General features: G+C 36.8%; 3 protein-coding genes across 4 annotated transcripts; 1 reads left to right on the forward strand and 2 right to left on the reverse strand.

The window, feature by feature from the left end:
* Positions 1-20,803: 20,803 nt before the first annotated feature.
* Positions 20,804-27,798, reverse strand: LOC103517442. The gene is made up of 3 exons (XM_008482476.3): positions 27,710-27,798; positions 27,459-27,575; positions 20,804-21,194 (listed from the first exon to the last, which is right to left on the reverse strand). Exons 1-3 carry the CDS (start codon positions 27,779-27,781, stop codon positions 21,063-21,065), a joined length of 321 nt encoding a protein of 106 aa, XP_008480698.1. The 5' UTR covers positions 27,782-27,798; the 3' UTR covers positions 20,804-21,062.
* A 1,192-nt stretch (positions 27,799-28,990) lies between these two features.
* LOC108253457 (paired mesoderm homeobox protein 2A-like) lies at positions 28,991-31,946 on the reverse strand. The gene is made up of 3 exons (XM_026829542.1): positions 31,935-31,946; positions 31,316-31,568; positions 28,991-29,245 (listed from the first exon to the last, which is right to left on the reverse strand). Exons 1-3 carry the CDS (start codon positions 31,944-31,946, stop codon positions 29,157-29,159), a joined length of 354 nt encoding a protein of 117 aa, XP_026685343.1. The 3' UTR covers positions 28,991-29,156.
* Positions 31,947-31,960: 14 nt separating this feature from the next.
* Positions 31,961-33,886, forward strand: LOC103517443 (dynein light chain 1, cytoplasmic-like). 2 transcript variants are annotated; one of them, XM_026829541.1, is made up of 3 exons: positions 31,961-32,201; positions 32,401-32,845; positions 33,759-33,886. In XM_026829541.1, the coding sequence occupies exon 2, from the start codon at positions 32,450-32,452 to the stop codon at positions 32,750-32,752; it is 303 nt and encodes a 100-aa protein (XP_026685342.1). In that variant the 5' UTR covers positions 31,961-32,201; positions 32,401-32,449; the 3' UTR covers positions 32,753-32,845; positions 33,759-33,886. The 2 variants fall into 2 exon arrangements, with proteins under 2 accessions (XP_026685342.1, XP_017302943.1); XM_017447454.2 differs by lacking the exon at positions 31,961-32,201 and having other exon boundaries at positions 32,279-32,845.
* Positions 33,887-51,893: the final 18,007 nt, after the last annotated feature.

Here is a 51,893-nt window from a genome sequence, read left to right on the forward strand (position 1 = left end):
TGATAGGAAATTCTCTCATAAGATGTCCTAACGGATGATTTTTTGTGTTTGTTTACTTTTTTTGGGATTTTTTTTTTTATCAGTTTTTCAAAATTTCCAGATTTTCTATTTTCTGAAAGAAAGTGTTTTGCTTGTTGCTTCTTTTTAATAGTTTCTTTTTCTATTTTCTGAAAGAAAGCGTTTTGCTGTTTTTTAATTTGAAGACTTTGATCTAAGCTGATTTTCAATACTGTTTAATTACCTACAATAGCTGAAAACTTTGATTCTGAAATTGAGGCCATTGAGTTCCTTGAAGATTTCCAAAGAAATGAGCATCAGTGGTACCGATACAAAGAAAGAGGAGAGATTGATTAAAAGTGCTAGAAACTAGAAACCAAATTCTGTCCCTGAATCTATCCGTAAAAATGGGATCTGAAATTTTAGAATAGGTATCAACATGCAAATACCTGGGTGTGTATATTTTTTATTGGGTAATTTTATTATCACATATTTAGGTTATATAAAATTAATTGATTGGTCATGGACAGCAAAGCAGAAAAGAACCATTAATTTTATTGTAATTGCCTTATGGATTTTTACAATTCAATATATTTGTATTGTTTTGTACAAAGCTTATGGTACCTGAGATCAATCAATGTGATTTCTCAATATTTAGCCTTAAGATGGTACATGGTATCTTAAGGCTAAATATTGAGAAATCACATTGATCAACAATATATATTTATTTAATGTTTATCAATTTGACAAATTTTCTTTTCTGCCTGCTGATTAATTAATTATTGATCCAGTTTAGTAGACCTAGACCAATGGCTTAATTTTAAAGACGTGTTTTCCTGTTCAGATGAGTTTTGTAAACTTATCAAAATTGTGAATCGTCATACCTAGTTGAATAAGTATCCATAATAATTTGTGATAGAAAGATAGGTAGTAGGGATAGGTAGGTATGTAGAAAAGCAACTTGGTTTCCCATGGTCATGGAGGTACATGAGGTAAGTTAGTAGGTAACTTTTCTTTTCTCAGATGCTAGTACAGCTCTTCAAATTGTTCTAGGCCAGGGGTGCACAAACTTAAAGTGACCGCGGGCCACATTGGACCTAAAAGGTTGGCCGAGGGCCGCATTCATCTGTTGACGGCATCTGATCTTGTGGGGGAGTACTTACCTCCTCCCTTTGTTTTAATGAAAATGAAAACAAGATAAATAGCGCCGCAGGCGATTTGTGCACACCTGTTCGCCACAGGCGATTTGTGCACCCGGGCCGCAGTTTGTGCACACCTGTTCTAGGCAAACATTTCACGAGATAGAAAGAAAAATAGTTATGCTTTATGTCATCCTTGTGTCTTCCTGTATTGTTTCTATTGAGAACAATACTACGTCTATTTCTTCTAGGCATTGAATTTTTAATGCCTTCAACTTCTAGACTGGAATACAGTGAGACTTTTCAGTTTCTGTTCCATTTTTTTCCTCCCTTTTATTTCTGATTGTTCTGACATTGTTTGTTTTATCCTTAAGAGAAACAGAGAGAGAGAGAGAGAGAGAGAGCGAGAGAGAGAGAGAGCGAGAGAGAGGGAGAGAGAGAGAGAGCTCTTATAAATATTATTTATCTGAGTACGCTCAAGACTGGAAGCCCATACTAACACCAAAACGTGTGCCGAAGAAGAAGAAGAAGAAGAAGAAAATCCAAGATGGCGCATTTCCGACATCGAAGGTCTAATAGTCTCCCTACATATTCAGTTTCCCTTGTACAGTAGAACCTCGATTATATCAACCTCCATTATATCAACTCCAAAAATCGGGGTTTTTCCCTATCTTTCAAGGAAATCCTACTTTATCAGGGGAAGAAATTATTGAAAGTGTTCAAATAATGAGACTAATGACGAAGAAGAAAACAATATCGAAGATGTGTTTTTTGTTTGTTTCTTAGTTTGTTTTATTTAATTTAAAAATAAAAGGGTATTTCTTCCCTACTTTGTTCTTTTGTACCACTAAATTTGGCCCTATTTTCATTGTTTTATACGGAATTTCGATTGAATCAACTTTTATACAGAACCTCGATTTTATCAACTACTATCGGTCTCAATTAGTTGATATAATCGAGGTTCTACTGTATGTGTACTAATTGTAAGTATTCCAGTGATTAGTTTCCCCAAATAAGGAAAATAGTGAAAATCCAAGTCTACATATACGTATGTAGTTATAGTTGTGTACAAAATTACAAATACGATAATGATATGCGTACATGAGTAGGTAGGTAGGTAGGAAGGAAGGTATAATCCACCACTGAAAAATCCAAACAGGACGCGAGCGAAAAGTTCAATTGAAATTCTTTGTTTATTTATGGTGGGGTAAGCACCAATGCGGGATGCAGTATGAAAACGTCACTGAATTATGTATAACTCTTTACAACTCACAATGTATATACGAGTAGTTATGTACTTATCTATCTAAAATGTTTATACTTTGTTTATATGTTTGTATTAATTATTCCGTTGTATGCAACAGATTTTGGTTCCACGATATCAGTTCTCAAAGGCTTAGGCTGGGTTTCACCAAGCTTCTTTTTAGCCCCTAACACTGTTAACAGCCCTATTAAACTTAATACAGCCAGCCTAGTTAGCTTAGTTGGTAATGCGTATGCCTTGTAAGCGCTAGGCCGCGGGTTCGATTCCCGCCCGAGGCGGATTTTATCCTGATGGGATAATGTTCGTTCTCGGAACGACTGGCAAATAAGGAAAATAGTGAAAATCCAAGTCTACAAATACGTAGGTAGTTATAGTTGTGTACAAAATTACAAATACGATAATGATATGCGTACCTATATGAGTAGGTAGGTAGGTAGGAAGGTATAATCCACCACTGAAAAATCCAAACAGGACGCGAGCGAAAAGTTCAATTGAAATTCTTTGTTTAGCCACTTACAGTTCCCTCTGTCAAACGTTAGTGCGCCTCCCGGCACGCTTGACATGCACACTTTGCCCATATGAACATGCAATTGTTGCACATGAACAAGCTCGGCTGATATTCAAACTAGTTCGAATTTGAAGTTCGACAAACTTCTCTTAATAAGAAAAAAAAAAAAAAAAAAATTAAAACTAATGTGCTTGCGTTGTTTTTGCAAAGGTTTGCTGTATGATACCTGTGTCCATTATGAATTCATATTTGAATATTCGCTGAGTTCGTATTTGTATTCTTCTGATTTGCATAAAATGGCTGTTTTGCAGGGAACGAAATTTTTTTTGAGCAGATTTAATTTCCGGGTACAGATTCCGTGTTTTTAGATAGAAAATAAATAGCAGATAGTAGGTACCTATACCTACCTACACGATTTTATTTCCGTGATTGTACGTACCTACATTTATTGTATTGCACTGTTGCTATCAAATAATCCAGGAAAACATAGGAAAAAACGAAAGTTGATCTTTTGTCGTAAATGTATAATAATGTCGTAGGTATCTGAAAGGTTCTAGTCACTGAATTTGAAATCTTGTAGGATAGTCTGGTCAGCTTGTAACATTTTTTTTTTTTTTTATAGTTGTAGAGAAAAAAATTTGGACCGATTGCAATACTTTCATTACTAGTATAGCTCCGCTATACTGTAGTAATAGAAAGTAAAAAGTTTAGGTAGGTACATTTTAATTCGTATTTTTCTCACACCATATTTCTCTTTTTCTCTTTCTCTCTCTCTCAGCCGTCCACTCAATTTGTCTTTCTCCCTCATTGACTATACTTACATAGTTTACTTTTACTTTTTCTTCCGCTATACGTACCTAGTCTTATTACAATTCCGGTGAGGACATTATTTTAATGTAGGTTTATAAACAAGGATATTAATTATTCAAAGATGCAAAAAATTCACAATTCTTTTTCTGCTTCTAAAAAATAGGAAAAAGAGGAAATCTATGCAAATTTTGAAATTGTCATTTTTTGCTCGAATGAGTTAGAACCTGGAAGGCTTCTTAGGTTCGTAGGTTGCATTAATCTCAAAGTATAATAAAGGTAGGTAACTACCGGTATTTAAAAGAAAATAAGGAAAGTAAAAATGAAAGAGAGGAAAAAACGCATTATCAGAAATCTACACCATTATTCTCAGAAACAAGAGGTGAACTCCGCCAAAGGAAAGAGAAGTGCATTACCTAATGGACTTAAAAGTTAATTCTATTTCCCACATAGACATGCATGCACGTAAAAAAAATCGTCTTAAGAAGTATGATACAAAAGTGGTTCTGATGTAGGTACATATTTCAGCTCATCTCTCTGATGAGTTAAAGAAACACCTTAGAAGTATTTTTAGCCCAAGGTTTTACCAGTTTCATTAAAAACTTAACTAACAAATCATTCCATAGGACACGTAGGTATAAAACAGCAAAGAAATTGCATTTAGAAGTTTTTAGTAAAAAGGTAGACCAAGACGTAGTAAAGGTAAAAGGAAATGAGGCATCTCCACTATTTTAATGTTGCACATTGCATAATCAAATAGTTTCACGGCGTTCATACAAAATGTACACTGTGAAGGTAGGTACTCTGTTTGGTACTATGTACATACTACGAATACCTACGAATTATTACGAATCTACGAATTTCAAATTCATATTTTGTTGAGAGAGAGCAAACCAACTTAATAAGCTTAAAGTGTAGGCTTGTTAGTACTAGGTCGTGGCTTCGATTCTCGCCCAGGGCGGATTTTATCCTAAACGGTAGGTCCATTTCCTCTATAAAACCTCTTATAAAGAAAAAAAAAAATCCGTTTCCAGTTTCCCCTAAGAAAAAAATAGGGACCCTGTTTCCAAAATAGGGACCTGCCCACGTTTCTACACCGTCCACCTTTCATCAACTTTTCACCTGTCGATTCGGGGTAAGAGTTCAAATTCTTTATCAAACTCAAGTGCTAGCTTCTAAGCTTTTACAGCCGGTCCGTATCGAGTTTTATAGCGTTGACCACTTGTTTCTAACCTCCTTCAGAGTGCCTTTAGGTACCTGTGTACATTCCTTTGTAAACAGTCTCGTAGAGAGGGATTCAAGATGTTCATTTATTCTGAAACTTTTGGGCAATTTGCATACACAAGTTTTATTTTCCTTTCGGAATTTTCCCCCCTTCTGAAGCTCGTTTTCTCTCTTTTGGCGTGATAGCACCTGTACTTTTTATTATTATTATTTTATTTATTTATTTATTATTATTATTATTATTATTATTATTATTATTATTATTATATTTTACTTTCATGTAATGATTTAAAATCAAGACTGGAGCCCGTTCTCCCTTTATTCCCAATATAATGTCACCCATCCATTTATTGGCCTTTCTCGGCGTAGCTTAACATAGGTAACGCTAAAACCGGTCTTAAATGATCGGCTGAAGTGTTATCTAAAACTTTCTCGCTTTGAGTTCATAGGTCGTCGCGACAAATTTCGAGATCAGAGCTCATTTGTGTGAGAAAATGTGAAAAAAATCCCCCAAAAACTAGTTTTTTTGGTTTTTTGGCTTTATGGTTTTCTGGACAAAATTTGCACCACCACTTTCGTGTTCCTGGTAAAAAGACCTTTAATTTGATATATGTATAGGTCGACCAGGTTTGGATAAGTCCTTCTATGGGAACAGACCGACAGACAGACGACACCGAGGCGAATACAATAGTCCGTCCCTTATACCTTTTTATTACTATTGTAATAATAAAGGAAGGACGGACTAAAAATTGTACCTCGGTACTCGGTATTACTTCAAGGCACATTCTTTTACATCCATGCCCATCCAAGAACGGAACAGAAAATGATGGTTAGAAAATTTCCGCCCTGGCCGGGATTCGAACCCAGCACCTCCGGGTCAGTGCTTTGACCACTCAGCTACAGAGGTGGTAACCATAGGAAATCCAAGATGGCGTACCATCGGAACTGGTTTCGTTTCCGAAAAGAAAATATGTACTACTATGTATGTATACATACATAGTAGTACATATTTTCACTGAGAAAAAAAAAACTAGGGTGCCGGCAGCCCAATCGGGTGACTGGGTTCCGGCATCCTAATATTGAACTCTATATCGGGAAGCTCGACACTATAATATAGCATTCCAACAGCCTAAATCAGGGGAAGTAGCCCAATAATAGAGTTCTTCCACCCTAAACTTGTGGCACCCTGTCACCATTTTTTTTTCTTCTCAGATTCCCCCTTTTCTATCTCCACCACTGGTCATAACCTCTTGATCTCTCACTTTCCCTCCTCACATGCTGGTCCGCCTCATTAAAGCTGGAAAATTATTCCATGCAAACAAAACCTCCAACGAAAAGCTCGTATAACTTGTAGCTTTTTACATTTCAGTGCTGACGCTTCAGTGAAAAATTACCGAGTTGGAAATTCTGTTTAAGTTATTTTTTATTTCTTTATTTTTTTACTTTCTTTACCTACATAATTGTGTATGTACCTACAGTATGTAATAAATAAAAAAAATGTTTATTTATTTATTTGATTACACGCTAAGCATCACGGCCATGTGTGAAAAAAAAAAAAAAAAATGTATTCGTATTAAATTTGATATGTTATTTTTTATTTCTTTTTTTTTTACTTTCTTTACCTAGGTACATTACCTGTATTCGTTTTAATTGGGAAATGGGTGGAAATTCGTTTTAGGGTCTCTTAAGTCCAAAAAAAGTTATTTTAGCCCACGGTGCGGTGTGTAGAAACCAAACAGCCAAACAGCCGCACACTACTGATATAGAAGGAAGAAAAAAGGGTTGCCCCTGTTTGGGTGCCAATTGATATAGAAAGAGTAGGGGTTAACCCATCCTTTATACCAAAAGTTGATAAGCCAAACCAGTGGAGGTCGTCTGTGGAAATTCGTTTTAGGGTCTCTTAAGTCCAAAAAAAGTTATTTTAGCCCACGGTGCGGTTTGTAGAAACCAAACACTAAAGATCAACTTTCGAACAGTCAATGATTTTACAGTCAGGTAGTGTGTCTGTTTGTTCATTCCGCACACTACTTTCAAACGATTTGCTTATTTTGAAGAAATTAGGAAGTTAATCTGAAATAATAGTAGTCAACCTAATAGGTAATAACTAGATATTTCGAGTATTACATACATATACATACTTATTTCTATAATATTATGGGCTGAAAGAATTTCCTTTGAAATTGTCTGTCTCCAAAGAAATTGGAAATTTTCCAAAGGTTGAGCAGAATACGAATGAAAGCAATCTAAAATAAATATCAACTTATATTTTTTTTATTTTTCAGGATAGGTAGGGTTTTGAGTAGGTAGCATGAACATTTTCCATTTAAATTAAGCACATATTTCAAAATGATCATCTGATACTGTAATTAGATTAGCGTTTAGACTTTTTAATTTTCACAAATGGCTTTTTTTTCCTCTTTCTTGAAGTTGGTCTTTTATTTTCTACTGGTGTATCTACCTATAACGGAAGGATGTAGAAAGTAATTTTCCTTTTGCTAATTAAAATGGGTACCACGGGAAAAGTCCAACTATTTTACTATAGATAACTGGCAATAGTAGGTGTAGCTGCCTATTTATGTTGCTCATTGAGCTTCGTATAAGGGGTTTATTTCGATTTTATTGTTTGTACCTGTCATCCTATCATCCTTTTATACTTGTTAACTAATCGACCTTCGGTGTAACTTTTTGTATTGTAGATACCTGTATTTAGCTTGAATTTGAACAATAAAATAAAGCTGATAATGTATTAAATATTTTATATTCTACCCTCCGTTAAAGCGCCTAGGATGCATGCAGCAGCTAATTAAAATGGGTACCATGGGATAGGTCCAACTGAATTATTAGGTAACTGTTAATAGTAGGTGCCTATTTCTGTTGCTTTTAAGCTTTGTATAAGGGGTTTATTTTCATTTTATTGTTTGTACCTACCATCCTATCTATCATAATTATCATCCTATGTACATATTCATGTCTTATGACATTGACGAAGTGTTTCGCACATCGAAGCGTTTACCCCTTCATGTGAGTTTAATTACAGTTAGTTGTAAAGTAACTTCCCGAGATCAAGAGGCTTTTGACCTTTGTTTCACTTTGTGTAATGTAGATACCTATATTTTGCTTGAATTTGAACAATAAAATAAAGCTGATAATGTATTAAATATTTTATATTCTACCCTCCGTTAAAGCGCCTAGGATGCATGCAGCTCGAGAGGTTTGAAAGAGGGAACTGTAACTGCTAAGGTCTTATCGTCCCGAAAGCGAAGAGAGAGGGCGGCTACTTTCAAACGATTTGCTTAATTTTGATGAAATTAGGAAGTTAATTGGATATAATAGTAGTCAACCTAATAGGTAATAACTAGATATTTCGAGTATTACATACATACATATATTTATTTCTATAATATTATGGGCTGAAGGAATTTCTTTGGAAATCGTCTGTCTCCATCTCCAATGACATTGGAAATTTTCCAAACGTTGAGCAGAATACGAATGAAAGCAATCTAAAATAAATATCAACTTATTTTTTTTATTTTTCAGATTAGGTAGGTGTACGAGTAGGTAGCATGAACATTTTCCATTTAAATTAAGCACATATATTTCAAAATGATCATCTGATACTGTAATTAGATTAGCGTATTTAGACTTTTTAATTTTCACAAATGGCTTTTTTTTCCTCTTTCTTGAAGTTGGTCTTTTATTTTCTACTGGTGTATCTACCTATAACGGAAGGATGTAGAAAGTAATTTTCCTTTTGCTAATTAAAATGGGTACCACGGGAAAAGTCCAACTATTTTACTATAGATAACTGGCAATAGTAGGTGTAGCTGCCTATTTATGTTGCTCATTGAGCTTCGTATAAGGGGTTTATTTCGATTTTATTGTTTGTACCTGTCATCCTATCATCCTTTTATACTTGTTAACTAATCGACCTTCGGTGTAACTTTTTGTATTGTAGATACCTGTATTTAGCTTGAATTTGAACAATAAAATAAAGCTGATAATGTATTAAATATTTTATATTCTACCCTCCGTTAAAGCGCCTAGGATGCATGCAGCGTTCCTTCTCTGTCGTTATTATTGATGGAGTGTATAGAGTGTTCACGTTCATTCGAATCAGGTAAAGCAAAAATGGGTCTTAAAATTGACCCCACTCTCCTCTTACACCCTCCGCCCCTGATAATTATGAGCTAATAAAAAATCAATATTAATAATTATATACCTTAGCATTATAATAATAATTATGAATTATAAAAAAGTTTGTCGTTCCTTGAATGAAAAATGTCATAAAAATAGTAAGTTGGTGATTCATTGTTATTATTAAACGATTAGATCAAACTTTATTTACAGAATAAATATTTACAAATGGTAACATAATGTACATAAAGGTACAAAATAAAGTTTGATCAAGGGTGGGGTTAATGCCTATGGCATTCTCTACCACCCCAACACTTTTTCAACCACCCCAACACATTCATTGATTTTCTTCAACCTGGATTTTAAAACCATCAGCAGATCAACCCAAGGTGTATTTTCCATACGAGAAACTGACCACTGGAAAATTGAACAATACCATACTACCACTGTTACATCCAGTTTCTATTGGAGAAGTGGTTAATTTTCCAGTGGTCCGGTCAGTTTCCCAAAAGGAAAATACACCTATTCTAAAACAATCGGCATATCGGCATATCGTATATGGGTTTAGATTTAGACGTTTAGAGCTTCCCCTTTTGAATGTCTCACCCCACACTACTGCAGATACTGATTTTCCAGTAAGTGGGTTATAATTTGCTTTCCTTTAGAACTTGCCTTAACTCAAACTTTCGGCCGTCAATGAATTTTATGGATTGTTTTACCCCCGGTAATATTTAATAGACACCTACTACAGGTATTCCTAAAAAAAAGAAATTTTTAAAAGCTCCCTTATTCGGAGTCACCCCGTATGCTTGTAAAATATAATTTCACCTCCTATAAACCACACGGTCGTATAAGTTGATTTCGTCCCATGGTATAAACTTCGGTAAACAAGTTAAAATTCACTAATTTTCTATTTCGTATACGCTGTCCCATAATGCATGATTTAATATCGAAAGTAAACATCCCGTACGTCCCATACCGTCCCGCGTACGTATTGGTTAATAAAATTAATTATCACCATAATGAATTGTGTGGTCTATTAAAATTACGGACTGTCTATTAAAAATACAATTTATCGGGGGGTTTTATTACTCGTACTATCAACTTGTATCGTCTATTAAAATATAGACAATCTATACCGTACGTCCCGTACCGTCCCGCGTACGTATTGGTTAATAAAATTAATTATCACCATAATGAATTGTGTGGTCTATTAAAATTATGGACTGTCTATTAAAAATACAATTTATCGGGGGGTTTTATTACTCGTACTATCAACTTGTATCGTCTATTAAAATATAGACAATCTATTTTTTACTATCGATTTTATTTAGATATTGGTTTTCCATTATGCATAAAATTACATAATATGTAGGTATGTATATTAGGTACTTTTATCATACCTATTTTTATAAACTGTCAATATTTTTTTTTCTTTTTTTTTTGTGTCCCATCATACCTAGGTACACAACTCACTCTGGAAACTCTTAAGGGGCTTCCATGGAAAATTTTGTTTATGTACCAGATGTACCTATATTGTTGAAAAGCTCATCCCGTTCGAGAGTTAGTGTGAAACAAATGAACATACGACAAATCATGTGAAAAAATCATCAGATTAAAACTAAGAATACACTTATAGGTACAAGGTACATAGGTACTTAAAACAAGAAGAAGAAGAAGAAGAAGAAGAAGAAGAAGAAGAAGAAGAAGAAAAATCATCTTTGACTTCATCATGATGCCTTCTCCATGGAAAATTTTGTTTATGTACCAGACGTACCTATATTGTTGAAAAGTTCATCCCGTTCGAGAGGTGTGAAACAAATGAACATACGACAAATCATGTGAAAAAATCATCAGATTAAAACTTAGAATACACTTATAGGTACAAGGTAGGTACATACTTAAAACAAGAAGAAGAAGAAGAAGAAGAAGAAGAAGAAGAAGAAGAAGAAGAAAAATCATCTTTGACTTCATCATGATGCCTTCTCTGTTAAAAAATTAGCATAATTGAAGAACTTTATGCAAGGAGGGCCAATCCTATGCCCATTTTTGGGATATACGTCTTTTCTTTCTTAAGCGAAATATGTATTATTATTATTATTATTATTATTATTATTATTATATTATTAACAACCATCTGCAAAGAAAATTATGGAGTTTTTGTAAAATCCTCCCAATACTTTTCAATTGAAATGAAAAAACTTTGAACCTGTTTTACTTAAATTTTGACCGATAGACCCCCCTTGAGTAATACTCTTTAAATTATGAGTTCACTTTCGCGTGTAGGGGATTAAAGTTACCATAGGATGGAAAAATATCCTTGGAAAGCTAGCGAGGTACACCAGGTAGGTACATCAGGTATAGGAATGGCGTTAAGCATTGCTGCTAGGTATACTGGGTATACATATCAAAGTGTTAGACACTTTTTCAAGTTCTCAAAAGATCAACATAACCCTCTTGCTTCCTACATAAGTTACATATACATGTTACAAGTAGCTCTAAAATTTAATAACTCATAATGAGTCTTGCGTGCAATATGACCTGATTGGTTTTACATGTTTAAATTTATAATCCATCCTCTATCTTCAGTCTACTCAAATTGCTGCCAAACTTTCTGAACTTCATTCAAGAAAGCGTCTTGTAAACGAGCAAACAAGCATTTTCTTCTTATTTTTATAAGTAGCCAGCCTAGTCAGCTAGGTTCGTAGCGCGTCTGTCTTGTAAGCGCTAGGCCGAGGGTTCGATTCCCGCCCGGGGCAGATTTTATCCTGAACGGATAATGCTCGTTATCGGAACGGTTGATGGCTTTCTCATATCCTGTCTTCATTCTCTCTTCGATTTCGGGATGATAAGACCTTGGCATTTGCAGTTCCCTCTATCAAACCTTTTAACCTTCCCTTCCTTCCTCTTGAAGAAGAAGTTCTTAATGTTTCAGTCGAATATTTGAATATTTTTTAACTTAACAAAATGGCCCACCTTCTCGTCTGGCTAAACGTAGGCTACCTGCAGCGAATAAGAGCTGTTGCTAGCAAATGATGCGGCGATCCAAGTCGCAAAATATTGGAGGAAGAGTATCTGACACGGTCATTGGTCAAAGCGGACACGGAAAGTAATATAATGTAAGTAACAGAATGGAAGAAACGAAACGACTCGTTTACCACATTAAATTAATGGTTTTAGTTTCAGGACAAACGACAAACGCTATAAATCTCAAGTTATAGGATGAGTCCGATATCATATGTCCATTGTCTACAATGTCATCATCATTAAAATTTATAATTAATACTTTCAACTTTCTCCAATGGCGCCAAGACTGTATGATACTAATGAGTTGGACAAAATACAAGTAATAGTTGACGGCTATAGGAGGCCAAAATACTGTCTAAATGTAATGTGTCGTAACTCCAAAGTATTTCCTAAATGTGAAATGTCTCCTAAAAGCGTCTGATAGGTACCTATATCTCCAAACTCAAAGAAAAAACACTAATGAGTTGGACAAAATACAAGTAGGTAATAGTTGAGAGCTATAGTACCAAAATACTGTCTTACTGTCTAAATGTAATAATATGTCGTAACCCCAAAGTATTTCCTAAATGTAAAATGTCTCCTAAAAGCATTTGATAGGTATATCTCTAAACTCGAAGAAAAAAAAATCGACTCTGCCTCAAATCGAACCCGGGACCTGTGGTGTGCAAGTCTATTGTGAGCTACCTGTCTACTAGTAAATGCTAGTTAAAGTGTAACCTTAGTCGTCATTAATACCTAACTAAGACCTTCAAATGAAACTTGGTGAAATGGGCCATAGATGTAACACAACGCTATTTTCCTACATTACCCAAAATGTTAGAGGTAAACCCCGAAACCCCGAAATGTGAAAGTTGAACCCCCGAAAACCCATCATCAGCAAATTTTAATTTTCCCCTCCTTTCCCGGAGAAAAACCCTTTTTTCAAAACCCCTTTTTTCCAGAAAAGAAAAAGGTTGCTGTTTCAAACGGCCCTTTGTTTTTTGATATGCAAAGGGATCTCTCTTCTGTGTGATGTGAAACATATCAAAGGAAAAAACAATTGTTGCACCTTTTTTCCTCTTTGCCTTTGACGTAATTAATATTTTCAACTTTCTCTAATGGCGCCAAGACTGTATGACATTAATGAGTGGGACAAAATACAAGTAATAGTTGAGTATGTAGGAGGACAATGTATTGTCCAAATAATGTAATATGTCGTATCTCCAAAATATTTCCTAGATGTAATATGGCAAAATGTCCTAAAAGCATTTGATATATCTCTAAACTCTAAGCAAAAAAAAAAGGTGTGTGCTACCTGTCTGCTAGTAAATTCTAGTCAAAGTGTAACCCTAGTCACCATTATTACCTACGTACCTATTAGTACCTACATATAAAGCTTGGTGAAATCGGCCATAGATGTAAAAATGTTATAGAGGTAAACCCCGAAATGTGAAGGTTGAACCCCCGAAAACCCATCATCAGCACATTTTAATTTTCCCCTCCTTTCCCGGAGAAAAACCCCTTTTTCCAGAAAAGAAAAAGGTTGCTGTTTCAAACGGCCCTTTGTTTTTTCATATGCAAAGGGATCTCTCTTCTGTGTGATGTGAAACATATCAAAGGAAAAAACAATTGTTGCACCTTTTTTCCTCTTTGCCTTTGACACAAGAAAAGAAAAATAGAAAAATGAAAACTCTCTCTCTATTCTCATTTCTTTTCGGTGTGGAACAGAAAAGTACAAAAGTTTCAATGCTATACAGGGTGGTTGTGGCAGTAAAAACCAAAATCTTTTTTTCCTAATGGTGAAACTAAAAGTAAATAACACCATTACAACAATAATACAGTAATATTATTTGTCAACAATGAGAAATTGTCCACATAATGGGACTTCATCTGAAGCTGACAGTCTAAAATTCTAAATAATAATAATAAAGTTATATAACATTGGGCACTTACTCGTATCTTAATTATTAATATAAATGAAAATATATTTTATGAACCGAATGTTCTTTGTCCACTTTTGGTAAAGCTTGGAGGATTATTCCACCTTGGTCAAGCTAAAGAAAAAACGCCTCATGTGTAAAATATTATGAAATCTCTTCTTTTCCTTTGAAAATAGGTATGGTGGTCTTTTATGTACTTCTGCTTTCCTCCTCTTATGGCCAATATGTTGCTCGTTTTTTTCAAAGATTAACATTTAATACCATTTTTTTCCATTATTTATGCAGGAAAAAAATTACCTCATTCTTCTCAAATTAGTTCTATCGAGATTTTTAGATGAATCCGATTATGATGAAGTTTATTAGAAATTTTTCAAAACGTATTCCCCTAATTGTAGCTGAACACAAAAGAGGGTCCGTTTCCAGGTAAGTTTGTACAAATCCCAAAAAGCTTCGCGGGCCACGAAAATGGTCTCGCGGACCACATGTGGCCCGCGGGCCGCTAGTTGGAAACCCCTGTCCTAGATACTAGATTTATGTACCAGTATAAGTATGTAAGTAGTTTCTCATCTTAAATAGATACGAGTATCTATCTATTTATACCTATATCGCTGTAATGATATCATTTCTCAGCATCTCTCTTGGATTTATTTCTCTCCACCCTGAATGAGATGAAGGTTCGATATAGAAATTGCTTTGTATTGTCTGATGTAATTTACCGCTTCCCTTTATCTTTCACACCTGTAGTCATAACTTTCAAATGCCAAACCTATTCCTCTTGGATTTATTTCTCTCCACCCTGAATGAGATGAAGGTTCGATACAGAAATTGCTTTGTATTGTCTGATGTAATTTACCGCTTCCCTTTATCTTTCACACCTGTAGTCATAACTTTCAAATGCCAAACCTATTCATGTCTGACCACTTTTATCCTTGCTATATCTTATGTATCATAATGGGATATTATTTGTGTACGTGGGTAGGTGGTAGGTATGCTTTTTTTCGAGAGGTTTGAAAGAGGGAACTGTATCTGCTAAGGTCTTATCGTCCCGAAAGCGAAGAGAGAGGGCGGGATAGGAGAAAGCCTGATGTTCCGAGAACGAACCTTGACTGTGAAGGATAAATCCCGTATTTTCAACCAAAAGACTATCAACTTTCTTCAAAAATTCAATTCCCTCTTTGCAAACTACCTACACCAAAAGTTTCGAGCTCTAAAAATTTCGACTGCAAATCCCAGAAACTATTTCAGTATAATAACCTCTGACAAGTGTCTTAAAAAGAATGGTAGGTACACACTAGACTGTGAAGGATAAATCCCGTATTTTCAACCAAAAGACTATCAACTTTCTTCAAAAATTCAATTTCCTCTTTGCAAACTACCTACACCAAAAGTTTCGAATTCTAAAAATTTCGACTGCAAATCCCAGAAACTATTTCAGTATAATAACCTCTGACAAGTGTCTTAAAAAGAATGGTAGGTACACACTATGCAAATACGAAATAGGGAACTTCATGTTTGTATGTATTGTGTTGTATTATTCATCCTCCAGGGTAAAAAAAGAATAAAAAATTGAGGTGACATTTAATAATATTTATTTAATAAAATTGCGTAAGACTTGCCTTAGGTCACTGTGGGAACTGTAGAAGGCTGATGTAGACTTTATCAGAGATCAATATAGCCAGCCTAGTTTGCTGGTTGGTAGCGCGTCTGCCATGTAAGCGCTAGGCCGCGGGTTCGATTCCCGCCCGGGGAGGAATGTTCGTTCTCGGAACGCCATATCTTCGGGACGATAAGACCTTAGCTACCGTTACTTAATGAGTAACATACCTACATAATTAAATATGTATGTAAAACGCGGTGTGTGTAATATAAATTATGTAGGAGTTCTATTCAAAGCATTCTCTCATTAATCCCCTCTATACTTTTCTGAGTATCTTTATACTTTTCTCAGTATCTCAATTATTTTCGCCGGATTTTCAATTCACACGAGGGAGGTTAAGCAATTTCCCTCATCATCAGGGCAGGGCCGATTCTAGGGGAAGGTCGGAGAGTGGGATCCCCAAACCTGTTCGGGTTTGCTACTCCTAATACTCGTCTTTTATATTGGGTTTAGTTGTTTTTTCACGAATGTTGGCGGGATATTTTAAAATATTGGCCGGATTTTCTTAAATTCTTTGCAAGATTTTCTAACAATTTGCCCGGATTTTCACGAATTTTGTACTCGTAGGGTATTTTTCTTTCTTTTTACATGTTTTTTTTGCTTCTTATAACTACTTTTTTCGGAGATGTTTGTTTGTTGTTGTCTGTACTGTTTGTCGGAGATGAACGGAGATTTGTTTGACCTAAAGACCAACTTTATTGATATTTTTTTTTTTTTTTTTTTCGGGGAATCGGGACATTTTGAGGACAGCAGAAAGATGGAAAGCGGAAAAAAGTAAGAAAAAATATGTGGAAGGTAAAAGACACAAAAGATTCCCGAAGGGAAGTTAGCTAAAAATCTTACCTTTCCGCAATAGATTCCGGTCGTCTTTCGCGCGTAATTCAGTCGTTCGTTCCCTCCGATGTTTTTTTTTTTATCGTAACTAGAATTTCGTTTCTCGTTCCAACGGTCGGAGACGGTATGCTCAGAACTTGTCTGAAGAACAGGTAACGAGAAAAAGAACGTTTTATACAACAAAAGAGCCGAGGAAATAACCTTGCGCAGCCCTAAGTTTTGGTTTGGAAAACGTTGCCCAATCACAAATGTGTATGAGAGAGGGAGTGAAAGTGAGTGGGAGAGAGAGGAGGAGATAGAAAGAGGGAGGGGGGGAGAGAAGGGGAAGAAAGAGAGGGGATGAAAGTGAGTGCAGGGAGAGAGAGGAGGCGAAAGAGAAAGGGAGGGGGGAGAGGAAGGAGGAGAGAAAGGGGGCAGAGAGAAGAAGGGGGAATAAAGAGAGAGGAGGGAGGGAGAGAGGGTAGAGAAGGGGAAATAATGAGAGAAAGAGAGAGAGAGTGGAGAGGGAGAAGGGAGGGGGAGGGCGAGAGAGGAGAGACAAAGAAGGGAGGGGATAGAGCGAATTTATCGGGAGAGAGATGGGGAATAAAAAGAGGAGAGAGGAGATAAAAGGGGAAAGAGAGGTAAAAGGGAGGGGAAAGAGAGAGGGGAACAGAGAAAAAAGAGGAGAAAGAGAGATTGAGAGAGAGAGAGGGAGAGGGAGGGAGAGAGAGAGAGAGAGAGAGGTAGAGGTAGAGAGACTGAGGGAGAGAGAGAAGGAAAAATAAGTGATTGAAGATGGAGAGGGGAGGGAAAGAAAGAGATAGACAATAGAGACGCAAGAGTGAGATAATAATGGTCAAATAGAGATAAATACGGAGATAGAGCAAGAAATATAGAGAAGAGACAGAGGGAGGGAGATAGGAAGAGATTTAGAGATATAAAAAGTAGGTAGATGTCGAGAGAGAGGGAAGAAGGAATATATACATGATAGAAAGAGAGAGAAAAAAGAGGGAGAATGAGAAGGAAAAGGAGGGGGAAAGGGGAGACAAAAAGATCGACCCCGCCGGGCATTGAACCTGGGACCTCCGGTATGCAAGCCTAGTGTGATACGCACTCGACCGCGGAGGTTGCTGACAACTAAAATATTTTAAAACCACACTAAGGTTCACCTCTAACATAAAGTACACAAGTAGTTATAAAGATTTGGTAAACTAACTAAAAACTACCTTCTCTGGGGAAAGAGGGAAAGTAAAACTTCGCCTGGCAGGAATCGAACCTGGGACTTCTTTCTCACAGAGCGATGCAATGGCTACTAAAACCTAAATTTGTAACGTCTTGATCTTCGACACACACTTTTCTTCTTCTTATTGTTCGCTTTTTTCTTCGTCGTCGTCTTCTTCTTCTTCTTCTTCTCCTCCTCCTCCTCCTCCTCCTCCTCCTCTTCCTCTTCTATCTTCATCTTCAGAAGTTGTGCTTAAATTTAGGTAACTGGAACGTATCGGTATTTATGTACCTACTTAGAGTAGTTCACTCCATTTGGAAAACATTTTCTTCCCTGATACTCCCAAAGGTTTTGTAAAACGCTGCGAAACTACTCACGTATAAAATTCAATGTAAATATAAGTATTGCTACGTTCCAGGAGATATCTTTATGCAATATTTATATCATCCTCCACTTTCCTTCTTCCTACGAATCTTTCCCTGACTTTCCAAGAAGTTATTGCCTAGTTAGCTCAAAAGGTAGCACGTCTGCCTTGTAAGTGATAGATCGCGAGTTCGATTCCCACCCCGGGGCCGAGAAAATTTATCCTAAAGGAATGAGGTTCGTTCTCGGAGCGCCTGTCTCCTTTTTACTTTCTATTACTTTGACTGTAACTGCTATGGTCCCATCGTCCCGAAATCGAAGAGAGAAGGAAGCCAGGATAGGAGAAAGCCAGCCGTTCCGAGAACGAACATTATCCCATCAGGATAAAATCCACCCCGGGCGGGAATCGAACCCGCGGCCCAGCGCTTACAAGGCAGACGCACCACCAACTAAGCTAACTAGGCTGGCTAGCCTGTCTCCTTTCTCTTCGATTTTGAGACGGTAAGACTTCCGTTCTTACAGCATTTCTATTAATCTAATTTTTTTTATACATACATATAATAAAAATAAAATCTTCTAACATCCTCCTTCGTGCAGTATGATGTTTTCCTGGCTTTCCAAAAAGTTAGAAAAAAATGGGGCAGAATTTTCTCATCAGAGCATTTTTTGTTTGTTTTAAATGTGTACTTTAAAATAAAATTTGTATTTTTGTTGGTTTAAAATGTGCATTGAATTATAACCCTCTAGCGGCCGCCAGGTATTGTATTCTGAATTTTAAATATTTTATTTCTTTCGTAAGTTGTTGACAATCATAATTTCTTTCCCTCTGTATGAAGGTTTTCTTTTTTTCCCTCTACGGTGCCCTCTAGCGGCCGCCAGGTATTGTATTCTGGATTTTAAATATTTTATTTCTTTCGTAAGTTGTTGACAATCATAATTTCTTTCCCTCTGTATGAAGGTTTTCTTTTTTTCCCTCTACGGGTAGGTAGGTATACTAAGTCCTCTTCTAAGATGATTCTGTATTTTTTCGGATTTTTTTAATGAAAAATACTTGTACAAGTATTTTTATTCCTTCCTAAATTTGACTATAGGTATCTCTTTCCTTCTCCCTCAAACCTATTTCAACAAATCACAACGAATTGTGGGTTGAATTTCGATTCTGTTTTTAGTGCTGTATCGAAAACAAAAATTGGCTTTCCATATTCACTTCAATTGTGTAGACATTTCAAGGTAGAACTGAAAACAAAGTGGCCTTTGATGTTCCAAAAACTGTTGCCACTATAAACACCTAAACAGTTTGACAGGAAAAAAAAACTGCTCCCACAAAGGTTGATTTTTTTTTTTTTTTTTTTTTGCCTTAGGTCACTTGGAACTGTAGAAGGCTGATGTAGACTTTATCAGAGATCAATATAGCCAGCCTAGTTTGCTGGTTGGTAGCGCGTCTGCCATGTAAGCGCTAGGCCGCGGGTTCGATTCCCGCCCGGGGAGGAATGTTCGTTCTCGGAACGCCATATCTTCGGGACGATAAGACCTTAGCTACCGTTACTTAATGAGTAACATGCATCATTAAATATGTATGTAAAACGCGGTGTGTGTAATATAAATTATGTAGGAGTTCTATTCAAAGCATTCTCTCATTAATCCCCTCTATACTTTTCTGAGTATCTTTATACTTTTCTCAGTATCTCAATTATTTTCGCCGGATTTTCAATTCACACGAGGGAGGTTAAGCAATTTCCCTCATCATCAGGGCAGGGCTGATTCTAGGGGAAGGTCGGAGAGTGGGATCCCCAAACCTGTTCGGGTTTCCTACTTCTAATCGTCTTTTAGGGGGTTGAATTTTTTTCAGGAATGTTGGCGGGATATTTTAAAATATTGGCCAGATTTTCTTAAATTGTTTGCAAGATTTTCTAACAATTTGCCCGGATTTTCACGAATTTTGTACTCGTAGGGTATTTTTCTTTCTTTTTGCTTCTTATAACTACTTTTTTTCGGAGATGTTTGTTTGTTATTGTCTGTGCTGTTTGTCGGAGATGAACGGAGATTTGTTTGACCCAAAGACCAACTTTATTATTATTATTATTTTTTGTCGGGGAATCGGTGTAGTCGGTGTTTTATACTTTTTCTTAAAACCCAGCCTGATTTCGGTATCTGAAGGTTTTCAATTTTAATTCCTTTTTTTAAAACATCTTTAAGACATTAGACGCGTGAATACTTACGAAAAGCCAAAGCACACTCATACATGGCTTAACCACCTGCTCATTTTAGATGTATTTCTCGGACGAATAGGTGCATATTTTATAATACATGACACCTAGTAGGTTCCTAATATTTTATGAAAGTTTGATTTTAACTGAATTGATACCTACTTAGATAATATCTATTTTAATATTACATTATTATTTTAACATAGACTCTTTATTGGTTACAATGCAACTTAGGAAAATACACAAATGTACTACAAGACAAAGAACGAAATTTCGTCTTCTTTTGATTATTAGCGGCGCTTGAAGTTTTTTGAAAAACTTCAAGGTGTGTTTCAAGAACAGCCACTCGTATTGCCAAAAGGGCACCAATCAACCTTTTCGAATGGAGAGAAAGGCACAGGTAGCACACTCCGTTCAAGGGTGGGGAGAGGAGTACTTTTTTCCCTCCAATTGGTGGAAATGGTGGGTCTCTTACCCCTACAATTGGTGGGTATAGTGGGCCTCTTGTCCTTAAAATTGGTGGGTATAGGGGGCCTTTTATTCATACAGTTGGAGGGGAGAGTAGGCCTCTTACCCCTACATTTGGAGGGGGCAGTGGGTCTCTCACCCTTACAATTGGAGGGGAGAGTTTCTCTCTTGTCCCTCCCTGTAGCAACTCCATTGGAGGACCTGTTGCAACTCCAATTAGTGAGGAGAGTGGGTCTTTGGCCCCTTCAATTGGAGGGGAGAGTGGGATTGTTTCCCCTCCAATTGGTGACGAGGAGGGAGAAGGGTGGGTCTAGTGGAGTTTGTCATCATCGGACGGTGGACTATAGTAGGGGACGATGTAGTCGTCCAGAGACCCGTCCGATTTGGACTGGAACGTCTTGTCCCCCTGGTGTGGAAATGCCATCAGGGATTGGATGTGAATCTGAAAAGTGACAACCAAAATATCAAATCAAGTCTATCTCAAATTCTTTGTGGTAAAGTAGAGCTTTTTCACAACTTTTATGGATAACACAATATTACTAAGTGCCTCCTTCACTATTAATTCTCACCTACTCGTATCATCAATCTTTTTACACTGGTAATGCCGCCACTGGTCGCTACTCGATTAAAGTAGCTACTCAATTGTCCTCACGAGGCTGAGTGCACCCCGACTGGGCGATACGTTGGTATGTGGACAGGTGGCCATCCGAGAAATTATTGAGGAGCTATTGGTTGAAATTCCTAGACACAACGATATCACCATTTGCTAGCGTCGCCGGGGTCTATTACAGCGTAACAACTCGTTGGAAATTCGTTTCGTGCAGTGTGAACTTGGCTGTGAGGGAAAGACACCTTCAGAGAGAGGTGAATAAAAAATCTGGTGTGAACATCACACGACTTTCCTTATCCTATTAAATGATGCTTATTTGGGTGTTTTTCTACTGTAACTTTTACAATATCTCTAACTGTTTAGTCAGTATAGCTGAAAACCGCCAAAGGCGGTCGAAAACCGCCAAAAAGCGGCCAAAACACCGCCAACCGCAGCACCTAACATCGTAACCAAAAGTTTTGAGTTACATCCTTGTCACTTTTGTAGACTACATACCAAATTTCAAGTCTCTAGCTCATACCGTTCCCGAGATAATAATGAATTACGCCGAAAACCACCAAAAAGCGGCAAAATACCGCCAAGCGTTGCACCGACCTTAACCAAAAGTGTCGCATCCTTGTCACATTTGAACTGCATACCAAATTTCAAGTCTCTAGCTCTTACCGTTCTCGAGATATTTTGTTTACAGACAGACAGACACACACACGGACCAATGGCTGAAACTTTGAATTTAGGCTCTAGGGACCTCAAAACGTGTTTTGGCACTAAAAACTTACCATCGAAAATTTGACCCGATTACATTACTTTCCTTCCTATAGGATAAGGAAAGTAAAAATGCAAGTCAAAGTTCAAACAATAATAAAAGAAGATTTTCCAAGTTGAACGAAGTGTACTGAAAAACTTACAGTCAGGGAAAAAGTTTTGAAATAGAGATCCTCTCAAATACCTAGGTGGTATTGGTTTTCCTTTCCTAACTTTTGCTTGCACCGATGCTTTTGCATCATAAATTCATAAATCACTCCTCGAAAGTATTTTTTGCTGGAAGTTGAAGTAATTTTTGCTCCAAGTTGAAGTAGTTTTGACTGAAATTTAAAGCTGTTTTGGCCGCAAGTTTTCAAAATGAAGACCAATAGTTCATGGTTAAGTAGGTAGGTAATTGGGTCACAGTAAAGGCTTCAGTTTCAGACGGTAAACATAAAGCGACACGACATAAAACTTCAGCCCGCGGTCTCAGACGAGACGGTCTGATGGACCAAGGTCTGTCAGGTGTTCTGACTGGTGGGCAAAATACAGCCACACTATACTTTTTTTCCATTCCATCAAATTCTTTGATCTTCCCTACTTTATTTGGCTTTCGGCAAACCGATTTGCTCGGCTGTTTTGTAGGCACAAAGTTCTACCCTCTTTAATATTGTTTCCTTTTTCACAACTTTTTCTCGTCACCACTTTCTCATTTTACACACAAAGTTTTCCGAGTGCTTCAATAACACACCTAATACCTACTTGGTATCGTTTGAATGAGAAAAACAAGTAGGTAGGTAATACTTTCATATTATGGTAATATTATTGTTAAACGGATTTTCATTTTTTTCCCCGTTTTGTATGAAATCTTGATATTACTGTGAATGAAAAGAAAGCAGAATGTGTTCGATCTGACTGGTGGGCACACTATACTTTTTTTCCATTCCATCAAATTCTTTGATTTTCCCTATTTTATTTGGCTTTCGGGAAACCGATTTGCTCGGCTGTTTTGTGGGCACAAAATTCTACCCTCTTTAATATTGTTTCCTTTTTCACAACTTTTTCTCGTCACCACTTCTCATTTTACACACAAAGTTTTCCGAGTGCTTCAATAACACACCTAATACCTACCTACTTGGTATCGTTTGAATGAGAAAAACAAGTAGGTAGGTAATACTTTCATATTATGGTAATATTATTGTTAAACGGATTTTCATTTTTTTCCCCGTTTTGTATGAAATCTTGATATTACTGTGAATGAAAAGAAAGCAGAATGTGTTTTCATATAAAATGGTTAAATGGACAATGAGTAGGTAGGTACTACACTCCTTGCTCCTTGTTAGTGGGTAGAAGGATATTAGCAGAGAGTGCTGTAGTGTAGAATCCTTTTTACCTTACTTTTGTTGAATGAGAGTGGTTCGAAAGAGTGGGCACTTATGCATTAAAATTTGTTTATTGTTATAATTAAAATTTTGGCTGGGAGACGAGACGTCACTGGCTGGGAGATTTTAACAGGGAGGATACCAGCCTGAAATTTCCCTAAAGAAATAGCAAAAGTTGAGTGCGAAGACCATTCACTCGTAAAATTTGTAGCCTCAAACCAAATGTCAGTTAGGGATGATTGACAAGCTGTACACGGAAAAAGGTGAAGAAGATTTTTTTTTATTTTTATTTATTTATTTATTTATTTTTTTTTTATTGTACGAGTAGCCTTAGCATCAGTGCAATTAAGCATTTATTTCATTTGTTAACGTAGTGTCTGGTATTTTGTAACAGTGCTTTGCTCAAATAATAAAATTGTTACAGATAATCTAGACTAGCGGTGTAACCTACCCCAGTAAATACTAACTGCTAACAGTGCTGTAATTCCATATTGAGACCCGCGATGGTGACGTAAAGACCAGTTTCAAAATGTCAAGTGCCACTTTCGTCTATCTATAAAAGTTGACCAAAAGGTTTTGCCACCTGTGTTTGGACCCTTTTCCAAAGACTTATTCAGGTTTTTGGAAGATTTGTTGAGCCGAGAAAAGATTTCAAATTAAAGCTCCAATATCCTTTGATCCAAAATCTAAATCTAGATCCAAAGTCTAAAATCTAAATAAAGCAATAATAATTATGTAATAAGAAGTATTTTGATGGTTTAAATAAACTGGTGCAATATTAAACTGTTGAGATAAAGGGTCTACATGTCCTAATTCGACAGTCTAAATTAAAGTTAATTAAGCACTAAATCTAAATTCCTCACGGAAGATACCCTTTTGGCATTTCTAAAGCTATCGGGCTCTCATACCGATCTTCACATTTATCACTGTGAGTTTCAAAACACTTGAGCTCCATAGCCATCTGTCCAAACTTATCTACCTACCCAATGTTATTAACTTGGCATTTCTAAAGCTATCCGGCTCTCATATCGATCTTCACATTTATCACTGTGAGTTTCAAAACACTTGAGCTCCATAGCCATCTGTCCAAACTTATCTACCTACCCAATGTTATTAACTGAGATAGATTTTTCTCATTCAAACTCGAAATGTAAGCAATCCACCATCGTACTCGCTTAGTTGTGTCATTTTTTTAAATGAATATTTCAAATATCGCGTGATTTATGTGGCTTGCTGCCACCTCCACTAAAACAACATACACGCCGCGTAGTTACAAAGTAATAAAAGTTTCATGGCAGATGAACCTCTCCTATGCTTTTTTGAAGTAAATTATAGATTCTTATGGATTCTTCTCTCGGTTGTAATTTGTCAAAATCGGACTTCAAATTAACGAAATGTTCGTAGTACAGGAAGACGAGTCAAATTGGTTGGCCGGTGCTTTGTGCCTAAACACCTTAGTGAATGAGCATCGCAACCTGTTAGAGGTATTCAAATGTAGAGGCGTTCGTTTAATTGATCATTTTTTAAGAGTGTTTTGAGCATCGTTTAGTGGATTTGGACTCGTAATTCTCTCTGAGTTACCGCGTTCTAGACGTTCTAGTGTTGGGATTGTTTGATTTCAGATCTCGTGGTCGAATGTTGGATTTCAAGTATTTTCTGGTGATGTCCTAGAACGGCAAAAAAGTCGCCTTAAAAGTTACATAGTTTAACAGGTTTCAGGAAGACAGTTCTTAAAAACGATGAGTGATCCGGTTCGCTCAAATTATCATTTCTTAAGCCCCTAAGCACCTTGATACTTCTCCACAGAATGTGACTAAAGCTGATAAAGCTAAACAACACATATGAGTTACCGCGTTCTAGACGTTCTAGTGTTGGGATATTGTTTGATTTCAGATCTCGTGGTTGAATGTTGATTTCAAGTATTTTCTGGTGATGTCCTAGAACGGCAAAAAAGTCGCCTTAAAAGTTACATAGTTTAACAGGTTTCAGGAAGACAGTTCTAAAAAACGATGAGTGATCCGGTTAGCTCAAATTATCATTTCTTAAGCCCCTAAGCACCTTGATACTTCTCCACAGAATGTGACTAAAGCTGATAAAGCTAAACAACACATATTCAAGTACAAAAAAGTGTAGTTGGTATAATAAGCTAAGAATGAGGTTCATAATACTACATAATAAATTGGTACATAATAATATTAATAATACTTAAGAACCAAAGATAGACAATAGGATAAACATTGAACGAGACAAAATATTGTTAAATTAGTCTGAAAATCAGGGGAGAGCTTTCACCAGGAAGATACATACTGTTCATGTGAACAATGGAAAACAGGTGAAATCAAAGGTAGGGGGACGGGGTGATGGGAAACTTTTATGAGATACAAAATGGATCATAGGGTGATTGAGAAGTTTTGAACAAGGACATGTTCTATTGAGTATTGAAATGGCTGCTACTGACTTTTTTTTTTTTAAGAGGTTTGACAGAGGGAACTGTAACTGCTATGGTCTTATCGTCCCGAAATCGAAGAGAGAAGAAAGACAGGACTCCTTTGTTTCCTTTCCATTCTCTCCTCTCCCATCTTTCTTAACTTTCCCACTTCCTTTCCTTTGTTCCCTCTCCCCTTTCTAGTCTGGAAGACTTTGTACTTTATCTCTACTTCTTATTTCAATCATTATTTGTCTTCAGTTCGAATAATTATGAGCTTTCTTTTTTTTACCTTCTCTTCTCCTCTCTTTTCTTTCCCTTCGTATAAAATGATTATGAAATTCACAATATTTATTTTAATGCTTGACAAATTAATAAGGGGAGAGATAGAAATAGGATGAGCGGGAAATAGAGAGAGAGGGGGAAGAGAGAGAGGGAAGGGGAAAGAGAGAAGGAAAGGGGGGAGAAAATGGGGATGAGATCCTGACGTCTTATTTCTCTTTTATTATTTTTGCACAAATTTCGAGGGAGACATGGCTAGGCCCCGTACAAACAAAGGAAATGAACCGCGTGCACACTAACTAATAAGGACCGTACACACTAACAAATAAGCCACTAACGAGATCAAGAATGGCAACCCTGATGTATGTACAATAAGTCTACATACCGTAAGAGTATAGGTATTTTTTGTTGTTATTAAATAACTAAATGCTTTTTATAGTATACCATTTCAATAATATAAATAAACAATGACCGACTTTACCTACCTACCTACCTTTTTTTTATACATTTGATTTTGCCATATTCTTCGATTATGCCACATACTTCCTACTATGTATAAATCTTGTTTATTTACCTACTTCCGAATATACCACTTCCGTCAATAATTACCTTTATTGTTTTTTGACCAAGAGACGTGAGTAACATAGGCAAAAAAGAAGAGAAACTAAAAGAGGCGAAGAGTAAGAGACCAAAACTGAGGTGGAAATATATACATATGTTTAAAAAAAGAAAAAAATTATATTAACTTGGAAGGTAGTGAGTGCGCCTGCTTTGTAAGTCTTAGGTCGCGGGTAGAATAGAATAGAATAGAATATACCTTGTTTATCCTGCTCGAATGAGACTAAAAAGTCCCTTTACCCCAGCAGTCTAAACAAGGTGATGCATATGTTTGAAAAAGACTTGAGAAAGAATGAATGGAGAATGGATGGACGCATTAGATAGGAGGATATGAAAGGGTAGGATAAACGAGGTTAACGCAGAACCCAAATTAAATTGGGAAAAGGTGCAGAAGAAGAAGAAGGAAGAGAAGATTTCAAGGGACAGACCTCTGAACTTACCTCTGCAAGTTTGGCATATCCCAAGGCAGACCTTAGATGGTTTCCATAGTCGTCACATATGTTTGAAAAAGACTTGAGAAAGAATGAATGGACGCATTAGATAGGAGGATATGAAAGGGTAGGATAAACGAGGTTAAATTAAATTGGGAAAAGGTGCAGAAGAAGAAGAAGAAGGAGAAGATTTCAAGGGACAGACCTCTGAACTTACCTCTGCAAGTTTGGCATATCCCAAGGCAGACCTTAGATGGTTTCCATAGTCGTCGTTTGCGAGGAGGGAATTGAACGATCTTTTTCCTGACGGACGCCAATCTTTAGAAAATGTGATCTGTAAAAAAATGAAAAAAAAAATGGGAATTTTGAAGGATAACATTTTTCCTAAGGTAGGTTGGTATTTTACATCAAATTTGAAACGATTAATTAGCGAATCTTTCGATCGAATTTATTCCAAACAGGACTTACCTGTCCAAAAACGCCAAAACTGGCCAGAATGGCACACAGTATGTAGTTGAAGATCAAGAAGCTTTTGACCATTCTTCTGTCCGATAGAACTGAAAAATGTAAAAATACAACAATAGAATTAAAAAAAAAAAAAAAAAAAAAAAAAAAAAATTTTTTAAAAAATAAAAATAAACAGATTAAAAAAAAAAAAAAAAAAAAAAAAAAAAAAAAAAATGATTTACGAACTACAGATGACACGATTAAAGATATAAAATAGGTACCTGTATGAAAAGATTTTTTTATAAACAAATCTCTTTGAATGTTCCCTCAAAGTAAGTAATAATTTTAAGTTGGCAAGATAAAACATGAAATATTATTTGATCTCCTTTTAATTAGAAATACAAAATCCTTTCAACACTTCTTGAAAAAAAAAAAAAAAAAAAAAAAAAAAAAAAAAAAATTTTTAATTATAAAAAAAAAAAGAAGTAGGTCTCGTTAATTTTATGGGTAACATATAACAAAATTTTAGGATGCGGGTACGATTACCGCTTGGGGCAAACATCATCACAAGTAGAGTTCGTTGTCGGAACGACTGGCTTTCTCCTATCCAAGCCCTCCCTCTCTCTTCGATTAGAAAAAACTCTTCAAAAAAACCTCGTTGTTCCAATTCTCTAAAGAAAAGGGAAGATAAACTTGGCGGTACGAACAACCCATGCTCCCAGCGACTAAAAACTCATTGTTCAAAATTTCATTCGGCGGACAGCAGCAAACAAAAGTTTCATTTCAAAAGGAACCTTTTGTGCCTACTTCAATTAGTCAAATTGATGTCACATAGATAATTATCTCGGGATGACCTATGAACCTACTAGCTTTTATTAATTGACAAACTTGTATTGGTGAATATTAGTACCTACCTGTAGGTGGGTAGGTATGAGTTTTGTACCTACATATACATAATTATGTAGGTAGATATAGGAGGTAGGTACCTACTACTTACTTACTTACTTAAATTAAATGGTAGGTACTAATAAAATAAAAACTATGTAAAACTAAACTATTAAACTATTTATGTTCAAAACTTTTGATGGTAAACACAAAACAGGGTGATCTGAAGGAAATAGGTGCCAGCCTTTTAAACCATTGCGGCTTCTTTGTAAGCGCTAGGTCACGGGTTTGACGGGCGTGCTTCGGAGGAAAACACTACCATTTTAAAATATCTTCTGTTACCAACTCCTCGATCTAAAAGTGTTACGTTAGGTATTTCTCAATTTCCTTCCATCAGTATCTAGCATTCCACTCTGAGTCCACTGATCTACTGAAGCAAGGAGCTTTCAGTCTAATATTGAAGTAATTTACCACTCAAAACTACAACGACTGACAACCCAGTTTCCCACTTTGCGTCACTTCCACTGGTCACTACGTCAACCATCAACACTCTAATGACACGTCCTATACACATGACTAACTACTACAGCAGGAAAGAACTAGGGGCACTCGTTGTACTGATCGGCACTGAACTTCCTAGCAGTCTTAGAGGGGCGGGAGAGTGGGGACTAGGGGCCCCCTTTTTAAGAGGTTTGACAGAGGGAACTGTAACTGCTATGGTCTTATCGTCCCGAAATCGAAGAGAGAAGGAAGACATCAGGATAGGAGAAAGCCAGCCGTTCCGAGAACGAACATTATCCCATCAGGATAAAATCCGCCCCGGGCGGGAATCGAACCCGCGGCCTAGCGCTTACAAGACAAGGTCTCGTTAATTTTATGGGTAACATATAACAAAATTTTAGGATGCGGGTACGATTACCGCTTGGGGCAAACATCATCACAAGTAGAGTTCGTTGTCGGAACGACTGGCTTTCTCCTATCCAAGCCCTCCCTCTCTCTTCGATTAGAAAAAACTCTTCAAAAAAACCTCGTTGTTCCAATTCTCTAAAGAAAAGGGAAGATAAACTTGGCGGTACGAACAACCCATGCTCCCAGCGACTAAAAACTCATTGTTCAAAATTTCATTCGGCGGACAGCAGCAAACAAAAGTTTCATTTCAAAAGGAACCTTTTGTGCCTACTTCAATTAGTCAAATTGATGTCACATAGATAATTATCTCGGGATGACCTATGAACCTACTAGCTTTTATTAATTGACAAACTTGTATTGGTGAATATTAGTACCTACCTGTAGGTGGGTAGGTATGAGTTTTGTACCTACATATACATAATTATGTAGGTAGATATAGGAGGTAGGTACCTACTACTTACTTACTTACTTAAATTAAATGGTAGGTACTAATAAAATAAAAACTATGTAAAACTAAACTATTAAACTATTTATGTTCAAAACTTTTGATGGTAAACACAAAACAGGGTGATCTGAAGGAAATAGGTGCCAGCCTTTTAAACCATTGCGGCTTCTTTGTAAGCGCTAGGTCACGGGTTTGATATCCGCCCGAGATGGATTTTATCCTAACCAGATGACTTTCGTTCTCGGAACGGGATTTCTGGTACGTTGTCTTATTTCTCTCTTCGCTTTGGAGACGATAAGACTTTAGTAGTTAACAAGAGATAACCTAAAAGTCCTAAAACCTAGCTATCTTTAGTACGGAAAAAACATAATGTAAAGCACATTGCATAACTCAAGAGTTGTACGGCGTTCATACAATTTGTCTGCTCCAGACTTAATTCTACATGGCAAGAAAGAGTGTTACGAATAAATTTTACCGTTAACCGTGCTCCCTTTGTCGATGGGATTTCAATTAAAACCTAAATTATCTAAAGAAGGCTGAGTGCACTCCCGAATTTGCCACCGACACGGAGTGTTTGGTCAATCACCCATCCAGGATAGGTCATACTAAGTACCTAGTATACCTACGGATAAACGTATTTTACAATTTGGAACAGCCATTGGCAATAACATGTTCAATGCACCAATTCCAAATGTTTCATTGAAGTTGAGCAACGTTGACCATGGTTAGTATACGGAAGGGTGACCATCTGGGATCTGGGCTATCGCGTGCTGTTGGCTTTTCCCAGCCCCATTCAGGCTGTTGGGTTAGGTTATTGTGAGTAGGCGGATTAGCTTGTCACCAAATGGAAGGTAGGAGTAAAACCTACGTTGTGAGAAGACCTCAGTCGTTAAAAGTGACGTAACACTCCTAAAGTCAAGTCACAATCTGGAACGTTTACGGTGTGTTTATGTAACGGGCTAGGATGAGCTCGGACGACGTGAGATAGCTGTCCCGGCGGCAATTTTTAAAATTCATTTTATATTTTTATTTTTGTTTGCTTTGTAATTTGCTTGTTTTTAATAGCTAATATAAATGAAAAGTATAATATAAACGTGCAAACTAAAGATAAAAAGTAAAAAATGAATTCAGATCGTACAAGTTGCGGAAAAAAAATCAAAAATTCGAATTTCCCGCCAACTTTACACGCAAAAAGGCCGACGATGGCCTATCTCAGGGTGTGTTTATGAACAGGGCTGAGATGAGCTCGGACGACGTGAGATAGCTGTCCCGGCGGCAATTTTTAAAATTCATTTTACGGCTATCGCGTGCTGTTGGCTTTTCCCAGCCCCATTCAGGCTGTTGGGTTAGGTTATTGTGAGTAGGCGGATTAGCTTGTCACCAAATAGGGGCCCCCCTGACGGCATGTGGTGAGGGGGAACTCAGGGGAGATCTCAGAAGGGGCAGTCTCATATCGGCCTCACTGAAGCAGCTTTCGGATCCGTCCATTGAGGAGTGTTCTTCGGCGCTGCTCCCGGCCGACTTTTTGGCGCTGCCGTTTTCGGAGGACTTGGAACCGGTTTTGTGTTCGGCCGCCTCGGCGTTGCTGATGTTGTCGTGCTTCTTCCACTTCGTGCGCCGGTTTTGGAACCAGATTTTCACCTGAAACAGACGAGAGAAAAGTTGTTAGAATGTTGTTGTGTTAGCATCTTTCATCCACCGTTTCAAGTCAAGGAAGCGAGCTGCCTTCATTGAATAAAATTCATCCAGAGTGATGTATTAGACTTATTAGAGTGCTAGAGTTTAACAAGGATCTTTGTTCTTCCATCAATGTGAAAACATTCGCATATCATCGATAAGGAAAGTAAGTAAAAGCAAGTAAAGTTTTTGTTAGAAGGTGTTGGAAAGTATTTTAAATATTAGTCTGAATTATACTATTTGAAATAAAAGAGCTCACTGTTGTTGGGATTTCTGGAAGGATGGTTGAAGGAAATGAAATGACTCATGAGTCAAATCTAGATTATTTACCAGCCAACACATTCCCAATTTCCAATTATTTCACTGCATGATCTACAACAAGCCAACCATTTTTCCAAAGCTCACTCCAACCCCATCACGAAAATCAAAGCAAAATTCTGTCATAACTCACACCAAACTGTTCAAAATTTCAAAATTATTCTCATCCAAAATTCCAAGTATCAAAAGGTTCCAAGTAGATACATAGGCACACCTATAAATACCAATAAAAAAATTATCAAGTAACAATAAAACACACAGTTCAACGAAATAGATAACCCTCTATAAATAGGCAAAACACACACACAAAAAGGAAATAACCGAAAAAATGGCGGACGCAGACAACGTTCACTCTAAAATTCTCATCCAAAATTCCAAGTACCAAAAAGTTCCAAGTAGATAGGCACACCTATAAATACCAATAAAAAAATTATCAAGTAACAATAAAACACACAGTTCAACGAAATACATAGATAACCCTCTATAAATAGGCAAAACACACACACAAAAAGGAAATAACCGAAAAAATGGCGGACGCAGACAACGTTCACTCTAAACCAACCAAAATCAAGGCCTCTGACATGACCGTGGATATGGAAAAGGAAACCATCCGGTTTGCCCAGGACGCAATTGCCAAATACAAGGTGGAAAAGGACATAGCCATGTACATCAAGACACAACTGGACAAAACCTACGAACCCACATGGCATTGTATTGTGGGGCGTAACTTTGGATCGTTCGTCACTCATGAGAGCGGAAACTTCTTGTATTTTTATTTGGACAAGATCGCCATTCTGGTGTTCAAAAGTGGCTCAATGGAGGCGGAGTAGAAATACATCTAAGTCACCCCAGTGTTGATAAGAAAGCTGGACCCTCGAAGTCACCTGTGCAGCCGGCAACTTTTGCAGATCTCTATTATCTCTCTTTTTTTTGCTCTGAAGATGACAAATTTCGAGGATCGCTGAAAGCATTAACGAGAGTTTGTAATGTTGGTGTGGAGGACCCAAGTAAACATTTACCTTTATTTGAATAATTACCTAAGTAAAAACTGCAGAAGTAAACCATAGGATGCAAATCGAGGTTGATAAAAATAATTTCAAAAGGTCTATAATTTGGTTTGGGTACAAAGAGAATGAGAGGGTCATATTATAGGTATGTTACTTTTTATTTTCCTTATATTAACTTTCCTTGAAGTACTAATGCCGGTCACACACGCTGAGACGATCTCTCAGACCTATTAAGGTTTCTCAGACCGTCTTAGCGTGTGTGGCGGAAAAAGCTTGAGACCCAGGTCTATCAGACGGTCTGGCTGGCCTTATACAACAATACATGGAAGTTTAGGTTACAAAATTAGGTAGGTAGATTTTTTTAGGAAATTCAATATTCATAGTAGGTATTGGAAACTAAAAGGTTTTAGAAAAGACACTACAAGAATGATGAGTAAAATCTCGGGCACGAAAAAACCTTGCATTGCGTAATATTGACAAGAAAATTGATATTGTGAGGCCAGTAGGTATTAAACCCAAATTCCCATATGAAACAAAAGGATCATGGGTTGACACCTATGTCTACAACCCCAATAAACTCCCATAAGGTTTAGGACTCTTTCAGCAGTCCCTGATAAAGTTATGTAGATAATTATCAAGTTTAACACTATTGTTCTGAAGCTTCACCAAGTAAGTTACCAAGTTTTAGGATACAATAATATTTTCATCAGATTTCATATGGATTTACAAATAAAACTTTCCAACAGTTCGTTAGTTCGCTGAACAGTTCATCTAATCTCATCCAAGTGTCTGTTAAAGTTAATTTTCTCTTTGCTCTTGCTTTCATTATTTATTTTTTGCTCTGAAGATGACGACAAATTTCGAGGCTCGCTGAAAGCATCAACGAGAGTTTGTAATGTTGGTGTGGAGGACCCAAGTAAATATTTACCTTTATTTGAATAATTACCTAAGTAAAAACTGCAGAAGTAAACCATAGGATGCAAATCGAGGTTGATAAAAATACATTTCAGATACCATAACTGTCGTAAAAGACGCCAAGGTAGAATAATTAGATAGATCAATAAAAGACAGGAGAGAAATGATGTAACTCGGAGCAGGAGGAAGTGAAAAGTAGGAAGCAGAAAGAGAAAATGCAAAGCATCTCAGGGAGCTAATTGAAACAAGACTTAACAACCCCTTTTCACAACCCCATTCAGGTGAAAAAGAAAGAGAGAAGGCTACAAAAGAATATAATTTTCAAATAAATATTTATAAAAAATAAAAACACAGAAGAAAGAAATTAATTAAAATTGAATTAAAGATTAGAAAAAAAGGTAAGAACCTGGAGAGGAAGGGGGATAATAAAAATAATTATTTAAAAAGCTCTCTCCTCCGTCAAGTGAAAAAGTTGAGAATAAAATAAACACATTTCTACGTCGAAAGAAAACGGGAGGGAGAGAAGTAGGTTGGAGAAAGAGAATTTTCAACAGTAATTTTGAAACATGTTGGAGAAGAAAGACACGTTAGATGTAAAAAGTGGCCTGGTGAATTATCTTGCCAGTGACAGTCATTCATGTCTGGGTTGAGTTTAAACTCGGTTTAAGTTTAACTCTTGGATTACGGAATCTGATTGGTTGATTTAAAAATTCAGAAATGTAGACAATCAGATTACTTAATCCGAGATTAAAACTTAAACGGAGTTTAAACTTGCTTTGTGGACCCGGTCATTTGAGATCCTTATCGACTTCCTGTCGCACAACATAAGCATAATCGCGCTATTTTATGTAGCGTGGTTTTTAGTAGAGACTAAGGTGGATTTCACATCTAGACTGCAACTTTTGGTATACGGCAGTTTTCATGTTTATGGCTACATAGTCTTATGGGCCTGTTCACACTTGAACTTTAAGTTTAACATGAAAACTGCCGTATACTACAAGTTGCAGTCTAGATGTGAAAGCCACCTAAGAGTGTCAATGTGTGACAAACCTAAAAGTCAAGAACTTCCAATCAGATTTAATGTCCAATCAGATTTAATGTCCAGATCTAATGTCAAGAACTTCCAATCAGATTTAATGTTCAAAATTTAGCGAAAATGAGAAGTTTCGCCGACTGCAGCAAGCGTTCAGTATTGCGGGGTAAGTTTCATTGCTACAGAGCTAATGATTACAACCTCCTCACCCCTTAGTCTAGAATAGTCTAGATGTGAAATCCACCTAAGAGTTCCAATGTGTGACAAACCTAAAAGTCAAGAATTTCCAATCAGATTTAATGTTCAAAATTTAGCAAAAATGAGAAGAAGTTTCGTCGACTGCAGCAAGCGTTCAGTATTGCGGGGTAAGTTTCATTGCTACAGAGCTAATGATTACAACCTCCTCACCCCTCTTGCCTCGTCACTTGCGAGCGAGGAAAAGATTTTGTTTTTGATAAAGAGGTTTAGAAGTTAGATAATGAACGCTGCTGCTGGAACAAGAGGTGTATGCGCTATAACAATAAAACAGAGGCGGTTGGTAGAATCATCCTATATATCTTTTGGTGTCCTCCACCAACTAGGCAGATTTCGAGGCGTTTGTTGTCATCCAATTCTGTATTGCTGTGACAATACTATAAATACCTGTGTACAATGTACACACTTAATAATATGTACATAGGTAGGTCTGTATTGTTGGATTATTTATTTTGTTCTCAAAAGAGTATCTTCTACTTGGTTCAAGGATTTTTTTAGGACATTCAATATTCATAGTAGGTATTGGAAACTAAAAGGTTTTAGAAAAGACACTACAAGAATGATGAGTAAAATCTCCGGCACGAAAAAACCTTGCATTGAGTAATATTGACAAGAAAATTGATATTGTGGGGCCAGTAGGTATTGAACCCATATTCCCATATGAAACAAAAGGATCATGGGTTGACACCTACGTCTACAACCCCAATAAACTCCCATAAGGTTTAGGACTCTTTCAGCAGTCCCTGATAAAGTTATGTAGATAATTATCAAGTTTAACACTATTGTTCTGAAGCTTCACCAAAGTAAGTTACCAAGTTTTAGGATACAATAATATTTTCATCAGATCTCATATGGAATTACAAATAAAACTTCCTAACAGTTCGTTAGTTCGCTGAACAGTTCATCTAATCTCATCCAAGTGTCTGTTAAAGTTAATTTTCTCTTTGCTCTTGCTTTCATTATTCCTATCTTTCCCTTGTTACATTTAATTTCATCTCTTCTGTCTTATAAATTTCATTTTCTCCTCTGCCTCTCTTAACTTCTCACTTCTTTTCCTTGTCCTTTGTTTCCTTTCCATTCTCTCCTCTCCCATCTTTCTTAACTTTCCCACTTCCTTTCCTTTGTTCCCTCTCCTCTTTCTAGTCTGGAAGACTTTGTACTTTATCTCTACTTCTTATTTCAATCATTATTTGTCTTCAGTTCGAATAATTATGAGCTTTCTTGGGATCTGGGCTATCGCGTGCTGTTGGCTTTTCCCAGCCCCATTCAGGCTGTTGGGTTAGGTTATTGTGAGTAGGCGGATTAGCTTGTCACCAAATTGTAGAATCATCCTATATATCTTTTGGTCTTCCACCAACTAGGCAGATTTCGAGGCGTTTGTTGTCATCCAATCCTGTATTGCTGTGACAATACTATAAATACCTGTGTATAATGTACACACTTAATAATATGTACATTGGTAGGTCTGTATTGTTGGATTATTTATTTTGTTCTCAAAAGAGTATCTTCTACTTGGTTCAAAAAGACAAACAAGCTGGGTCCGTCCCTCCGGGAATTTTTTAGCCCGTAGTTTATTCGATCGTGATTAGAGAAAATCAGTACCTATGGCTACCTAATTTGTTTAATATTCAGTTTATTATCATTATTGATTTGATTTTACTTTCATGTAATGATTTAAAATCAAGACTAGAGCCCGGAAAAGTCCGACGATGTCCTACGATGGCCCTGTTCATAACCACGGCCTCAACCCTGTACATAAACACAGCCTTAGAGTCTATAGAAGTATTAAGTGGCGCTCTCTATGAACTTTCTTTTGAATTTGTTCAAATGTTAGCTCTACATGAAAGTTTACTCGTTACTTACAAGAGGGCAGCACCTGATCTGAAAACTTTGTAAAGTTTTTTTTTAACATGTTAAAAAAAATTAATGTCGTAAATGTCGTTAGCGCCGTTGAACGTTTTTTCCTAATTCTTATTAGGCTAATAAATACCTATAAACTTCTAGATAGTTACTTCTTCAAATTCCAATAAAGAAGTTGATATAGGTAAATACCTAGATTTTATAGTGGTTAATTTTAGCATTCGTTGTGAGCCTTTAATGGTCCATGATCTCATGGCATGTCAGTCCAAATCGGTCACCAATTCAGAAATAATCCACATTGCACGTTTCTTAACGACATCGTCAGTTAGCTATGGACTTGTTAGCTGTACAAGCATTTTGACTCCTTTGGAAATCAGATTTTATACTGACTCCTTTCTTCTTCCTCTTCTTCTTCTTCCTCCTCTTTTTCTTCTTCTTCCTTTCTTCTTCTTCTTCTTTTTATGACTCTTGTATTTCGGAGGGGATTTGAACCCTCACCTTCCAGACCACCTGGGTCATCTATTTTGCTAAAGAACAAAATAACGGAAAAAGACATTGTCAAATTTTTGTTTTTAAAATAATTCACGTTTGTATTTTCAAAAGGAAAAAAAATAAGAGATATAATACGCGAGAAGGAGGTAAAAAGCAAATAATTAAAGTAATTGTAGATCACACTTAGAAAACGGAAGGTGTGTAAAATAGATTGGTAGGTAAAATGTAGCAGACAATTTGAAACCACCAAAAGCTCCGATATCAGCAGATTAGCTCACACGTTAATGGCATCAGCATTTTGAGATCACAATTTAATGACCTAATATTGTACTCTAGTAGGAAGATAAATTACAGTAAAAGTACAGAGAACAAGAAGGATACATGTCGCAGACGTATTAAAGATAGATTAAGGCAATAGTAACAACAAATACTCGTACAATGGCATAGAAAATACTAAAAGCAGAAATCAGGAGTCCAAATGTAAAAAAAAGCAACCTGGGACGACTTCTCTGTAAAAATGGCATAGTTCAAACCAAATAATTACCCATAACAAATGGCGTTATGGTTCCCCTTGGTTTGATTAGGAAAGATTTGGTCAAAAAATATGCCAAGAGAAATGCAGACGGGAAAAAGAAAACACTGATTTTGAGAAAAAGATCATTTGTGATTTCCTTGGTTTTAGAACTACATAAATAGTAGATAGACGTAGAACGAGATGTAACCTGTAACCGTAGATTTTTAACTGTAGGTCAGTACGCGTTGACCTACAGAAGTAACGCAAATGGACTTGAACATGGGTTGTTTAAATATCTATCATGTGGAGTTTGTTTAGATGAGTTAGGTGGGCGTGCTTCGGAGGAAAACACTACGTAGGTACATATTAAAATATCTTCTCTTACCAACTCCTCGATCTAAAAGTGTTACGTTAGGTATTTCTCAATTTCCTTCCATCAGTATATCTAGCATTCCACTCTGAGTCCACTCGTCTACTGAAGCAAGGAGCTTTCAGTCTAATATTGAAGTAATTTACCACTCAAAACTATAACGACTGACAACCCAGTTTCCCACATTGCGTCACTTCCACTGGTCACTACGTCAACCATCAACATTCTAATGACACGTCCTATACACATGACTAACTACTACAGCAAGAAAGAACTAGGGGCACTCGTTGTACTGATCGGCACTGAACTTCCTAGCAGTCTTAGAGGGGCGGGAGAGTGGGGACTAGGGGCCCCCGGAAGGGGAAAGAGAGGTGGGAAAGGGGGGAGGAAATGGGGATGAGATCCTGACGTCTTATTTCTCTTTTATTATTTTTACACAAATTTCGAGGGAGAAATGGCTAGGCCCCGTACAAAGAAAGGAAATGAACCGCGTGCACACTAACTAATAAGGACCGTACACACTAACAAATAAGCCACTAACGAGATCAAGAATGGCAACCCTGTTCTGGGAAAAAGAAGAAAGTCTAGCTACTGAATTGCTTATAAGAATATGTACCTACCTACTACATAATATTAATTTAGTATTAATTAACATTTACCTACCTAAATACGCAAGAAGGAGGTAAAAAGCAAATAATTAAAGTAATTGTAGATCACACTTAGAAAACGGAAGGTGTGTAAAATGGATTGGTAGGTAAAATGTAGCAGATAATTTGAAACCATCAAAAGCTCCGATATCAACAGATTAGCTCACACGTTAATGGCATCAGCATTTTGAGATCACAATTTAATGACCTAATATTGTACTCTAGTAGGAAGATAAACAAAGAACGCCTGAATTACAGTAAAAGTACAGAGAACAAGAAGGATACATGTCGCAGACGTATTAAAGATAGATTAAGGCAATAGTAACAACAAATAATCGTACAATGGCATAGAAAATACTAAAAGCAGACATCAGGAGTCCAAATGTAAAAAATAGCAACCTGGGACGACTTCTCTGTAAAAATGGCATAGTTCAAACAAATAATTACCAATAACAAAGTTAAATGGCGTTATGGTTCTCATTGGTTTGATTAGGAAAGGTTTGGTCAAAAAATATGCCAAGAGAAATGCAGACGGGAAAAAGAAAACACTGATTTTGAGAAAAAGATCGTTTGTGATTTCCTTGGTTTTAGAACTACATAAATAGTAGATAGACGTAGAACGAGATGTAACCTGTAACCGTAGATTTTTAACTGTAGTGTACCTACCCCAAACACTGTTGGGAAGAGTCTCTGTGAACTTTTCAGCCTTTGATTCAGACTTTGATTTCCATTAAATTAGGCGTTTCTGTTGGCTTTTTTTCCCCTGTTCACTCCTCATTTACTCGACATTTGATGTTCTATGTCTATGGTATGGTATCCAATTAAATTAAGGTTCACAATGACCAGTTAGTTTGGGTAGGTATATTAGAGGGGCAAGAAGAAGGTGAGAGACATGGGATGGATTACTGAACCAAAAACTACAGGGATTTACAAGTAAAACTTACTACTCCGACGGACAGACAGACAGACCGACACCGAAGCGAATACAATAGTCCGTCCCTTATACCTTTTTTATTACTATTGTAATAATAAAGGAAGGACGGACTAAAAATGGAATAGATCAACTGATATGAAATTGGTGGAGATGTCAAAACTACCAATATTGGTGTTGAAAAGTCCCCACTCGAGTGTGAAGCGATGTAACATGAAAAAAAAGTAGGTAGGTAGTAAAAATAAAAATGCAAATTGCATAAAGGATCAAGAAAATGAGAAAGTTGTGTGCTCACCACTTTGCACAATGCACCGACTCGAATTTCCATTACAAATTGTTATGGCCTCCTCTACCTACTTCCCCCGTGTTTCTCCTGCTTCGTTCTATCCCTCCTTTTCACTCTGGTATTCTTTCTCATTCTTCAAATGTAAAATTAAAAGTTCTTTTTCCGTCCTCTCCTCTCCTCTCCTCTCTTTTTGGAGAAAACATTTAAAAAAGAGAAAAGAGAGAACCAGAGAGAGATTGTTAGTTAAGGAGAACGGTATGGAATGAAAAGAGATTCGAGTGTAGGGAAACTCGGGGTAAATGAAGCTTGTGAACCTTTTGGCTTTTCATGTTGCTATTGGACGCAGCATCGCGTCCAATGACTTCGATTTTTTTGTACGATCGATTTGGTATTGTTAGTTGTTAGGTTTTTTTTTTAACTTTCCTTTTTTACGTAACTAAAAGCAAAGTAAATCAATTTAGAAAATCATATTGATTCATGATTTCATGATCAATAAAATTCACCATTTATTTTCATCTCGCTATTTATAGGCATCATAGATCACACTGACTGACAATCTCGATTAAATCACCATCGCTCACAAAAAATGTCAAATTTGACAAATCGGTAAGTTGTGCCAAAGAGACCTCTGTCTCCCCAAAGAGATAAACAAATAAGAGAGTAATTTGTGATAATATCGAATAAGTGCGCTAGTGCACAGCGCATATTACAGACAAATGTTTGTAGATCAATAACACGCTAAAGAGGAGTCAAGTGGCAACTTACCCCCTACCCTCTCCTCTTCCCCTTGCACCGTTTCAGTTGTCTCTTGCTCTCCCCTCCTCCGCCTTTTCTCTTTTTATGCTATTAAATCAACATAAAATAAACTTCCTATTCAACTGAAACTTCTCCTTTCCCCTCTTTCAACTTTGTTTCCCCCTCCACACCAGACTTTCCCCATCTACTCTGTATTTTATCCCTGCTACATCATAATTTTCTCCTTTTCTTCACCCGTCCCGCGTTTCCCCTTACAAAGCAATTTAAATCAGTTACAGAGTATTTTATTGACTAATTTTGTCTCCTCTTTTTTTGTGTGTTTTATTCGTTTTTTTATGTTTTGATTTATGCTTGTTAGGTACTTTTTTATTTTTAAAATGTAATTTATGTTTTTCAAACTTTTTTCCTGTCTCTCTCGTTTAATATTTTTTCACTCTTTTCCATTTTCGCACTCCATTTGTTAACTTTTGCAGTCGGGTTATATTTATTTTATCCTCCACCCAAGCCTTGTATTGTTTTGTCATGAACAGGTTGGTTGTAGGTATTTTCATACCAAGTATTTTTCTTGACTTGTTGGTTCACTGTGGTCCAATAGGTTCTGAGATTTTATTTTATTATTATTTTTTTATTTTATTTTATTTTTTTTAGCATTTTCTTGACAATGTATATCGGTACAATTGATTTACCAACTACCTACACTCATTTCACAAATTTTTGAAAATTCCATAAAATGTCTTCGTCTTTGCGTCCATAATTACCTATCATTTACAAAACAATCGATGTTGATTTGATGACATAGTGAGATTCCCAGTAATTTTCACGCAGACCTACTACAGGACGCAATCAAGGAAAATCTGAACGAAGAAAAGCATTCCGAAAATGTTTCCTTTCTCGCAAATATTGTTCGTGGAAAGTTATGAACTTCTCTTTTTGAAAACTTTATCCTCTCCATTTCTCTTCGTTTTTATTTCCCCTACTTATATTTTCACTTTAATGTTTTATCCACGACTACCTTTCCACTTTTCTTCTCCTCTCTCGTCTACCTTGTTTCAAATAAATTTCGCCCTGTTAGAATCATAATTTCCAGAAAGTATTTTCCCATCTCAATTAAAGCGTTTCTCCCCCTACCCCTACCTCGTTTTGTAGAGTCCTTTTGTTGCACCGAAGGGACGCAGTGGTTATTACATTATTACCTACTGTTATTAGGTGTCATAATCGCATATCTTTGAGGGTTCGTAGAATTGAGGATAAAACCCCCGTCATGCGTCACTAGAAACCTAGGGAGTTAAAAATATCAAAATACAGTGACGTAAAACCCTTTAAAAAAAGCTGAAAGAGTCCTTCTCTTTCTAAATTTTCTAATGGAGTCTACGTTGTACACGGCTGATTAGAATTTGTTTCTATTCACACATCATCAGACATTACCAAGGTCCCAATGATTGCACTCGGGAAAGTCTGATTTTAATTACAACCTATGCGAAACGTTTTTAACATCTCTGTTTAGTTTCCTTTTTTCCACGTCTAATGAACCAAAGGCTCTCCGAACATCAACCCATTTCGACGTAAAAGTTCTTTGAAAAGTTTCCGGACATTTTTCGTTCGAACACGTTTAATTATGTTCTTGATTGCGAAAAAAAAGGCCCCCAAACACTGTTGGGAAGAGTCCCTGTGAACTTTTCAGCCTTTGATTCAGACTTTGATTTCCATTAAATTAGGCGTTTCTGTTGGCTTTTTTTCCACCTGTTTACTCCTCATTTACTCGACATTTGATGTTCTATGTATGTCTAGGGCCCTATGGTATCCAAACAAATTAAGGTTCACAATGAGCAGTTAGTTTAAGTATATGTATTAGAGGGGCAAGAAGAAGGTGAGAGACATGGGATGGATTACTGAACCAAAAACTACAGGGATTTACAAGTAAAACTTACTCCAAGGGACAACAATTCATCTACCTACCTATTCTTTTGAATTGTTTAGGTGTAGGTACTGATGCAATCTGATGCATGTATTAACCCATTAAATATACGAGACCTTGTTTCGACTACTGTGGTAAAGAGACTTTCCAGTCCTATTCGGGCACCGGGCAGGATACCGGGCAAGGTTTTTTTTTATTATTATTTTTTTTTTAATGTTTTATTTTCTTTATTTGACAATAACAAAGTAAATACAAAAAACAAATACAAAAAACAAGACAATAACAAGTAAATACAAAAAACAAGACAATAACAAGGTATTTTCTATTCTATCTATTATGCACGATTTCGGCTTTCCACTCTGCCCAGTCTCCCACACTGAAGTCAAGCTTTCACCCTGGTAATCAAGAGTGAGACGTTGCATTTTATCATTTTAGAAATTTCAAAACAAGTTTCTGAGGCAGAGTGGGGATTATAACGTTGCTAGTGTTGCCTAGGTGGGCGGGAATTAATTTTTATTTTACAGGGTCCGAACAACTTCCTTTTGAGAAAGTGTGTCTAGTTACCTACATATTATGTTCTTATTGCAGCTTGATTAATTAGCGCGGTATCGCTCCGCCCCGCCCCGCCAACATTATGGTCGATCTTACCACCGACAGTTGACATAATGTCAAGGGTTTTCACCCATTTGATTTACACAGGCCAGTAACTGAAAACTCTCTGTGCAAGATCGGGCATGAGTGATTTTATACCTGGTGTTTTTGACATCTCCACCATTTTCATCGCTGTAGTTTTGGCATCTCCACTGATTTTAGGTATGAAATTTAATAGTCCCAGAATTTTTTCTCTTAGAACTTTGGCGTAATGATGCATTATGCAAGTCCCAGTATTGTGCATGGCGAAGGTAGTTAACTAGAAAAAGAGATAGACACATACAGAAGAAAGAGAAAGATAAAGAGATTATGTACATTTAAAGTAATAGAAAAGAGCGAACAAGCACTCACAGAGAGAAGGAAGGAGAGAGGAGGGAATACAAAAAGAAGAAAGGGAAGTTAGGGAGAAGAGAGAAAACGCGAGAAAAGAGAAGTGAAGTTATCATTATCATTTCTCTCTGTTTTATTTTTATGCTTTGTAACTCTGGAATAATATTTTGTATCCTCTCATTGGTGATTTTGTACCTGGTGTTTTTGACATCTCCACCATTTTCATCGGTGTAGTTTTGGCATCTCCACTGATTTTAGGTATGAAATTTATTAGTTCTAGAATTTTTTTCTCTTAGAACTTTGGCGTAATGATGTATTATGCAAGTCCCAGTATTGTGCATGGCGAAGGTAGTTAACTAGAAAAAGAGATAGACACATACAGAAGAAAGAGAAAGATAAAGAGGATATCAGGTTTGCGTCCTAAACCTAAAGAGTTCATTTAGAAAGAGTCTGTACTACAGCTACCTATAAAATGATTGTATCAATAACAAAATTAATCTACTTTCTACTTCATTATAAATGTGATAACTGATAACTGATTTTAATCTGGTAATTTAATCCCTACCTAGGTTATCTTTCATTACACTTTTCCCATTTTCCAATTTCCCAATACACAATTCCCAATTTCCCAATACACAATATTTCATTACACTATAACTTACTTTCAGAAAATAAATCTACATACTTTCTAGTTCATTAAATGTATTGTGATAACTGATTTTAAACTGGTAATTTAATCCCTAAGTAGGTTAATAATATTTCATTACACTATAACTTGCTTTCAAAGGTAAGAAACGTCGGGAAGAGCAATGTGCGAGTCATTTGTCGTCATATTCACATCAGCAAAGCTTCTCGCCCGCACTCAAAATTAAAATCCGAGGAAGCACATGAAAGTTTTGATGTATGAAAATGTTGAGATTTAATTTAATAAAATTTTGTGGGTTTTCTGTTTTTATTTCTTCACGAAACTTTTCACATTTCGTTTTCTCAGTTTCATTTCCTTCACATAAAATCTTGTCGGAATGCCAACCCGTACATCACAAGTTTTATACGTAATATTCCTTTGAGAGAGGAGGGATAGGATAGATGCTTTAAATGAGAACTTTCGAGTTACCTAGTGGTTACAAGATATAAGAAAGGCAATTTACATATGTATGTACATTTTAGTTCTTTCGTTGGGTTTCATGTCTACGTCTTTTGCTGAAGTTTTTCAGCTTTACAGTCTTTACAGTAGGTACCTATCTTGTATCTTAGCATGTCAACCTTAATAAGAGCAGGATCAAACTCTACGACTTACCACAATAAGTCTGTAATCTTTGTTATTACAGCCAAGCTGAATGAAACAATTAGAGAGTTTCCTCCACTTCTTCAACTAATGTTGGGACCTGTGTTGTAGGTACTCTTTATCAAGATGTGTTTAAGAAAACATTCTCATCTATCCTAGAGAATTTTTATCCAACAACATCATTTGACAAATGAATTTCCATCTCTACGAAATTGCCTTGCATGTCTACAATAAGTATAAGTAGTGTTTTATTTAGACCAGTTAGTCTAATGCAAACATCTGAAGATTCTGAAGCTACATTAGCGTAAATCAAGTTTACGAGACGATGGCTCAATGTATGAACACTTCTTGTTTACTTATTTTAATCATTTAATTAGCACCAATTGGTCACAAATTGTAAACATTTTGGCATCTTGTTGGAACAATTAACACTAGGGAGGAATTTTTTCACAAAACTCATCAACAGTTTTCGTTCGGACGGAAGACAAAAGCACTTTCTATTCTCATTTGGCAATGAAAGCGAAATTTTGGCAAAAGATAAATGGAAAATTGAAATAAAGAAAGGTGAAATTATGAGAGCAAATCTACCGTTCGCTGACAGTTTGGTTGTTTTGAGTAATTTAGGTAAATGATTGGGATTAAAATAATAATTGAGAACAAAATGTTTGGGAGAAAGCAACATGATTCAACTAGTCTCAAGATTCTCAAGGTGAATATTGATTGAATTCCACATGACATAATGGCTTTGAAACATAATGGATTTGAAACATTTAGCACTCCCAATTAACCTGGTTTCATCTCAGTTTCTGCACCTTTATGCCTTGGCTTTGGACTTATTCTGGAAACTCTAATGAGAATGACTTGTAACTTAAATGTTATAAGTGTTGTATTAAAACCTAAAAGTTAGGGCCAAAGATTTCCCTATCACAAAACGTACTATCCACACAGTCACAGTTAACAACATTGGAAACTTTTGCTCTGCGTTGGAAACTTGTATTTTCCCCGAGTAAAACGGTGAGGAACACTTAAAAAGGCTCTGGAGCTTTGGGCAAACAAAAACAGTTAACAAAAGTTAAAATTGATTTAAAACAAATTCTTCCCTGAGCACTAAGGATGGGTGGGACGGGACAGCTCATGGATTTTCCTGGATTGGGAGAGGAAATTGCTGGTAAGGGAGGGGGAGGAAGTAATAATAGGGAGAGTACTGAGGGGTAGATGAAGAACTTGTGGAGGGTAGGAAGGATTTGCAGTTTTGTATTGTACAAATTTACGCTTTGTCAGGAAGCGAGAAAATGAGTTGCTACAGAGACATGACTTTCAGTTCCCCAAATATAGTTGTAAATTCGAGATTAATAAAATGAAAATAAATTCTTTGGTAGGACCTATGAAATTCTGAAAGTTGGAAATCCTGATCTTTTAATACCTACCTAGTTAGATACCAAACGAAGTTACACATGTCGATACTCATCATGGAGAAAAGAGATATATTAGGGCATTAGGGGCTGTATAAAAGGAGAGATTCCTCGTCTATTATCTAAATCTTCTCCTTCCTCCTTTCTCTCTTTTTTTTCCTCTCCATCAAGACCATTAAACAGTCAACATGTTACCATTGTTAACGAGCTGTAAACTCAATACATCCTCAAATCCGAAATTCAGTGTACCTATCTCAGAAAAAGCTCAATTTCTATGCAACTTGATCTCACATCAAACAAAAAAAAAATCCTCAAAAATAAGTGATCACATCATAAGTTTCACATCAAACAGAAAAAATTATACAAAAATAAGTCAAATTATAAAGAAGTTGCATGTGATTCACTTGAAACAAAATAAACGTGCTTACAAAATAAGAGACAAAGAATACAAAGATGTCAAGTTACCTACAGGTTTACGAATAAAAAATGTGCCGAATAATCAATTTACATCGGGAAAGTTATGGTAGAGTTGGAGAAATGGAGAACTTTAAATTCCGGATTTTTTTCTCAATACATATATAAAAAAACTTTAATGACACTAACTTGTCAAGTGTGACATGCCTGGCTAATTGAAAATGTAAAAGTTTTTGTAATTTTGACATCTCCACCAATTTTATCAATGTAATTTTGACATCTCCACCAACAAAAGATATGAAATATAAAAATTTATATACGTATCTTATCTCAACATTCCCTCCAGACTTTCCTGATGAAAGAGTGGAAGGCAAACAATGCTCGTACGCTTTCTATTGTCAGAAAACGAAGAACGAGAGAAAGCCAGGCATAAAAAAATCCCTAATAACATACATCAGGTACTGAAATTCCAAAAGCCTAAAGCATAGCCAATCATAAAGAAGCAAATCCGTCAGACAATATAATGCAACACACAATCCCACTTCATTAGAAGGAAGAAGATTAAAACGGAATAAAACGTTAAAGTTAGAAAATGCTTTAAAAACAATAAAACGTAAGAGAGCACAAGGGAGAAACATGAAAAATGGGAAAATTGAAAACGGTTGAGGGGAAAAAGCGACAGCGTGGTGGTGGGGGGGGGGGAAAGGGGATTATTTGAGGAAATGTTTCGCCCCCACTCTCTCCTATCCTATGTATTATGTATAGGAAGGATACACGGGGTAGGATAAGAGAGGAATCCTTGGGGTGGTATGAGGGGGGCTTGGGAGGGGACATATGAGTAGGAAACGTATAATAATATACGAGTTCGCAATTAAACTCTGTGAGAGTGTGTGTATGATGTGTGTGTGTGTATGTATGTTAAAATGATTTTAGTATAGGGCGTTCATACACTCTTGAGACAATGTGCATTGTTTTCAAGTACTGTATGATGAGAGAGAGAGGGGGGGAGGTAGAGGGAGGGAGAGAGAGGGAGTGAGAGAGAGAGAAGGGACTGAGGGTGTGTGGATGTGAGGGAGGAAAAAGGGAAGGACGGTGAGAGAGGGAGAGGGATGAACTTTAATTTCAACTGGAACTTCATCCTGGTGCAAAATAGGTAATTAACTGGTTTTGTCTACAATTATTGCTAGCCACTTTTGTAATAGGTATAGCACTGTTATACTCTTTATCTATTTACGCCTGGACAAAAGTCCTTTCTTCATTCGTCCAAGGTTTGATGAAGCGGACTGTAACTGCTAAGGTCTTATCGTAACGAAAGCGACGAGAAGGAAGACAGGATGGGAGAAAGCCAGCCGTTCCGAGAACGAACCTTATCTCTTCAGGATAAAATCCGTCCCGGGCGGGAATCGAACCCGCGCCTAGCGCTTAGAAGGCAGACGTGCTAAGCTCTAAGCCAACTAGGCTGGTTTTGAGCAATTGAAAATCAGTATATACTTATCTTCTCTTTATTTTCATCAAAATCGTACAATACGCTTGTGTACCATTGTGGTATACTTCGGTCTGCCACAAGTTCAGTATCAGGTTATGTTGAATGCGGACGGCGGTCGACCTTTGCCCAGGCTGCATGTACCTTACCGTCGCGTCGTGATAATGCGACACCATTATGCAGATACGAGCGCTGCTTTCTTTGACGAGAATTTTGTATTCTTGTTCATATTATACATATTATACTATTCCTTGGCTAAAGCCTTGGTCATTTTTATGACGGTACTGTCGGTACTCTACTGCTGTCCTATTTATGTCGATCCTTGCTGTCTTAAAGTGTTCTACAGGGTATACATTTATATCCCTTTTTCATTCTTCCAAGGTTTGATGAAGCGGACTGTAACTGCTAAGGTCTTATCGTAACGAAAGCGACGAGAAGGAGGACAGGATGGGAGAAAGCCAGCCGTTCCGAGAACGAACCTTATCCCTCCAGGGAAAAAAACCTTAACTGTTTAGGATAAAATCCGTCCCGGGCGGGAATCGAACCCGCGCCTAGCGCTTAGAAGGCAGACGTGCTAAGCTCTAAGCTAACTAGGCTGGTTTTGAGCAATTGAAAATCAGTATATACTTATCTTCTCTTTATTTTCATCAAAATCGTACAATACGCTTGTGTACCATTCCATTCCGATTTCATTCATCACTATTGCTACATATTCGCCAAAAAAGAAAAAAAATTGCTAAAGTTCCCAACCACCCAGTAAATTCAAACTGTTTGTCTCATACTCCCGTTTATTCAGAGGTACTCTCATACCTTCACATCTCACTCATTTGTATATTTCTAATTATCTGTCAGACACCCTCTCTCTCTCTCTCTCTTCCTTCCCCATTCTCCTTCCCCCACCCCATTTTACTCCTCCTCTCTCCCCTTTCTACGTCTCCTCTCTCTCCTTTCTTCCCATTCTCCTTTCCCCACACCCCTATTCTCATCCTCCATCAACTCTCACTCCCCTGTTTCTCTTTCCAACACATTTATTATTAGCTTTTGATTTTTTTTTCATTCCTACCTACGCGTTGATAGGTATACTGGGGAAAATTGAAATTCAAGCTTTTTGCTGCAATAAATTAGTGAACAAGCCTCTCTTTTTCACTTCATACTTCCCCTAACTTCTGCTTCTCTCTCTCTCTCTCTCTCTCTCTCTCTCTCTCTCTCTCCCTCTCTCTTTCTCTCTCTTCGTACGGTGAAGTTTTCTCTCCGTGTTTTCATACAAAAGGTTTGTGTGGTATTAATTAACTACAGCGAAAATCTTGCCTGGCTGCTTTAACATGTTTCGAATGTTGATGACTCACTCGAGTCCTTTTGTTGCACCGAAGGGACGCAGTGGTTATTACATTATTACCTACTGTTATTAGGTGTCATAATCGCATATCTTTGAGGGTTCGTAGAATTGAGGATAAAACCCCCGTCATGCGTCACTAGAAACCTAGGGAGTTAAAAATATCAAAATACAGTGACGTAAAACCCTTTAAAAAAAGCTGAAAGAGTCCTTCTCTTTCTAAATTTTCTAATGGAGTCTACGTTGTACACGGCTGATTAGAATTTGTTTCTATTCACACATCATCAGACATTACCAAGGTCCCAATGATTGCACTCGGGAAAGTCTGATTTTAATTACAACCTATGCGAAACGTTTTTAACATCTCTGTTTAGTTTCCTTTTTTCCACGTCTAATGAACCAAAGGCTCTCCGAACATCAACCCATTTCGACGTAAAAGTTCTTTGAAAAGTTTCCGGACATTTTTCGTTCGAACACGTTTAATTATGTTCTTGATTGCGAAAAAAAAAGGCTGTACCCCAAACACTGTTGGGAAGAGTCTCTGTGAACTTTTCAGCCTTTGATTCAGACTTTGATTTCCATTAAATTAGGCGTTTCTGTTGGCTTTTTTTCCCCTGTTTACTCCTCATTTACTCGACATTTGATGTTCTATGTATGTCTAGGGCCCTATGGTATCCAAACAAATTAAGGTTCACAATGAGCAGTTAGTTTAAGTATATGTATTAGAGGGGCAAGAAGAAGGTGAGAGACATGGGATGGATTACTGAACCAAAAACTACAGGGATTTACAAGTAAAACTTACTCCAAGGGACAACAATTCATCTACCTACCTATTCTTTTGAATTGTTTAGGTGTAGGTACTGATGCAATCTGATGCATGTATTAACCCATTAAATATACGAGACCTTGTTTCGACTACTGTGGTAAAGAGACTTTCCAGTCCTATTCGGGCACCGGGCAGGATACCGGGCAAGGTTTTTTTTTATTATTATTTTTTTTTTAATGTTTTATTTTCTTTATTTGACAATAACAAAGTAAATACAAAAAACAAATACAAAAAACAAGACAATAACAAGTAAATACAAAAAACAAGACAATAACAAGGTATTTTCTATTCTATCTATTATGCACGATTTCGGCTTTCCACTCTGCCCAGTCTCCCACACTGAAGTCAAGCTTTCACCCTGGTAATCAAGAGTGAGACGTTGCATTTTATCATTTTAGAAATTTCAAAACAAGTTTCTGAGGCAGAGTGGGGATTATAACGTTGCTAGTGTTGCCTAGGTGGGCGGGAATTAATTTTTATTTTACAGGGTCCGAACAACTTCCTTTTGAGAAAGTGTGTCTAGTTACCTACATATTATGTTCTTATTGCAGCTTGATTAATTAGCGCGGTATCGCTCCGCCCCGCCCCGCCAACATTATGGTCGATCTTACCACCGACAGTTGACATAATGTCAAGGGTTTTCACCCATTTGATTTACACAGGCCAGTAACTGAAAACTCTCTGTGCAAGATCGGGCATGAGTGATTTTATACCTGGTGTTTTTGACATCTCCACCATTTTCATCGCTGTAGTTTTGGCATCTCCACTGATTTTAGGTATGAAATTTAATAGTCCCAGAATTTTTTCTCTTAGAACTTTGGCGTAATGATGCATTATGCAAGTCCCAGTATTGTGCATGGCGAAGGTAGTTAACTAGAAAAAGAGATAGACACATACAGAAGAAAGAGAAAGATAAAGAGATTATGTACATTTAAAGTAATAGAAAAGAGCGAACAAGCACTCACAGAGAGAAGGAAGGAGAGAGGAGGGAATACAAAAAGAAGAAAGGGAAGTTAGGGAGAAGAGGAGAAAACCCGAGAAAAGAGAAGTGAAGTTATCATTATCATTTCTCTCTGTTTTATTTTTATGCTTTGTAACTCTGGAATAATATTTTGTATCCTCTCTCTCTCTCTTTGTAGAAGAATGTTGAAATGATGTTTATATCTAAAATATATACAGCCCCTTGTGTAACTGACTCACTCACTGACTCACGTATACAAATTCTAACCCACTTCTAGATGAGCTAGGAAGATGCG

This window comes from Diaphorina citri, unplaced genomic scaffold (genome assembly GCF_000475195.1).
Source record: "Diaphorina citri unplaced genomic scaffold, Diaci psyllid genome assembly version 1.1 scaffold1848, whole genome shotgun sequence".
Classification (NCBI taxonomy): domain Eukaryota; kingdom Metazoa; phylum Arthropoda; class Insecta; order Hemiptera; family Psyllidae; genus Diaphorina; species Diaphorina citri.

Excerpts from the sequence above, each read along its gene's own strand:
- LOC103517442 (XM_008482476.3), bottom strand. The coding sequence starts at position 27,781 with ATGGTCAAAAGCTTCTTGATCTTCAACTACATACTGTGTGCCATTCTG. Across the intron at positions 27,576-27,709 it reads GTTTTGGCGTTTTTGGACAG|ATCACATTTTCTAAAGATTG; the intron begins GTAAGTCCTGTT and ends ATTTTTTTACAG. Across the intron at positions 21,195-27,458 it reads GATATGCCAAACTTGCAGAG|ATTCACATCCAATCCCTGAT; the intron begins GTAAGTTCAGAG and ends GTCACTTTTCAG.
- LOC108253457 (XM_026829542.1), bottom strand. Across the intron at positions 29,246-31,315 it reads ACATGCCGTCAGGGGGGCCC|CTAGTCCCCACTCTCCCGCC; the intron begins CTATTTGGTGAC and ends AAAAGGGGGCCC.
- LOC103517443 (XM_026829541.1), top strand. The coding sequence starts at position 32,450 with ATGGCGGACGCAGACAACGTTCACTCTAAACCAACCAAAATCAAGGCC.